Source organism: Lutra lutra, chromosome 1 (assembly GCF_902655055.1).
Source record: "Lutra lutra chromosome 1, mLutLut1.2, whole genome shotgun sequence".
Taxonomy (NCBI): domain Eukaryota; kingdom Metazoa; phylum Chordata; class Mammalia; order Carnivora; family Mustelidae; genus Lutra; species Lutra lutra.
This window is the reverse complement of record NC_062278.1, coordinates 57999370-58071458: the sequence shown is the minus strand read 5'-3', so window position 1 is coordinate 58071458 and position 72089 is coordinate 57999370.

Genomic DNA, 72089 nt, shown 5'->3' with positions numbered 1-72089 from the left:
CTCAAATTCATTCCTTTCTGTTCTTCTTATTTATGCTAAAACAATCTAAGAGAAGGGATTTGGGGGATGCTCACCTGAACTTCAGGGTTGTGTTGGTATGTTGGTGGTCTGCCATGACTAAGGCAGAACTCATGCAAGAGTGAGAACACTCCTACAAAGGTGAATGTGAAGATGTCAGCTCCTAGCCTCTACCTCCAGACTGGACAACTGCCTTCCGAACTTCTTTCTGCTAAAATCTTAGATTATTTTTTAATTTTAATACTGGAGGTAATATGTTTAGTAATTTTCATTCAAAAGGGGAAATATTATTTTATTATAATCCTGAACTAAGTTAAACAGGAGTGTGTTATAATAAACAGATCTCAGCACATCCCAAACACACTTTCTAAAAAAGTGTTCAAAGGTATAAGGCCTTCAAACATTGAACTCTTTACCAATGATTTCAAATTAAATAAAGAGGAAACTTGGTAGCTGGGGTAAAACTGAAATTGATGGTGATATCAAATGATGACAAAGTTTAAATGGAACTTCTATACTCATGAATTGTTGGTGGCAGCGCAAGTCAGTTCGACCACTTTGAAAAATAAAATTGGCAAAAAGCATCAAAAGCTGTAAGATCATTCACAGCCTTAGACCTATTAATCTCGCTTCTGGAAATTTCTCCTTTGAAATTATAAACCTTTCCACTTTAACTGTGCAAGTGGTTTTTAAGAATGTGTAGTTGAACCTCTCAAAGTTTATTAGAAATGTTTTATATTTATACTGAAATAAAATATAAAGACAAGGGGTACCTGGGTGGCTCAGTGGGTTAAGCCTCTGCCTTTGGCTCAGATCGTGATCTCAGGGTCCTGGGATCGAGCCCTACATTGGGTTTTCTGCTCAGCAGGGAGCCTGCTTCCTCCTCTCTCTCTGCCTGCCTCTCTGCCTACTTGTGATCTCTGTCTGTCAAATAAATAAATAAACTCTTTAAAAAAAAAAAAAAAAGACAGTGTTTGAGGGCCTGGGTGGCACATTCGGTTGGGCATCCAACTCTTGATTTTGGCTCAGGTCATGATCTCAAGGTCATGGGATCAAACCCTGCATCAGATTCCACACTCAGTGCAGAGTCTGCTCAGAGTTCTCTACCTCCATCCTTCCCTCTGCTTGAACGCTTTCTCTTTCTCAAATAAATATATAAATAAATAAAATCTTTAAAAAAATAGTGTTGGAATTTTGTTTTCTTTCCTCTATTTGGCAATTTTTTAATGGATTTATGTTAACCTTAAAAGGAAAAAAAGCCAATATAACATACCTTTAGTTCATTCTAAGTTTATGGGAAGTACAAAAATGTTTAGGGTATAATAAAACATTATGTGTAAAGAGGAATGAAAGATGTTATATAGTCATAATTACATTATGATGTTCAAAATACAAAGCAATCCTTAAAAAATTATACCATATAAAAACTCAAGCAGTAACACCTCACCAAGCTGCTGCAGACTGGACAGGATGGGCTGGAGTTGGCAGTAGACTATACATGCTACATCAACCACCCACAAGGCATCTCAAATCCTAAAGAGGAAATTATTCATCCTGCTATAAAATATCTAAAATGTCCACTTTCCCTGATATACAAAAGAAATGCTGATTGAGAAGAAAATAAAATGGCAACAAGTAGACAGCACAGAGGTGAGAGGGGAAGCTACCCCATTAAATAGGTAGAGGAGATCTTGCCAGGACGTGTAAAGCAATACACAGCATCTACAAAATGTCGAAGAGGAAGCACACTAATTAATTAAAGACTCCTTTGAGGAACTTTGATTATAAGGTGACAAAGATTAATTAAGGATCTCAATTTCTTTTAAATAAATGTGTACATCACACCATAAATCAGCATAGTAAACAAATGGTGTAAAATGTGTCAAGGAGGGTTAGTAAACTTTGGAGGAATAAAAATCCAGAATGGATTATAACAATGATTACTTTCTTAGCCACAGCTCATAGCATTTTTCTACATGTTCTTTGGTGGTGAGGAATAAAAAGTTTATAGCAGACTCTTTTACACACTCATAATTTATAAAATAAATGTGTACCAATGTAATTTTCATAATAAATCACACATAGATCATTACAGGGTCTATGTCCAATCATTCACAACAGATTCTTTTATTTTTTTTAAAGATTTTATTTATTTATTTGACAGAGATTACAAGCAGGCAGAGAGGCAGTCAGAGAGAGAGGGGGAAGCAGGCTCCCTCCTGAGCAGAGAGCCTGATGTGGGGCTCAATCCCAGGACCCTGAGATCATGACCCAAGCCAAAGGCAGGGGCTTAACCCACTGAGCCACCCAAGCACCCAGATTCTTTTCTTTTTTTAAAGTTCCACATTGAAGTAGCCTTTTAAAGTGGATATAGAGTTATATAGAGTTATTGGCTTGCTACACTCCATAGGACCACTGCAAACGAGCAATTTGCCTAGAATAGGACAAAACAGATAAGCTGTATCTTTTATGGAATGTTGCTTTAGTAAGATTATTTTTGTTCAATATAACAAAAAATAGGAGATAGTCCAAAATGTTAACAAAATCTGTTATTGAAAGATGAACTTTTGTGTATTCTTAGCAAATTTTAGTATTTTTAGCTTTTTCCCAAATACTGCTAATAGTTAACTTTGGAACAAAAAATAAACATCTTTAAAAGTTTGCACACTTCTCAAACTTAATAAGGAAGTTATGTAACATATATTTAAACCATCCCTTTATGTCTAGGAACCATTCTTATGATTCTCAGTATAACTTCTCTGGAGGAGTGGCATTTCTCTTAGAACCAACAGGCACAGAACATAGTTCACAAACAACCTCAGGATGCTATGATTCTTCTATCTTCGTCTTTAGTTACAGTTGAGATAATCTATGTACCAACGTCTATCTTGTAATTTGGTGTTTGGTATCTGATATACCATCAGTTGTCTACTAGAACTAGTCAAGCTTCTTAAAGCCCTTATTTTACATGTAACTTTAATCCAATAGTGTTTTTATTGAGGTGTGTGAATATATACACATACATTGTCAGGAAGTTATTTTTCTTAGAGCTAAGTTCAGTCTCCCTCCTGATCTTCTCTCCCTCTCCTCTCTCCAATTTCTCTTCTTTTTCCTTTCCCTCTTTTCTACTTCATCCTTCCCTTCACTCTCTCTCTTTCTCTCTCTCTCTCTCCCTGCCCCCCTTCCTCCCCTCACTGGAGGGTCTAGTTTTGACTCCAGAAAGCAGCAGCTGCTGTTAGTGTAAGACATTAGAGAAAAATTATTCCAGTTATGTTAAGGTATCAGTATTCCTTTAGCCTACTCCAGACTAATGAGCTATATCTATAGGGTACAGATATATGGAACCACATCCATTCCAGACACTCAAATCCAGAAACCCATGTGTGAGTTGAGTTAGCCAGAAACACAAGTTCATAGCACTCTGTCCCTGAATTGTTGGCCAGTTGTTCCCATTACTCAATTGGCTGGGAACCCTGAGAAGCACAAAAGGCAAGAAAAGGGATCTTAGGAGGCATCTCCTTACTCCCCCAGTGTACTGGCCTGCAGGCAGTTCCTAAGGATAATTCATTATCAACTGTTAGGACACCTATTTAGTTGAAGGGCCTTTTAGAGTTCAGGAGCATTTAGAAAAGCAATGGTGGAAGCAACTTACTGAGTTCCCTTTATGAGAGCTCCAGTACCCATTAGCTAAGAAGTGCTGAAATTCCTAAAATAACTGTCTTTTCATGTCATTGATGACTTGTTAACTCAGATTCTCTCTCTGCCCCCAATCTTGTATTCACCTAATCATGAAAGTAGACCCTTAGCTTTCAGGCGTTTTCTTTCCATTGATAAAACCACTGTATTTTTCCAGAGCATTTCCTTCATATATAATAACATGTGATTAAGAGGAAAAATAGTAGGATTGTGTTTTAGTTCTCAACAGGAGGCATATCGTTAATTAACAGGAAAAATTTTAAAAAACCATTATTTCCTGAACAAAGACACGCTCTTCTGTAAAAGTGAATATGGGGAGGGGAGGGCTCATGCCCTTTCATCACTCATTGGTGAAATGGAAAGAGACTGCACTTCTGAATCAGGAAACCTAAATTTTAGTCAAAGCTCTGTCATTCTCCTTTAACTTATTCATTCAACTAATACTAAGTGAGCATTTTCTCTGCCAGGCACTGGACTAAGTTCTAAGCACAGAACGCTGAATGAGAAAAGTTTGCTAACTGCTTGGAGCTTAGAGTCTCATTGGTAGGATGGTTCTTAAACAGATAATTATCTTATAAGTAATTAGATTCAGAATTATGCAAAGGGAGGGGCACCTGGGTGGCTCGGTGGGTTAGGGCCTCTGCCTTCGGCTCGGGTCATGATCCCAGGGTCCTGGGATCGAGCCCCGCATCGGGCTCTCTGCTCAGTGGGGAGCCTGCTGCCTCCTCGCTCTCTCTCCCTGCCTCTCTGCCTACTTGTGATCTCTGCCTGTGAAATAAATAAATAAATAAAATTAAAAAAAAAAAAAAGAATTATGCAAAGGGAAAACACAGCATGGTCTGAGAATCTTAACTCTGTGACCATAGAGAGGTAACCAGACCCCTGGGCCTCAGCTTCACCATCTGCAAGATGGCATAAACTATACTTGGCAAGCAACCATGATACAAATCTGATAAGAATACCTAGAGACAACACAAACCTAGAGATAATACCCAGAGACAATGTGGTTTGGAAAATTCCATGTGGTAAATAAATATGGAAGATTATCATCAGTTAGAGAGGTATTTTTTTTTTAAACACATGAGTAACCCATATACTTCCCCTTTAGCTAGCATGGTAACCATCAAAGAAAAGGAAAGCACAATATATCCAGTCAGCCTCAGTGAGTCCTGCAGTAGATGTGGAATCGCTTGAAGTAATTGTTAATTGATGACTATGTACAAACTGCTCTAGTAGCCTATTATTGACAATAAACTACCTCAAACTTTAGTGGATTGATACAGTTGAAGAATTCAGGAAAGTTTCATCTGGAAGATTCTTCTGCTCCCAGAAGAATGTAGCATCACTTGTTGTCACTCAGTGGTATTCAGCTGGTGGTTGGTCCGGTCTTAGAGGTGGCTCCTTGAAAGGAACTCTAGAAGACCAGGCTCAGTGGGCCCCTTTCTCCTCCATGTTGGCATGCTCTTTACATGGTCACCATGTTGTACTTCTCACATGAAAGATCAGAGTTTCAAGAGTGAAGACCCAGAAAGTAGCAACTATCAATGTTTTAAGGGCCAGGAAATGAACAATGTATCCCTTCTACTATATCAAATCGGTCAAAGCAACCAGTGTCTGCTCAAATTCAGGGGAAGGAGAAATAAACCTCATTTTCTATGGGGAAGAATGTCAAATAATTTATAGCCATCTCTAATCTGCTGCACAAACATTGATAAAAATTAGCCATAGCTTAACTCTGTTCTATGTTTGCCTCAGCCCCTCCTCATTCATTCTTGTTTCCACAACACACACAGATCAAGAAGCTCCTGCACTTATATAAAATTTATAAAAGGGACATGAAACAGGAAAAGAAATCTTTCCCCACAGACCCTCATTAGTAGAGTGATTGAAGAGAGAAACAAAACTGCTTCTCAACAAACCAGCTCCTGGTACATTCGATCCGGGAGCTTAGAGAAGGGCTGAGAGAACACTGCCCCTTTCTTCTTCCTCCACTGGCTGGAAAGCCTGATTTTGTTTCTCCATCTGATTATTTATTAACAAACAAACAAAAAAAGTCCTAAGATTCTGTTCTATTACATTCAGATCCTGACTGTAAGAGGGATTTTTAACAATATGCTCATTATAATCAAGTGACAAGTGAACTTGAAGGTCTTACAGAGTTTATTAGGACAGAATTTCAACTGCAGGATATTCTTAGTTGCTACATAAAATGTACAGGATATTATGCTGCACCTCAGATGAAAATGCAGGGGTTCTGGAGTCATGTGGATCTGAGTCTGAGAAGATTTCTGCCAAGATATAAGACTGACAACATCACATCTGAGCTGGTATTTCTTCAACACCATTATCGCTGAAGAAATGGAGAGTGAAATGTGCCTAACATAATGACTGACACGTAGCAGATTCTCAAGAAATGTGAGTCGCAGGAATGAATAAAATCCACATCATCAAAGTAATCATCTGAAAAACAAAATTCGATCATAAAAAGGATAACCTCTAAGATAACAGAAGAAGGAAACTAAAGTTTATTAAGTACCCACTATGTGACAGGCATTGTACAAGTTGCTGGGGATAAAGATGAAAAAGCTTTTCTTCAGAGAAAAGCATGTCACCCAAGAGCTATGAGACAGCAAAACACAACTGTGGCAATGCAGAACGTGTGCTTTGGCCTGCAGGTCCCAGAGAGGGACAGGTGGGCAGGGGTCTGGATTTTTAAGGACAAGTATGAATCACGAAGAAAAGGAGGGAGAAGGAGGGATGGACACAAAGATTATTATTCAAAAAGGAAAAAGAGTCCATTTAAATATCCTTGAGATTAGGGATAAGAAGTGGGGAAAAATGATCCTGTAGGTCTGTATTCCTTATTCACAGTCATATCCAGGCAATAAGCCCAGGTCCAGACATACAGTAGACAATAAATGCTCATTAAAGGAAAAGAAAGTAGGGGGAATGTGGGATGCCTGATGAATTTTGTACTCTATCCTAATGACTGAATGTTACACTGAAGGCCATGGGGTATGTTGAAGGATTTCAAGTAGGGCCAATGTGATCAAGGTTCATCCTTTCCAACCATGCATCTAACAACACTATGGGGAAAGAATTAAAATAGAATAGAATAGAATATAAGTAGGGAACAGTTAAAAATCTATTACAGTAATATTCATCTGGTGTGTTCTAAACTTTTACAAAGATTAAGGCAGGTATACTATTCTCTGTTTCACCTGAATCAGAGAATGTCAAACCTCCTTCCACACTTGTTTTGAGTATGAAAGTCAGACAGGGGTGAAAGTACCAGTCAGCTCACAGTATCTTACTATTGACCTGCTGGGGTACCTTCCTAGCTCTCTCCTGATGAAGCAACAATTTGCCTTCTAAGCACGTCTGTGGTGAGAAAATGTGTAAAGCACAGACCAATAGAAAATGTCTTGTTTGGTGGGACTTTTTTTTTTTTCTCATGTCTTTTCAGCTTCTTTTTTGGATTTTGCCCTAAGCTCTAGATTTCAGTAACCTCTCACACTCAAAAGTTCAATCGAAGAAAACACTACTTTGTACATGATTCTCATCATGGCAAAATGGCATTATCTGCTTGAGGCTGTAAGACTATAGATGAAAAGGGGATTGAACATCAAGTCACTAGTATATCTGGGTGTCAGGTAGAAAAGGGCAAGTGGTCAGTTGAATGAAATGACTTACAAGCCTCCCTTACAAAGTCAAATATTTATCTAAAGGTGGTCAGAAGATAATCCTGACCTACCCAGCTTTACCTCTGGATTTTTCACTTACTTGAATTTACATCCATTCTCATTCAACAAATACCTCTAGGGAACCTAATTTATGCTGGATATTGGAGGTAAAATGGTGAACCAAAGATAAGCGTGCTTTCTATGCACTGTCTCTGGACAATTTAAAATTAGACCCATCTTCCCACGGTTTCTGAAATATATTCTAATTAATCCTGCTCCTACACTTGTTTGTGGCTTCACTTTCAGGATAAATATTTCTATTGTTTAAGGATTTACTCATAATGTAGGTCTTCCATGAATCTTCCTTATTATTCCTGTTCTAAGTAATTTCTTTGTGTTACAGCTGTTTCACAGATTTAAGCCCTTGACCATACAATGTGCCTCTGTCTGACACATTGCTTGAAACAATATATATAAGTATATTGATGTATAGATATCACAGCGTAAGATGGTTTTCCAAATATCCATTTACACCACAAAGATGAGTGCTTATAATTGATGATGTATGTGAAATGCCTTCAGCAGGTCTGAATTCCAACTAGTTCATATGAACTTCACAAAAGATGAACTTAAGTGACTGTTTTATCCTTCAGGTCAGAATCCATTTAAGAAGTATGACTAGATGAGTTCCACATTCAATAGGAGGATGATGTTAGTGTATGGACATGACAAGTCACATATTTCAACCATGAATTTTTAAAAGTTGGCATATGAAGAAATGAAGAAAAGAGAAGAAAAGAAATTCTACTGCTCATCAGCCTCCACAGAACACATAAAGCTGTCACAAAAGAGAACAATGGAATTGTTCTCTACCCTCCAGCGGAAATATTCCAGAAACAAAAGATTAAAATGTGATTTGATCCCCAATTCAATGTCTGGGAAAAAGTGTGCTGTGGATTTTATGAACAACTTGCCAGTAGGGTCAGGCTTAGAGGAAGTCTCAAAACCTTATCTATCATTGTCTATAAACTGCTAAACACAGAAGAGGAAGTAAAGTCAAATAGGACATAAGGTTCAGTACATACTCAGACTTTTGTAGTGTAAAAAATTTTGCTCTATTTCCACATCTCAGTCCTCCACCCACTATCTAAACACTCTGTCTGACTTCCCCCAAGCTATAAAATATTTCTGCACTATTGACAGGGTAAGATTTCCAATCCCTCTTTCTCTTATGTCCAAATATCAAAGGAATAGGTGTCTTTGTATACTGCACTGTCATATAAACACTCAAAAGGAAAAGAGAGAACTCTATTGTAAGCAGTCCCCTCAGTCTATCAAGAGTTGAGCAGAGTTGGGGAGCCTGGGTGGCTCAGTGGGTTAAAGCCTCTGCCTTTGGCTCAGGTCATGATCTCAGGGTCCTGGGATCGAGCCCCACATCAGGCTCTCTGCTCAGCAGGGAGCCTGCTTCCCTCTCTCTCTCTCTCTCTGCCTGCTTCTCTGCCTACTTGTGATCTCTCTCTCTCTCTGTCAAATAAATAAAATCTTTAAAAAAAAAAAAAGGGTTGAGCAGAGCATATGCTTGGTAATTAAAAGGTCAAATATTATGGAGGCATACTATGATGCATATGTTTCTAAAAGATTCCATTTAACCCAATCACTTTTATCCCCAAAACTTGTTTTCCACAATTATCAATCAATTCTACTAAGTGTTTTGTAACCTATCCCCCATCTTTGAAAAGCAAATCAAATTACTGTTATTTCTAATTATAGCTCTAGGAATTTTCATGTTATACATAACAAAAAAGCTTTTTAATGCTGGCACAAATAAAAGTTCATTTTAAATTAAAAATTAAATATGACAACTATTTGAGACTCTTCTAATTTTCATAAGGTATGTCAGTAATTTTGATTGAGGATATACTGGGATACATATTGGGTGGTGTATTAAATATAAATTGAAATGCATGGGGTCCACAGTAGTCACTTAAAATATATTTATTGAGTAAATTGAATGATAATTATTACTTTTAATCACAAGCCACGCTAGGCAATTTGCAAAAGGGCAATACAGGAAAAGCTTATACTGATGAAAGTAGGGGAGTAGTGTTATTTTTTGTTGCTTAATTATTTGTTTTTCACCTAAGGTTAAAAAAATAATAAACAAAAAACCCACCTCTTTAGGGGAGCAAAAATCATGTATAATTTATACTTCTCCAGTGTCATAAGGAAATATACATGAAAATCTGAGTGAACTTGCCCTGTTATGGATGTTTGTGCCCCGTCCCCATCATTATCAAGTATATGTGTTGAAACCTAACCCCCAGTTATATTTGGAGACGGGGCCTCTAAGAAAAAGTGATTCAGTTTAAATGGTTATAAAGAAAGGCCACGTGAGGACTTAATGAGAAAGTGGCCACCACCTGCAAGCCAGAAAGAGAGCTCTTACCAGAAACTGAATTTGCTGAAACCCTGATCTTGCCTCCAGAACTGTGAGAAAATGAAATCCCTTTGTTTAGCCACTTAGAAATATTTTGTCCGGGCAGCACAAGCCAACCAACAGAGGCCCCGCAGCTTCTCTTTACTCCAGTGAGGTGGTAGCGGCCCCTGGAGATCATCACTGGCAACATCACCTGGAGGATCCTCCCCACGATCCCAATCTGCACCCAGGCTAAACAACGCTTTCAGCATCCAGATCACCAAATGGCCTGGTCTCCTGCAGAGATGCTTCGATGTGTTGGCCAGACCCACCTCGGGACTAATGACTTACTCCTCAAGAAATGGGAAGAGTGCTAACAGCTCGGAGGTCTCAGCCCTCTCAAGAAACTGCCCTCAGCTACAGAAAGCTGTCTCAACCTCAGTTCCATCTCCTTCCTTCCCCTCACCACACCACCACGTACTAAGAAATGTCATCCCCACTTGAGAACAACTTGTGGGGTTAGCTGGGACAGTCAGTAAGCCTGAATTAATTCTGAAGTTCTCCCTCAGCTGAAGCCCGCTTCTTTCTTTGCCTTCTCTTCCACAGATGTTGATTCTAAGGGCCCTTCCCAACAAACTTCTTCCAGGCTTCCTTTCACATCAGAATCTATTTCCAAGAGAACCCAACCTAACTCCTCTCAATGGGAATCACCTCTAGTTTTATTTTTCTGTTTTAGTTTAAATCAGTGGATTTCCACTGAAAGACTACAGGGGGAATAAAAGTCATAAATACAGCCCAAACCAAGGGTGAGAAGGAAAACCTGAAGGGGAAAAATTATACTTGAGTCTCTGGATATGCCTGAATTCTAGTTTTGGTTATTTTATATGCATTATCATGGTTTTCCTCCCTAACATTTTTTTAGTGGCAGTATATTCATATCACTCCCAGAAACACCATCAAATTAAAATATGCTCACTGCTAACAAACTTCATATAAGAATAAACCAATACTCATTTTAACAGAAAAGAGATTTATAATAACTTCAAGAACTCTGAATATACCGTTCCTGTTCCTGCCTCTATTTGGTTAACTCTCTCTCTTATTCTCATTTACCTTTACCTTTTCAGCATCAAAGCCCCCCTCAAGTGTCAATTTCTTTACAAAATCTTCTTTGTTCAACCCTATCTCTTCTATCTGTAGAGTTTGGGTGTATTATTCAATTAATGCCCTGAAAGTTTTTTGAGTCCTATAGATTACACCTTCAAATGTCTCATAAGCTTTTAGAGAGACATATGTGTTGTAATTCTTCAAACCTCTCAATAAGCCCAGAGCCTTTAACATCAGCTACTGGACAGAGGTTCAGGGAGTATAATACTCTCTAACACAGAAGTTTAAAGAAAAGTGGAGGTAATCTTTTCATGAAAAATGTCTAAATTGTTTCCTACCTAAGAAACAGGGGAAATATTCCCAACCCATAATTGTATAGATAAATTATCTGTATCAATAGCTTTCATCTGTATTTAATATTGAAGAGTAAGGTTTAGAAATAACTAATAGTCCTTAAATATTATCTAGATGTTCTACAGGTTAAACTCATGAGATTTTAATAAATAAAGAGGGGATGGCCTTACATTCGTATTAATTCAACAAATATTTATAACGTACAATATTCTTGGAATTATGGATATAAAGCTCATTGCTGTCTAATCAACACAACAGCATTTCTTTTATTAGTCCTAGTGAGCAAGTAAGAACAGTTAATTCACATAGTATGGGCTACCAAATAAAGAAAGGAAGACACATTTAAATCTACAAACTGAAATTCATGAAAAGAAAAAATTTATTAGGGGGCACCTGGGTGGCTCAGTCGGTTAAGCATCGGCCTTCAGCTCAGGTCATGACCCCGGGGTCCTAGGATCAAGTCCTGCATCAGGCTCCCTGCTCCAGTGGGAAGTCTGCTTCTCCCTCTACTCCTCTGCTCCCACTCATGCTCTCTCTCTCACTCTCAAATAAATAAAATCTTTAAAAAAAGAAAAAAATTTATCAGAATATTAATACACAGAATTTATGTTTTTTACAAAAACCTACCCCATTTTTTAATATTTACTATGCACCAAGAGCTACCACATGTTGTAACATTGCCTTATTTAATCCTTATTACAAACTTAATGATTGTGCATTTTACAAAGGAGAAAACTGAGAATCAGATATGCTAAATAACTTATGCAATATTATACTAAGGTGATGTCTGCTCTTAGCTATGCACCATAATAGTGGTACTATTATTCTAACAGGGTCAATGAAAACAACATTTAGAGATACTTTATTGGCTAAAGCTTTCCTATTAGGCATTTCTTGTCTATATCTTTATGAGGTATAATCTGCTTTCCATTTCAATTTTCCCTTTCGCCTGTAATAGCAGTTACAACCTTAGCTAACTAAAAAGTATACTCAAATAGACCCTAGTGGAATTTAAAAATAAAACTTTAATGTGTTTTCTCCATATCTGTCCCTTTTCTCCTTCTAACCACCTCATTTCATAGATTCTGAGTTTTCTTTTTACAAAACATTGCAACTGATATTTGGCTGTAGGACTTTTGCATCACTTTAAAAATTTAGAAGGCAAAATGTCAGGAAATAATTGTGTATGTCCTTCTTGAAACATAGCATTGGGGAAACGTGATAAAAAAGACATGACCGCCAATTGACCTGTGAGCTGGACCCTGACAGTAGAAGACTTTTCACCCAGTCCACTGTCTTAGGAATTAGGTTCTGCTTGCCTTCTCCCCTGTGCTAAGGACATAACTTGAGATGGTGATGTGATGTTGAAAACACCTGCACAGTATACATAACGGAGTCCAGTTAGGGCCTCTATATAAGCTTTAAAGATTTGGAGGCAACTGGAGGGATCCATACATCTTGCCGCTGCCCACAAGAAATCCCATACATCTTGCCGTTGCCCACAAGAAATCTCATAGGTAAGCTCCCTTTGCTAGGTTTAAAACTGCTAACTACCAACCTGGAGTGGTCTGCCTCTTTGGTCTCTCCCTGTTCTCTGCATACAGGGCTGGTTTTCAATTCCACAGGGAAGCTCCTGAAAGGGTTGTGAACCTACACATAGTAAGCATTACCAACCAATTATTTTTGTATTATACTAGCAACTATATCCAAAATGTGACTTCACCCTTACTGAACAGAGCTTATCAGATTTGGTGACTATATGAAACTGTTGTACATAACATCACTATTTTGAATTTAAATAAAACTATATGAAGTTATCATTTAAAATGGTGTCTTGCAAAAGACTTAAAAAATCTCTTGACTTCCCTCTTAGAACTATTGAGTAAGACATAAAGATGAATTTGAAATAATACTGAAATTTGAAATAATTTCAGAATTAGAAATAATACTGCAAATTAAGCAGAAAATCACCATTGCCAGCATTCACTGAAACTCCCCTGACTATAAAGTTTCACATACACTGAAACGTCATCATTGGTCCACTAGTGCTAATCTCAGTACTAGGGAAGCAGGAACATCTTTACCATTTATCTCTTCCCTCCCAGCACACAGAATAGCAATACCTATATAAACCTGAACATTTGGAAAAAGTGAGCCATCTGTGATATTATGTGAGTACTGTTCGAACAGTCTTCCAGCGTCAGTCCAATATACACCAAAAAAGACCAATAAGTGCTTCAATTCTAGTCAGAAAGAGACAGTGAATTGCTGAAAACTATCTGGCAGGAAGTAGTGGGGGGCCAGTAGTGTTGTATACAATCCCAGAAGAAGAGTAGGAAAGGAGAAGAGAAGAAGAGAAGAAAAAGAAGAAAACTCATCAGAACCACAATGAGATGCCACCTCACACCATTCAGAATGGCCACAATTAACAACACAAGAAACAATATATTGGTGAGGATATGGAGAAAAAGGAACTCTCTTATACTGCTAGTAGGAATGCAATTGGTGCCGTTACTCTGGAAAACAGTATGGAGACTCCTCAAAAAGTTAAAAATAGAACCACCCTATTACTCAACAATTGCACTACTAAGTATTTATCCAAAGGATACTAAAATAGTGATTCAAAGGGGCACATGCACCCCAATGTTTATTGTAGCAATGTCCACAATAGCCAAAACATGGAAAGAGCCCAGATACTCATCAACGGATGAATGAATAAAAAAGAAGTGGGGTAAACAAACACACAAACACACAATGGAATATTACTCAGCTACCAAAAAGAATGAAACCTTGTCAATTATAATTATGTGAATGGAGCTAGAGTATATTATGCTAAGTGGAACAAGCCAGTCAGAGAAAGACAAATACCATATGATTTCACTCATATGTTGAATTTAAGAAACAAAACGGACAAACATGGGGTAAGGGAAGAAAAAATTTAAAAAAAAGATAAAAATAGAGAGGGAGGCAAACCATAAGAGACTCTTAACTATAGGAAACAAACTGAACATTCCTGGAAAGGAGTGACTAGGGGTATGGGGAAACTGGGTGATGGGCATTAAGAAGGGCACTTGATATAATGAGTACTGGGTGTTATATGCAGCTGATGTATCACTAAATGCTACCCCTGAAACTGATAATATACTATGTGTTGATTAACTTAATTTAAATTAAGAAAATTTTTTTGAAAAATAAAAAAACTCAGGGAAATTGTTGGAAACAGTGGTCTTTGGTGATATCCTCTCTAAGGAGCTCAACACTTCATAGTGCCCAAAGTCCTACCACAGCTCAGTAGCATGGGCTCAGCAGGCAAGGATGTGGAGAACTGCACAAACAAGCTTAATAGCATAGACTTCAGGAGAGATTTCAAACAGCACATTAAACACAGAAGGACCAATGCAGGGCCTTAAAATTTTCTGCAGATAAGAGAAAGGGAGTATGATTAGTATCACACTAATGAGACAGAGTTAGAGATCAAGACCCAAAGACATTTTTTTAATGTTTTGAAATCTTAATATGATGTGTGAAAACATGGCTTCTAAGAAAATGGAACATAGTATCTTTTTTTTTAAAGATTTTATTTATTTATTTGACAGACAGAGATCACAAGTAGGCAGAAAGGCAGGCAGAGAGAGAGAGGGGGGAAGCAGGCTCCCTGCTCAGCAGGGAGCCTGATGTGGGGTTCGATCCCATGGCTCTGAGATCATGACCTGAGCCAAAGGCAGAGGTTTAACACACTGAGCCACCCAGGTGCCCCAGAACATAGTATCTTGAAAAGAGAACATGATGAAAGAAAATGAAGAGGACAGAACCACAACACTCTGGGGTGTCAGCAGTAAAACCCAGAAATGACCCTACAGAAAATAAGTTTTTTTATCAACCCACAGGACAAATAACACAAAAGAGGAGATAATATAAACAAAAGATTTTAATAAATCTTTGGGTGATGGAAAGCACAAGAGGAATAAGTGATTTGCTTGGGTAAAGTAACAATCCAGGTGGCTATAGGTAAACTATGAAAAAAATAAGGCAATTTTCCCCAAAGCCTTTGATAAGCTTAACTCCTGGAGACACCAGGTACCAAAAAAGTGAGGCAGATAAGGACTGGAAAGACAGAGTAGTTGGAAGACTGTATACAGGGCATTTGGAACATCCCAGGTCCACTTCCTCATGCCTGTAGTCAGAGGATCATTTCCCACATCCCCTTGCACTGGCAGGACAACATCTGTCTGTTCTTGGAAAGGTGCCAGACCATGTGACAGGGGCACTGTGCAGAGCAAGAGAGCACGTAGGAGTGAAAATAGGATGAAAGGGAGTCTAAAAACTGCACACTCTTGGGAAACTTCTCCTTCTCTTGCCTAGATTGGAAATAGAGATCTTCAGTTCTGTATCCTGGACAAGAAGCTAGAAAAGGAATCATCATGGGTATAACTCTACAGACCAAAAAAGAAATCTTTATTAGGACATTTTGTGGTCCCTGAATTAAAAAGCTAGCTCTCTTCCTGCTCTGTATAGAAGTAATTAATCTCTCAAGTAACAAGACTACTTTCCCTCAAGGCACTCACCCTTAATGAGCATTTTGGTACCTCTGGAATATGAATGGACAGATCAACATTATTTAAAGAAAAATTAAGCATTAAGAATAAATAAACATTATTTAAAGAATGTTTTCAATGTAAAAAGGAGAAGCTAAAGGAATTCAAAACAAAACTATAAAAAAAGAAAAAAAATAAAGTATAGAGAACAGATGAAAACTTCATTTAAATATTATATGCATATAATACATATTGAAAATCAAGAGAAGACTCAGTGTCTAAAATATTAATGAATAATAAATATTAAAAGACAGATAAAAGCAAAGACCCTGAATACCCAAAGGAATGTTGAAAAAGAAAACCGAAACTGGTGTTGTCACAATTCCAGATTTCAAGCTCTATTACAAAGCTGTAAGCACCAAGACAGTATAGTACTGGCACAAAATCAGACACATAGATCAATGGAACAGAATGGAGAACCCAGAAATGGACCCTCAACTCTATGGTCAACTAATCTTTGACAAAGCAGGGAAGAGGGGAGGAGTCAAGATGGCAGAGAAGTAGCAGGCTGAGACTACTTCAGGTAGCGGGAGATCAGCTAGATAGCTTATCTAAAGATTACAAACACCTACAAATCCAACGGGAGATCGAAGAGAAGAACAGCAAATCTAGAAACAGAAAATCAACCACTTTCTGCAAGGTAGGACTGTCGGAGAAGCCAACCGACGCTTTGAATCCAAAGCGACGGGAAGATAGACCGCGGGGGGAGGGGCTGGCTCCCGGCGAGCGGTGGAGCAATGGAGCACAAAATCAGGACTTTTAAAAGTCTGTTCCGCTGAGGGACATTGCTCCAGAGGCTTAACCGGGGTGAAGCCCACGCGGGGTCAGCGTGGCCTCAGGTCCCGCAGGGTCACAGAAGGATCGGGGATGTCTGAGTGTCGCAGAGCTCACAGGTATTAGAACGGGGAAGCCGGCTACAGAGAGCCGAGGAGTGACTCTCAGCTCGGGGTTACCTTGAACCGGCGCAGGCTCGGTCAGCTTGGAGCGCGGCCGGAGGCCAGGGTGGTGGGAGTCATTGGGCGCTGTTCTCTGGGGGCACACTGAGGAGTGGGGCCCCGGGATCTCAGCTCCTCTGGGCCGGAGACCGGGAGGCCGCCATCTTCATTCCCGCCCTCCGGAACTCTACGGAAAGTGCTCAGGGAACAAAAGCTCCCAAAAGCGAACCCGAGCGGATGACTCAGCCCGGCCCTGGGTAAGGGCGGTGCAACTCCGCCTGGGGCAAAGACGCTTGAGAATCACTACAACAGGCCCCTCCCCCAGAAGATCAATGGGAAACCCAGCCAGGAGCAAGTTCACCTACCAAGGAGTGCAGATTCAATACCAAGGAGAGTAGCAGAATTCCAGGGAAGGAGAAAGCAAAGCATGGACTCATGGCTTTCTCCCCATGATTCTTTAGCCTTGCAGTTAAATTAATTTTTTTTCTTTTCTTTTTCAATTTTTTTTTCTTCTTCTGCTAAATTTTTTTAACTTTTACCCTTTTCTTTTTTAACATTTTTTAACTAGTTTATCTAATATATATATTTTTTTTTTCCTTTTTAAACTTTTTCTTTATTGGTTTTCTTTTTTTAATTTTTTTTTCTTTCTTTCTGAACCTCTTTTTATCCCCTTTCTCCCCCCTCATGATTTGGGATCTCTTCTGATTTGGCTAAAGCATATTTTCCTGGGGTTGTTGCCACCCTTTTAGTATTTTACTTGCTCCTTCATATACTCTTATCTGGACAAATTGACAAGGCGGAAAAATTCACCACAAAAAGAAGAACAAGAGGCAGTATCAAAGGCTAGGGACCTAATCAATACAGACATTGGCAATATGTCAGATCCAGAGTTCAGAATGACAGTTCTCAAGGTTCTAGCCGGGCTCGAAAAAGGCATGGAAGATATTAGAGAAACCCTCTTGGGAGATATAAAAGCCCTTTCTGGAGAAATAAAAGAACTAAAATCTAACCAAGTTGAAATCAAAAAAGCTATTAATGAGGTGCAAACAAAAATGGAGGCTCTCACTGCTAGGATAAATGAGGCAGAAGAAAGAATTAGCGATATAGAAGACCAAATGACAGAGAATAAAGAAGCTGAGCAAAAGAGGGACAAACAGCTACTGGATCATGAGGGGAGAATTCGAGAGATAAGTGACACCATAAGACGAAACAACATTAGAATAATTGGGATTCCAGAAGAAGAGGAAACAGAGAGGGGAGCAGAAGGTATATTGGAGAGAATTATTGGAGAGAATTTCCCCAATATGGCAAAGGGAACAAGCATCAAAATCCAGGAGGTTCAGAGAACCCCCCTCAAGATCAATAAGAATAGGTCCACACCCCGTCACCTAATAGTAAAATTGACAAGTCTTAGTGACAAAGAGAAGATCCTGAAAGCAGCCAGGGAAAAGAAGTCTGTAACGTACAATGGTAAAAATATTAGATTGGCAGCAGACTTATCCACAGAGACCTGGCAGGCCAGAAAGAGCTGGCATGATATATTCAGAGTACTAAACGAGAAAAACATGCAGCCAAGAATACTATATCCAGCTAGGCTATCATTGAAAATAGAAGGAGAGATTAAAAGCTTCCAGGACAAACAAAAACTGAAAGAATTTGCAAATACCAAACCAGCTCTACAGGAAATATTGAAAGGGGTCCTCTAAGCAAAGAGAGACCCTAAAAGAAGTAGATCAGAAAGAAACAGAGACAATATACAATAACAGTCACCTTACAGGCAATACAATGGCACTAAATTCATATCTCTCAATACTTACCCTGAATGTTAATGGGCTAAATGCCCCAATCAAAAGACACAGGGTATCAGAATGGATAAAAAAACAAAACCTATCTATATGTTGCCTACAAGAAACTCATCTTAAACCTGAAGACACCTCCAGATTTAAAGTGAGGGGGTGGAAAAGAATTTACCATGCTAATGGACATCAGAAGAAAGCAGGAGTGGCAATCCTTATATCAGATCAATTAGATTTTAAGCCAAAGACAAAGCAGGGAAGAATATCCAATGGGAAAAAAAAGTGTCTTCAAAAGGGACGCCTGGGTGGCTCAGTTGGTTAAGCAGCTGCCTTCGGCAAAGGTCATGATCCCAGCGTCCTGGGATCGAGTCCCCCATCGGGCTCCTTGCTTGGCAGCGAGCCTGCTTCTCCCTCTGCCTCTGCCTGCCACTCTGTCTGCCTGTGCTCACTCTCGCTTCTCTCTCTATGACAAATAAATAAATAAAATCTTAAAAAAAAAAAAAAGTCTCTTCAATGAACAGTGTTGGGGAAATTAGACAGCCACATGCAGAAGAATGAAACTGGATGATTTCCTTATACCATACACAAAAATAGACTCAAATGGATGAAAACCTAAACGAGAGACAGGAAACCATCATAATCCTAGAGAAAACACAGGCAGCAGCATCTTCTACCTCAGCCACAGCAATTTCTTGCTAGACACGTCTCAAAAGACAAGGGAAACAAAGACAAAAATAAACTATTGGGACTTCATCAAGATGAAAAGCTTTTACACAGCAAAGGAAACAGTCAATCAAACCAAAAGACAACTGACAGAATGAAAGACGATATTTGCATATGACATATCAGATAAGGGCTAGTATCCAAAATCTATAAAGAACTTAGCAAAGTCAACACCCAAAGGACAAATAATCCAATCAAGAAATGGGCAAAGACATGAACAGACATTTCTCCAAAGAAGACATCCAAATGACCAACAGACATGAAAAAGTGCTCAATATCAGTTGGTATTAGGGAAATACAAATCAGAACCATGATGATGGTTTACACCAGCCAGATGGCTAAAATTAACAAATCAGGAAACAACAGATGTTTGTGAAGATGCGGAGAAAGGGGAACCCTCTTACACTCTTGGTGGGAATGCAAGCTGGTGCAGCCACTCTGCAACACTATGGAGTTTCCTCAAAAAGTTGGAAATAGAGCTACCTGATGACCTAGGAACTGCACTACTGATACAAATGTAGGGATCCTAAGGGCTAGCTATACCCCAATATTTATAGCAGCAATGTCCACAAGAGCCAAACTATGGAAAGAGCCCAGATGTCCATTGACAGATGAATGGATAAAGAAGATGTGGTGTATATACACACACACAAACACACACGCACATACGCTCACACACATGGAATATTATGCAGCCATAAAAAATAAAACCTTGCCATTTGCAATGACATGGATAGAAATAGAAGGTATTATGCTTAGTGAAATATGTCAGTCAGAGAATGACAATTATCATATGATCTCACTGATATGTGGAATTTAAGAAACAAGGCAGAGGCTCACAGGGGAAGAGAAGGAAAGAAATGAAATAAGAAGAAACCATAGAGGGAGACAAACCATAAGAGACTCTAAATCATATGAAACTAACTGAGGTTTGCTTGAGGGGAGAGGGGTGGAGGGACGGGGTAACTGGGTGATGGACACTGGGAAGGGTATGTGTTGTAATGAGCACTGGGTATTATATAAGACTTATGAATCACAGACCTATACCTCTGAAATGAATAATATGTGTTAGTTATTTGAATTTAAATTTAAAAAAGGATTAAAAAAAGAAATGTAGTCAGCTAAAAATAACAGAAAAAATTAATGAATAATAAATATTAGAAGACAGACAAACAAGCATAACTGCCATTAGGAAAGAAAGATAAGAAATAGACTTTTAAATGAAAATATAATTGAAATGCAAAATTAGATGTGCTATTAGATAAAGCCAAGTAAATCCCTCAGAAAAGAACATGGAAAAGATAAGATAAACTACTATGATAATCTTTGAAACTCTATCTTAACAATTCAAAATCCAACAATTATGAAATTTCACCCTTCTACCCCCTCCAAAATAAAGAACTGAAAAAAACTAGAGAGAAGTTAATTATGCATATGAAAATTTCTCAGAATGACAAGGCTAATGACTTAAATGAAAATTTCAAAACAAGAGGCATAAAAGGGACTAAAACCTTCCAGAAAATAATGCAAAAACAAATAACAAAACACAAAGCAAAGGGAATCATAATAGCATTTGGAATTTTCATTGGCCAGATTGGACACTGAAAGACCAAGAAATGCTGCCTTCCAACTTCTCAGGGAAAATGATTTTCAGACTTGTACTCTATTCTTACCCAAACTACCAGTCAAGTGGTAAGGGTGAAATAAAGATATTTTCAGACAGCTAGTAATTCAGAAGTTTACTACCTACTTCCCTTTCCCCTTCTTGGGAGGTAACTGGAGGTCACATTTCAGCAGAATAAATGAAAGACAGAGGCAGACATGGTACAGGAAACTGGGGGTTCAATGCGGAAGATTCATTAAGAAGCTCCATGGCAGCAGGTGTGGAGCAGACTCGAAGAGCAAGAGCCCATAGCAGAGCATGAGGTTAGAAGTATGGGAGCAGGCAGTTTCCGAGAAGAATAACTAATCAAACTACAGACTATATGGTATCTTTGAATGTTTAGGGAAATTTTATTACAAGGCATTTCCCAGCTCTGTTGAACCGTTTATTTAGTAAATGATTGTTTTAGACACAAAGAAAACCAAGCAAAACAGAAAGTAATTACCAGCTCTAAGACAAACTAAAGGTAATATACTAGTGAAATAATAGTATATCCTTTGGCTCAGTAATGACTAATATTTATATAATCATAATGATGTAAATGCTGTTGATAAAACCAAAAGTTTTTGGAAGACAGAGAATGGAAAGGATGGTGCTAACAGTCTCAAACTCAGCTCTTCAAAAGGTCATTATTTCAAATGGATATGTCAATAAATAGCAGTATAAAAATATTATTTTAACACATGGAGTGCAGTAATAGAATTAATAGCATAAAGAGTTAAATGTGTATAAAACTGTCCATAGAAAAGGATGGAGGAAGGTGAGGGGCAGCAAACTGCTGATTTTTAATGTCCTTTGGTTCTGTTTGAGTATTTAATTGTATACTTGTACCACTTCACTTTTTAAAAATCAACATTATATAAAGACGTTTAGATGTTCTAAGAAAGAACTGAAAATAACATAAGTGAATCAAAAGATATAATCAACATAACTGGAAAAAAGCTGTATGCTTAAAAAATGGGTATAGAGAGGAAAGCAAAATTAAAGTAAGTTCATCCTTAAATACATCATGCAAACTTTTTTAATTAACAAATTTTAAAAGAGTCCCAAGTCTCCAGATATATGTGTGTGTATATATATATATATATATATATATATATATACATATATGTATATATATGTATATATTTGTCATTATAAAACTTTGTGAAGTTAAAGGCTATGATCCAGTAATTTAGTTAGAGACAAATTCTTGTTCTAGTCATAAAAGCAACTGATATATATTTTTAGTCAAACTTTAAAGTGTTCAGAGCTGAAATATTAGCTACCTATGTAAGCATTCTTAAAAGAAATTGCTTAAAGATTTCAGAAAGTCCAAAGATGACTTAAAATTAACCTGAACAGAATAGAGGTATTATAATATAATATATATTAATAAAAAATATTCCTGCTTCGCTGTCTGAAAATCAATAGGCTAAATAAAAGATTAATTTTAAGATTCCTGAGGGGAGTGGCTCCCTAAACAAATTTTACCAAAATGATAACAAAACAAACAGTGTGGAGGAGTTTCTGTCATCTTTCCCTGGGACATTTCTGGCTGAAACTGAAAAGCAAACAATGCCATTATTAAGCTTTATCTCTTATAATGGGAAGAACCCTGTGGTTAGACCAGGAAATCCCCAAGGATACATCTACACTTTCTGAAGTCCAACTAAAATTGATTTTCAATTCTTTAAAAAAGCAAAACAGCAAACTATGACATGGTGAATATTTTTTTTTCCTTTATCTTGTCTATATTTTCTAAATCTTCCTTAACAATGAGAATGTATTTTATTTAGGAAAAAAAGAAAGTGCAGATTATGAAGAAAAATTCCAGAAACAGAAATAAGTATATACTGAAAAAAGTGGAATTTTATACCGCTGTAAAAATATTACTCAATTAATAGTATTCATTTAAATATTTAGAAGTAACTACCAGGCACTGGAGATACAGCATATTTATGTGATCCCTGCTTTCCTGAAACCTTCTTCTAGAGGGAAAGACAGGTACTTAATACATATTTTTGAAAACTGTTCATCAAAGTTAAAAATTCAATTAGCACTTGCCATCAATGTCTCTGTGTTCAACGATAAAGAACTATTTGTTACTGTGGCAATCTTGTTCTATTTTTATTTAATTCAGTTACCTTTGGTGTATGGACTATGAAAAAATGGGCACCACATCTACCCCAGGGGGTGACTGAGAGATGGATTTGAAATGTTGGAAGAAGTGTGAAGATTCCAAAGTTTACTTGCTCTAATAAATAAGAAGTTATCTGGCTGTCCTAGTATTATTTTTTACTTAACACAGAAATTCACAGAAACCATATTCCCACTCTGAACTTCAGATTCTTCTTTTATAAAATATAGGTAACATCTTTCTCATACTGCTTATATGAGGACTAAATAAAATAAAACATCCATATCTGGTAGCAAGTACAATACTAGAAACTTTACATAGGTTATATCATTTATTTCGTACAATAATTTATGAAGCTGTTATTATCCCCATTTTGCAGATAAGGAAAGTGAGGTTTGCAATGATTTAAAAAAGATTACAAGTTGTACACGGAGTCGGAGATGAAGTTAGGACATGAAAATAAGTCCTTCTGATCCCAGATCCTATTGTCTTTCCACTAAACCTTTCCTTATCTCATGGCTATTTAGATTTTAAAAGAATATCTTTACAGATAATACATAATCCAAGAGATGGGGCTCTATTGGTGGAATTGGTGAAATCATGACATGCAAATGAATGTCTATCAGAAGTAGGTGATACTGCTTGGAAAGAAGGGAACCAACTGGATAGTTAAGTCCTTCTCAGACCTAAGACTCTATGTGTCAGTGTGGTTGGTTACTTACTTAACTTACTTACTTACTTATTTATATTTTCATATATGTAAATCCACTCCTCTCATCTACTGCAAAGTTCCCTTATTTAAGATTTTATTTATTTATTTGAGGGGCGCCTGGGTGGCTCAGTGGGTTAAAGCCTCTGCCTTCGGCTCGGGTCATGGTCCCAGGGTCCTGGGATCGAGCCCCACGTCGGGCTCTCTGCTCAGCAGGGAGCCTGCTTCCTCCTCTCTCTCTCTCTGCCTGCCTCTCTGCCTACTTGTGATCTCTGTCTGTAAAATGAATAAATAAAATCTTTAAAAAAATGTTTACTATTTATTTATTTGAGAGAGAGAGCAAGTACAAGTGGTGGGGAGGGGGCAAAGAGAGAGGGAGAATCAGACTCCCCACTGAGCAGGGAGCCCAACATACCTGGCTGGGTCCCAGGACCCCAGCATCATGACCTGAGCCAAAGGCAGATGCTTAACCAACTGAGCCACCCAAGTACCCCTGCAAAGTTCCTTCTAAAAAGTCAAAAGCAATACTAGTTGCCGCAAAAATTTCTTCCATTTGTTTCTAATGCAGGTGGTTGAAACTTGAGTTGTGCTGAAATACAATAGCAATTTATATGTTGGAAAGCTCCCACGTCTGTCAAAACATGTTAGACACTGCATCAACAGCAGGCTGCTTAAACTGTCACAAAGAATTTCTTAGCTATTTGCAAACTGTTTGGAAGTATGAAAGGGAAAAGTGTAAACAATTCATGAAATTTACAAAACTGTTTCAGCATCTTGGAAATACAGCTATTTTTAAACTCATGTGTCTTTTAAAATTAAAGCACAATAAAAATGCTTAATTTAAAATACCCAGATTTGGGGTGCCTGAGTGGTCCAGTGGGTTAAGCCTCTGCCTTTGGCTTAGGTCATGATCTCAGGGTCCTGGGATTGAGCCTCACTCTCTGCTCAGCGGGGATCCTGCTTCCCCCTCTCTCTCTGCCTGCCTCTCTGCCTACTTGTGATCTCTGTCTGTCAAATAAACAAAAATAAATAAATAAAAAATCTTTTAAAAATATTAAAAAAAATTAAATAAAATACCCAGATTCCAAATCATCAGAGGGTTAAAGCTGGGCTTGAAGTCAGGGTAACTATTTTATGTTGTCTTCCCATTGCAATGAATTTGGGAAGAAAGCAAAGATCATGACTATAATTCTTCCATTTAGAAACTTTGCTTCCTCAGAACAATTTTTTTTTTTGTTCAGTCAACAAAAAAAAGCAGTAGTACCAGTTTACATTAAAAAATATTTCCTCTTGGGGTGCCTGGGTGGCTCAGTGGGTTAAACCCTCTGCCTTCGGCTGAGGTCATGATCCCAGGGTCCTGGGATTGATCCTTGCATTGGGCTCTCTGCTCAGCGGGGAGCTTGCTTCCTCCTCTCTCTCTCTGCCTGCTTCTCTGCCTACTTGTGATCCCTGTCTGTCAAATAAATAATAAAATCTTAAAAAAAAAAATTTCCTCTTACTTCCAAACCTTCTTCCTCTTTTTTAATTTTTTTTTTTTTTAAAGCAGGCTCCAAGCCCAGCATGGGGCTTAAACTCAAGACCATGCCAGGCATCCCTTCCAAACTTTCTTCTTACCAAACCAGTTCTGCCAAACAAAGAAGGAAGGGCACTATCCCCCTCCCTTCCTGGCTTAGTACAATCACTTTGCTCTTGTGATTTCCAGAGTGTGTTAAAATCTAGCAGGAAAGCAAGTAAGCTGATTAAGACCAAAGAACAATAGAAAAATTTCTTTTGGACAATCAATTTCTGCCTCAATGTAAAATCTTTTTCTAAAGTTAATAACTCTAATCCTGGTTTTCTGTCTTTTTAAAGTCATTACACAGTTCAGTGTCTCAGTTTCTCTATCTCTAAAATAAAGATGGTAATATTTGTGATTCTATAACTTACATAGGAGCAGAAAATATCTGTATAATGCATTTTCTAAATCTCCTTAGGATAAAAGGATGACTATGCAAATCATCATCATCAACACTATTATTAGACAAAAGAATAAAATAGATTCAATTCATTTTCATTTTGATAGTTTATCTAATTTTAAATTAAAAAGAAAAGACATTCTGAAACCACTAATTATTAAATGTCAGATGCCAGTCAATTCATTTGGATATCTTTTGTGCATATTATGTGTGGTTGCAGACAGAAGCAGTTTATGTGTGTACATGCACGTACACACTCTTTAATTCTAAATGGCACAAAGAAATAAAGTCATCTGGGAGGAGCCACACAATTACAATTTCACTAGAGTTCTTTGGAACCCAGGTGTTGTTCAGGACCCTGTCTACCTACCTTCTGCTGTAACCTGACCCTGGATCCCGTGACTTGCTGTATTTAGTATCTGAATTTAGCTATACTTCCAAGTGTACTTTGTATGGCTAGTTTCTAATCTAGATTACTAAAGAAATAAATCGCTCTATGAGATACAACTGAGTTTTCAAGGTGATGAAAACAAGGGCACAGGCTAGGTTTTATATTCATCTCCTATCCCCCTTCAACACCTAATACAATGCCTGGCATTCAGTAAATGCTAAACAGAGACTGAGATTGTGAGAATGGAGAGGAGACATGGTGGTTGTCGCAACTGAGGATGGGGCCCAGAATCCCAACTAGGAAAACTGCTTTTGTATTCATTCAATTTCTATTTGTAAGAATGAAGATTGACTGATAGACGACTTAGAAGCAGAGTGCAACCAGAGAGATCTTTTTTGCTTATTACATTAGCCAGAAATTAAAAACCACTGAGACTTTCCCGACAGATCCTGATCACAGAGATTCCCAAAACAAAAGATGTGGGATGCAATGTCTTCCTGTGAGTCCCAAATCTCTGATATTTATCAAAGCTGCACCTTCAAAATTCCCTTCACTCCTGCCATTAACTCCTGTTACTGCTAATCACACTATCATCAAATAATAAGAAAAAAAAGGAAATAAAGGAAGAAAGAGAGAGAGAAAATCAGAGAGTCCAGGGTTGTTAATCTATATAAAAGTCCTAAACAAACCAAATACAGTTAATACTATGTCTTACTAAATTGAGCCCTCCCTTACCAGAATGATAAAAAAATGATAGGGTCTATAAGACTGAATCCATTTTACACGCCACTATTCAAACTAATCCTCCCTGTGGTTCAGGGAACAAAGAATTCTGCAACAGGGAAAACAGGGGTCCTGCTTTTTATTCCCTAACTCTCCTGTTCTTGCTGGTCAAAGAAAAAGCCATTAATCTAATATTCTGCACTGTATTCAGAGTCACAGTATCATAAAGCAATTGGTGGTCTAGCCAACTAGCTATTAAAAAACAAATAGGCTTCCTAGCTTTAGAATCTCCTCCCTCAGATAGAGTAACCACAGAGAAAGCATCAGCTAAAGGTAATAACTGGGCTTAGAGGCCTTCTATTTTGGACTTCGGGCTTAGTCTTGAATTTAACTAAAGCTCTTTGAGGAGTTTTAATACTTTCAAATGTGAATTTTCTCTCTCGTGAAGCTATCCCAAGTCGTTCTATTTTAACTTGATGGGCCTTAAATCATTTCCATAAGGTTTATAATAAATCTTTCTACTAAAGCAAGGTCAAATTTTTCCCCTGATATTGAATGTTAATGATATGTACAAAAGAGTATAAGGTGAATAGTTATGGTTTGTTATACAGAAAAATTTCAGGGTCATTCTGGATATATTTTTCAGACATTATTATCTAAGGCTTTCTAAAAATGTATATCAATTTCTTTAATGGCAGTCCTCTACTATTCACCACTCAGCTACCTGACTCTATAGGTTAAGTGTAATACAGCACAAATTAACCTTTGGCAAATTAGCAAGTATCATGATGTGCTAAGGTACAAAAGAAGAGGCAGGGGCATGAATGAATATGATATAGATCAGAGAGCCAAGGGGTAATAACCCCAAGACAGAACCAAGAATGTGGCACCTTTTTTCCTATCAATTCATTAATGATTATTTACCCTCAAGTTGTTTTTACAGCTGTGTGTAAAGTTCGAGTATGAGTTCCGGACAGATGAAGAATGAATAAAAGAGAAGGGGGAGGAGAGAGAAGAAATGAATTATATGGTACTTATTATGTAGTGAAAGTTTTGGAAAGACAGTTTTAGGCAGTTTAGTGAGACCATCCTGTCCAAAGGAAAAGAAAGAGTTTAATTATTGGATGAGGGTAAAAAAAAAAAAAAAAAAAAAATATATATATATATATATATATATATATAATATACATATATACACACACATATATATGAAAAGTGGATTGGAGACAGATCAGACAGGAAGGATATCTAGTGGCACACTACTATTTAAGAACAAGTCTATAAGGATTTAAAGTGGAATAATGGTAGAGGATTTTAAAGGAAAGAATCATTTCAGAAAGAGAAATACTACAAGAAAAGAATCTATCAGATTTTTAATAGATTTTAATGGATTGCTGGAAGGACAGATGATAACATGGAAAGGTCAGAGTAATGTGTCAAGACAGAAGAATGATGCCATTACAGGGAAGATAAAAAAGTAATGTGTCAAGACAGAAGAAATGATGCCATTACATACATCCAAGTGAGAGATGCCCAACACCCAAGCAGATGTTGGAGAAAGATTACAGCCATACCTACAATAGGAGATCTCCAGCCTACCAGTGAGAAATGAGATCCTCACTCATTAAGGCAGTGAATATAAAGAGAATAGCAGAGATTAAGGGGTGGATTCCATAACTCACTAGTTTTGTTCCTTTCTTGGTCACTTCCATTTACCCTCTTTGTTGTTGATTGTTCAAACACTGACTGATCAGTTAGATTCTATGGAGCACTGGAAAATCACTGGTGAAATAGGAATGGTCTTAGACTTCAAGGAATTCTCTGTAGAGTGAGGAAGACAAACATAAGCAGGTCATTGCTAGTGGAACCCCAGAGGCACACAACCAAGTCCAGCAGACAAGCGTCAGGAAAGGCTTTCCGGAGGAAGTGAAGGCAAATTGAGCCTTCAGGGAGGAAAAAGAGTCTTGAGGAAGAAGAACAAGGTTATGGAATGGATGGAAGCAGGGCTGTCCAGGAAGAGGAAACAATATAATGAAGCATAAAGTATAACATATCGAGGGTTTACGTAGGGGAGGATGGATGCATAGAGCAGGGAGAATTACAAGTGTTTTAATGTTCTTGAAGTTTTGAGTTAGGAAGGAGAAGCATACAATCATGGTGGGTTTCATATGCAAGTTTAAGAAACTTAAACTGTAACTTCTGGGATAAAAATACCACTTTGGCAAAAGTACAGGATGAATTAGAGGGGGGCAAAATAAGAGCAAAGAAGATAGCTAAGAGAGGAGAGCTGACATGAAAGTAATAGTAATGCTAGTGAAGACTGAGAACAGGAATGCACCTGGGAAATATTTAAGAGGGAAAATCCATGAATCTTACTAGTAGAAGGACATGGAAACTTGAAAAAATTAATGATTGCTACAGATTCCCGGGTTAAATGACTATTTAATGTCCACATAATTAATTGAGACAAAGAATCCAGAAGAAAAGCAGGTTGTACTGGTGTCTTGTGAGGACGATGGGGGCAAAACATGCCAAGTTTAGTCTTGGATGTTTTAACTTTCATGCAACCTGTCAGAAATCTAGTTCCACATTTTAATGCATGGTTAAAATTCAGGCAAGAATCAGTGCTGGATATATAAATCATCAGTAAACAAATGATGGCTAAACATAAAATTCAAGGGATAGGATTTCAGTAAGAATTTAATTTTCTACTTTATAGGTAAGATCTGCACTGTTTCCTTTTATTCATGATCCTGGTTGTGTTTGGCCTCAGGGGGGAACAACTTCATATTTATTTTCATTTTGGGGTGAATAACAGAAGAATAAATGAAATTCTACAGAGTAAGTATGTCATGAGAAGGGTGAAGACAGAAACATGGTATGCCAAAATTTATGGGACATCTAGGAAAAGAACAAACTAGAAAGAGGAAAAAGAGCAACTCTTAAGAGAACAGGAAGTAGTTTTTAACCTTATTTTTACATTCACGAGATGATCAATAACACTTTTTTTTGTCTTCCTTATTCTTCACCCTCTACACTGATATATATTTTAAATGCAAGTCAGTATACTATGTTCTATAATGCTTAGATACAAGAAACCATAGGAAACATAAGTTAAATGATGGAGATTCATCTGTGGTAAGCTGATTTCCCCTGGCATTTCTCCACAAAGAATCCAGTAGCTATTTTTTAAGCACAGATTCTGTGATTTTTCTTTCTCTCCAATAAGCTCAACATCTTTCACAGGCATTGCAGTCATTGTGCAAAGTGTGTGGATGGTTCTTTCAGTGCAAAGTGTAAGTTATTAAATATTTACTAAGTGCTGATCCAATATAACCATGGTACAGTCTGTGTCTATAGAAAATTAGTCTAAGGAAGATGTGTATGCCGTCTCCTAGGTAAGCTCTGGAAACTTACCACAAGGTCACAGAACTTTTTTACTGGCAATGGTCCGTAGATAAAACTTTCATAATTTTATAAATATTTTCATCAATATTTATTTGGGTATTTTGAACATAAATATTAGTAGGTAAGGGAGTGGATCATTTGTTAAAATGTATGATGACTTCTAGTATAGATTCTGAACTTTGCTAAGTTAGAAGGGTTTTTGCTGAATTCCAAGTTCATACACCATTCTTGTTTGTCACCCCCACTTAGTGTCTGACACAGTGTTTTGTAAATGACACTCTACCAGCTGTAGATGCTGAAATTATTACTGAATTATTTTCAGGAAGAGTGTCTCCTCTAACTTCTGGTTTATAAGATCTATGTTCCAAGTTTTATAATTTTTCACCATATTCATAGTATTTTTATCCTTCAAATTAGCTGTTACATTAATTCAAATATTGAGCATTCCTGGTTTACTTAGGAATTGCTTCATAACCTGGGGAAGCACTTGCTGAAAAAGACTTGACTGAGAATCTCTTGCTGTACTCCAGGATTTTGTCAGTTATGCAGCTGAGCAGTTGTCTTCCCTAGTCTCAGAAATGTATGCAATCTACCAATAATCTGACCCAATTTTATTAGGGAAAAGGGAATATTCGTTTTATTTTCTCCCCATCTCTGTGAAAACTCTTTCTTCTTTCTGTATTGTTTTCCTTGTTCATCAACATCCTTACTCATCCAAGGGTCAGTCTCTGTATCTTATCAATTTTCTAACCCTGACTTTTTGACATTGTATTCTTACAGAAAGACTTCATAAATATTTTCTAAGTGATAGTAATTCTTAAGATAATTTGCATTCAGTGGAAAGCAGCCTATACTTTAGGGTGGAGGCAATGTACCGCTACTGTTTTTCTGTTCTGGTATTTCCTGACAGAATGACAGAGTATAGAGGACAGTAAAGAGAGACGGTTAACTCTCATGAGCCGAGTGGAGATGTGAGCAGGGAGAGAAGTGATAGGTAAGGTTTTCAGGGGTAAAGAAAAGAACCCACGTGCTACTGAAAATGAGCGTACATGCCATCTTTCGTATATGTGCCTTAGATTTGCTCAATACTCTACATTTAAACAATGTTTGTAACTTTCAAGGCTTCTTAATGTACACTTTCTCTTTCTGGCTCCAAAAGTCTAATGTTGTATAAAATAGAATAATATTGTATTGATCTAAACACCTGCTGATATGTTATATTTTTTTTTCCTAATTTAGTTTCATTACATATAAAAACAATTTTGATTGGTTTGAGGAGTTAAAAATCTGCTCTGAGCTTAAGTGTCAGCTCTAAAATAGAAGGATGTACCTAGATTCAACCTGGTAGACAAGTGGCTGTCATTGACTATGATGCAAATGACTTTTTTGTTGAAATCATAAAACCTGTATAAGTTCTGAGACATTTTCATGATGGCACTTAGGGAAATATTAACATTATTTTTGTTTTTAGCATACAGATATTTGTTTGCATTAGGAACCGAATAATAGAAAAAGAGACAGCACAAAGCAAATAACATTATTTGGAATCACTTCTGCATGGCAATCAAAGTTCTATTTTTCAAAATGGCATAGACTTGTTTTAGGTTAAGAAAACCTTTACTGATGTTAATTGAAACAGAACATCTAAAACTAATGTTTCTTATGAGATAATGCAAGAAACACTTGGGAGTCAAGTATGTGCAGGAAGTTTTCTGAATTTGGGAGGGAGTGTTAGCAGTTATAAACTGAAACAAATCTGAAACCGTAAATTCTGATTCTTCATTCAAAATCTTCCATTATAGGTCATATCACAACTGTGGCTCAATGTTTCTTTTTTTTTTTTAAGATTTTATTTATTTATTTGACAGACAGAGATCACAAGTAGGCAGAGAGGCAGGCAGAGAGAGAGAGAGGAGGAAGCAGACTCCCTGAAGAGCAGAAAGCCCGACGAGGGGCTCAATCCCAGGACCCTGAGATCATGACCTAAGCCAAAGGCAGAGGCTTTAGCCCACTGAGCCACCCAGGCGTCCCCATTGCTTTTTTTTTTTTTAATATTTTATTTATTTATTTGAGAGAGAGGCAGTGAGAGAGAGCATGAACGAGGAGAAGGTCAGAGGGAGAAGCAGACTCCCCGTGGAGCTGGGAGCCCGATGCGGGACTCGATCCCAGGACTCTGGGATCATGACCTGAGCCGAAAGCAGTCGTCCAACCAACTGAGCCACCCAGGCGTCCCTCAATAGCACCATACTGTCTAGTAAGATAATAAAATAGCTCAACTTCCTTGAATGCAGGTAGAAGGAATTTCTGAGAGATTCCCAACCAAATTATTAGACCTGTTAAAAGTATTCTCTGGCAATATGGGCTTGAGATATAGAGCCGCCTAAAAGAGGATGCTTTCCTGCTTTCAAGTTTAGTTTAGTGTAAGTGTGGAGGAGTATGTGGGTGCTACTGCTTTATGCTTAACCTTTCTTTTCTCTCCAACTTGGACTTTAACTCAACATCCCAGCTGATGGCCCCCAAATTTTGACCTTGCCAGAACCTGTTGAAGTGTGTGGGAATCAGAATGGCCTTTAAACCAAGAATCCAATTCTCTTTACATCAGTTCTTAAATAAATGTAATAAGCTTTAAAATAGTACAAAATGAAAAAGCGAGACAAAATTGTGAAAGACAGAAAGGCTTTACCAGAGAGTCCAAAGAGGACTTTAAAATGTAATTCAGCTTGGGAAATTGGAAATTAATACAAAGAAGAGAAATTGAGCAAGATGTTAAGTTTCAAATGTCGGGAGCAACTTAGAGATCAGTAAAATTAAAGAGAAATATGTGTGTGGGCAAAGGGATAGTAAAAACAGTTTACAGCGTGGTATGAAAATTCTCTTCCAAGGTTATTTTGACCACTTTACAAGAAATAATAAAATGAAGAACGCTGATATAACTGTGTACTCCATTTTAATGATCAAGCTAAAGGAAAAGTTGAAAGGTATGACGAGGGGGAATAGTCAGATAGCTTAAGCCCACGCATCCATAGACTGTATGTACAAATAACATCAGTCCTGGAAGACGGAATCCCTTAAGTTTGATGCAACTGAAGTGAGCAACAAAAGTCAATAGCAACCTAGAGCCTAATAACAAGGAGGAAAAAAGCATAATACAGCATGTTATCCGAAACCTGATCAAGGAAGAGGTCAAGAAGAAACACCGGAAGTCTAGAAATAAAGGATAACTTTTGGAAACCTCTCAATGAGGACTAAGATTTTTTATAATGTTCTGCATAAATGAAATCCTCTTTATGAGGAACCCTGAGGACAAATCTCATCACCATTATATCCTCTACCTGAAATACTGTTTCTTTCTAGGTACCCGGTAGGCCAGGACCTCCGGGGTTAGGTGCTGCCCTCTCAGCAGGGGTGAGCTCAGCACCTCACTGCTCTCTGAGAAGCTTCTTCCTTTGGCCACCACAACTGCTTAACATATCACCTATTTTCTCATTAACCTGTTAATTACTTGAAGGCAGGCTCTATCACCTGTCTCATTTTGCACACCTGGCAATCAACGCAGAGTTAAGGATCTTAGTAGGAATTTAATAAATGAGTAGAAATAGAATGAAGGAATGAATAAATGAACAATACAATCATCAGAATCAAAGTAGATACCTTCTCAAAATTCACTTTATTTAACAATGTTAGAGCTTAAGTTAAAAAAATCTTTAATATTTCAATATCTAGTAATTAGTTTTATAAAATCAGCTATTTCTTTTAATGGCCTTAGATATAGTAATAAAAAATTAATACCTCCTCCTCAGGGCTCTCATGGCTATTCTGTGCTCACCTTTAGCCATCATCCACGTGAGCTCTATTTCTTAATCCTGCTCTGTAAATTACAATACTAAAGTCTGAAGAAATACCTTCCTCCGATTTGAGTTAAACTCCATTAGGCCACAAAACAGTGGTTTCACGCTTCCCAATGTTTGCTATGCCTCTAGTGATACTGCTTTTTTATTTAATATATGCTTTAATATATTTTTGCCCCTCTTGACCTTTTATCAATTCTGAGAAGGGATATTATATAAAGGGAATTTTGGTCAATAAATTGTATTCCCCACACCTAACCTATTTTCCTGGACCCTTCTTTAATCCCACTTGGGAAAAATGGAAGGCCACTGTCTTCAAGTATTAGGTGGTTTCAACCCAAGGCCCTCTTTACTGCCAGAGGCCATCTTATCAGGGTCCATCCTATTAGGCACCAGGAGCCCTCTGACAAATGACCCTGGAGTCAACCTTGCCCAGACAATCCTGGATATACACAATTCTGAATGAGTATACAGTTTAGTGTCTAAATTCTCTCTACCAAAGAAATTTTTGTTTTCTGGTTCAATTAGAAGCAGGCTATGATGGGCAGAAAATACTCATCTGGGCTTTGAAATATGGATTTTAAAAAATCATCTTCATCACAGGGCGCCTGGGTGGCTCAGTGGGTTAAAACCTCTGCCTTCGGCTCAGGTTATGATCCCAGAGTCCTGGGATCGAGCCCCGCATCGGGCTCTCTACTCAGCAGGGAGCCTGCTTCCTCCTCTCTCTCTGCCTGCCTCTCTGCCTACTTGTGATCTCTGTCTGTCAAATAAATAAATAAATCTTTAAAAAAAAATCATCTTCATCACAAATTAGAAATAGGATAAGTCCATTTTTTTATCGCGGTCTTCATTTCCTTATCTCTAAATTAAGAATATCCATTTCTTTTGGATCAGTTTTACAGAGTTCTCATGATAATCAAATGAAGTCACATAAACAATAGTAAGGCTTGAAAACCTAAGATGCCAGCATAGTCAAGAGAGAGGATCATCAAACTTCAAGTCGGAAAGACTAAAGGTTTGTAGTAAAACTCTGTCCCAGTTTAGGGGGATGGAACTGAAACTGGGGCAAGCTTCCAACCCATTTGAGCCTCACCTATTAAGAGAGTGGATTACACGGTTTCCTTTTAGGGTTTCATAATGATTAAATGAGAGTTATTAAAAGTATCAGGCAAGGTTCCTAGAATACAGAATGCATCCACTAGCAGCTAATTCTTACTTCTTCCTCCGGAACAAGTATACAAATGTTAAATATGTTTTCTATTATGTAAGTATAACAAGAATATAATTGCATGACTTTTAGCGCATATAATATGTTTCAATCTGATATATCATTTGAAATAATTATCCTTTCAGTTCATTCCTTCCCTTTATATATTTTTTACTATTATGTTCTGTTAATCACCACACAGTACATCATTAATTTTATTTTATTTTATTTATTTTATTTTTTTAAAGATTTTATTTATTTATTTGACAGACAGAGATCACAAGCAGGCAGAGAGGCAGGCAGAGAGAGAGGGAAGCAGGCTCCCCGCTGAGCAGAGAGCCCAATGCGGGACTCGATCCCAGGACCCTGGGATCATGACCTGAGCCGAAGGCAGAGGCTTTAACCCACTGAGCCACCCAGACGCCCCCCTACATCATTAATTTTAAATCCATGACTCTCTTGGCATGACTCTACATTCTCTGGACAAAGCAGAAAATTTAATTTCTCTTTTAGTTTTTGTATTTCAGTAACACATTTTTTAAAAAATTCCTCCTATTACTTCTTTTCAGTTTCTACATTGCCTTCAATTTCAGGGTTTTTCTTTGACCCATACATAGCACAAAGCCTACCTACACAATGCTTTAGAGACTGTACCTATGAATTCCCTCGAATCTCTTATCATAGCATTTGTGAAACTCCTGTCAGGTGCAAAGCACATTGTGGGGGTTTTTATTTACTATTTTACTCCCTTCACGAGAGCTTATTTTTTCTTATTTTATCTATAGTCTCTTCATGTGCTAACAGTTCAAGGAAAACAAAATCTAGTGTTTTACTGAGCAAGACTTCCTGAACCTGAAATGTGAAATTATTTTTGAGAAATACATTGTTTTCCTTCTTACAAAGATGTTCAAGGTAGGGGTTGCCTTCTACCCTTCTATGCAACAAGCAACTGGAAAGTTTTTCTATTTTTTTAAGGATTCAAAATAATAGCACAGACACATGCTGAGTTCTGTGAAAAAGAGTCATGGTATCCATTTAATTTATTCTGTGGGTTTTGAAAATACATTTAAAAACATTTATCACAATGTATGTGATTGTGTATTCAATATGTACAATATGCTTTTCAAAAACATCTTCTTTGTTTCATAGCTAACCTTGTCGCTGGTTGTGCTTATCACACCAGGAAAATTCTTTTGTCTCTCCATACGAACTCTTTTATCAACTTCAGTAACTATACACATCAAGGAGGTGAAACACCTTGAAAATAAGGTACTCAGCAGAAGGTGTGTATATGCTTTCTAATTCCGCACTCTTTCAGTCTCTTTGAAAAGTTTCATTTAAATATCTATATTAATTATATTTATGTGTGGGCGTCTTTTTCAATTTCAGGGCAGCTGAATGAACTTCCTTAAAGGTACTAAAATTCAAGTGCAACTGAGTTAAGGACACTGGTAACTACAGTATAATAGAATTTATGACAAGGTTTTCACTGAGCTATAGCTTAAAAACTATAGTTTTTTAAATCTTTTTAAAAAGATTTTATTTATTTATTTGACACAGAGATTGAGATCACAAGTAGGCAGAGTGTCAGGCAGAGTGAAACGGGGAAGCAGGCTCCCTGTTGAGAAGAGAGCCTGATGCGGAGCTTGATCCTGGACCCTGAGATCATTACCTGAGCTGAAGGCAGAGGCTTAACCCACTAAGCCATCCAGGTGCCCCCAAAACTATAGTTTTGATGCAGGATTTTTCATGGATATGCCCCTTATTGTCACAAGGAGACCCAAAGGTCTCTATATTCCTATGTTGAAATGATTCAAATTCATTTTTAATATTATATGTAACATATTACACATACATATTTCATAAACACTTGGTTCCAAAAGCATGCACGGACCCTCTCTAATTATTATTACTAGATAAGAAATGCTTTATATTTCTGTATTAGACCTTCTAATCATGTTTATAGTCATCGGTATTGAACAGGAACTGTAAAAATTCAAGACCACCCTGAGTAGAATGATTGGACTTGTACAGGAAAACATACCGATTGGAAAGCAGACACAAGTCATATCTGTATGCCATAATTTCATGAAATTTGGCAGTAACCCATTAAGAATTTTTACCCAAGTTCTTGTGGAGTTAACATTCTATTGCATTTCATATTTTAGGTTAACCTAAAATCACGATAAGTTTTGAATATGCCAGTGCAAGAACAAAATGGTGGATTTCAAAGACTGGGCAACTATTTACATAGGACAAAACTTAATTCCAAAGTCATTAAAATTTATTGTACTTTTTAAAAAAAAATTTATCTTCAGAGGCTTCACTGGACACCAAAAAAAGGCTCTAGATCTACACAGAGATTTTTTTAGACCAAGAAAAAGGTCAGGGAGCCATGGTCTCTTTGAGTTTCTGTATTGCACACAAAATAAACTATTGTAAGTGGATTAGATATATTGCCAGGATGAAGGACCACTTAGAATAACAGTGTTTACTGAATTTTTAAAAAATGACTAAAAACTCCTATGATCAGTAACAAAAAGAGCAGCATTACTTACATATTATGTAAGTAATGTACTTACTTACATATTATATAAGTAAGCAGCATTATTTACATATACATACTATATTGTATTTTGAGAAAACATCATCCTTCTCAGACACAATCTAACTGCAATTGACATCAACCAAGTGGATTCCATGAAGTTTTCCTCATTTTTTTCCCTTTTAATGGCATTTTCGATACTGTTCTTCTTACAGCTATACAATAAACATCATAAAATAACTGGATCCTCAGACCAAAAAGTATCATCTAGGAAGATATATACTACCATTTTATACCTATATACAATATATACATATATTTATTTTATATATGTGTATATATTTATATATTTATCTATATTTAGCATAGCCCAACATAAACAAACATTGTAGTCATGGTTTTCATTCTGTGGCAGATTCACTCAGTTAGTCAGCACAGTGGTAATAAGACCACAGCCCTCTACTGACTAAGTTTTGCATTCTTGCATACCAGCATGCATCTTACAAAATAAAGCATCAATGACAACATAGACCATCCTAGCAAAGGTTGATAGATCTCTCCTCAAAACATTTCACATAAACACACACCCTCACTTCACACACACACACACACACACACACACTAGAGTCAGTCCGTACTTTATTTTTTTTTTCTACAACATGTCTATAAAAAAATCATTGACCTTAAACTAATGAAAATCTATATATTTGAGCAACAGGAGCTAAAGAAAATCAAAACAACATATTGGACCTTTGAAGATAAAGTGAATTAAATCCAGCTCAGTTGTGTTGACATTTTTGCCTTAGGTTGTACCTTCTATTTGTTATTAAAAACACAAGCTCTGGTGTGCCTGGGTGGCTCAGATGGTTAAATATCAGCCTTCAGCTCAGGTCATGATCTCCAGGTCCTGAGATTGAGCCCTGCATTGGGCTCCCTGCTCAACAGGGTGTCTGCTTCTCCCTCTCCCTTTCTCCCAGCTTGTGCTTACTTGTTCTCTCTCTCTCTCACGTGAAAAAATAAAATGTCTAAAAACAAATAAATAAGTAATTTCTTTTTTAAATAATCAAGCTCTCAGAATATGACAACTAGTTTTTCTAATAGTGAAATAATTTTGATTTAGTAAATAGGCCAACTATTGCTTTTGTAGTCAAGCACAATTATAAAAAAAGGGCAAACAATACAATTGTAAAGAACTAATATTTGAGTTAATTTAGAATCTAGAAAATATTGTTCATATTAATCCCATCCCATATATCAGAACTCAGGTTTTGTTTTAACATGAAAATTAATTTTTCTAAGCATACATTAATGCAAGCTAGAAAGTTTATGATTTGACTTTTAAAGAAGAATAAAATGAAAATAAGTGGAAGTCCCCTACGACTCAAGTAAGCATTGACATTCTGACATTAAACTGAAGTAAGACTAGCCTTCAAATCAGTGCACCAGATGACTATGGGGTGTATTTCCAAAGACTGCATCAGGATTTCTCTTCAAACTTCCCTAGGAAGGACAAACATCACCCTTATTTAGTACAAGGTAAATATCTTGGTAAATCTCAAGGTAAATCTCTTGATTTATTACAAGAGATCTAGAAAGAATAAAACCAAGTGCTGAGGATTTTTAAACATGCTTTACAATTTGCTGTTTAAGAACTTTGTCTATCCATCCAGGAAGCATTATTCTACCTCATCTATATTTCATATGCTTATAAACTTCCTTTAGTTTTCTCAAATGCTTTTCAACAAGCTCTGAAACATTTCACTGTGAGATGATGTTCCTGTTTTGAGATATATCACTTCTCTATCACTACTGTTTAATTCTGGGTGCACCTCTTTCCCGTGGTGAATATTTGAAATATCTCTAAGAAATTCATGCAGCATATAAAATAAGATTTCTGGGAAGCCTGGGTGGCTCATTCGGTTAAGCCTCTACCTTTGGCTCAGGTCATGATCCCAGCGTTCTGGGATCGAGTCCCACTTCAAGCTATTTGCTCAGTGGAGAGCCTGTTTCCTCTCTGTCTGCTCTGCCTGTTTTGCCTGCCACTCCCCTGCTTGTGCTCTCTGACAAATAAATAAATAAAATCTTAAAATAAATAAATAAATAAAAAGACTTCTATTAATAACAGAATATTTATTAAAGAAGCTGCAAAATAAAAAGCCTTCTTGATAAAGGTTATCAGACTTTTATTCAAAATGTTTGGAGATGATACACAGGACTAGAGAGTTTAGCAATAGTCACCAAGAAAACAATTGGTTAAAGAACATGGACAACCCAAATTTCACTTACCATAAGGTGAGTTTCACTTACCAACTGGACCACCAATGAGTAATTATCTTAGATAATTTTTCTCCTAAATTACAGGGATCTGCCATGTCATCAAATAAATTCCCTCCACACATCCAATAGGGAAGCTGGCTTGTCTATGTGCTCCCCTAACTTAAAGAGGTTACCTTTCTCCATCCCTTCTTTAAAAGAAAAATCTGTTGAGAAGAGATTTATGCAAAGTTAGAGGAGACACCTACTTACTCCATCATAGTTTTTTCAGTTATGAATACATACAAATATATACACAAATAATAAAAATGTATAAGATCGTTAAAGGGTATCAATAATTTCAAAGGACATATAAAATAATGGATCCCACAAGAAAAATTTTAATCACTTTGAATAATAAATTATTATCACAAATTACAAAGAAAAGGAATATTCAGATAATTATCTGCAATCATTATGAGATTTTACAAATATGGAGTAGTGGTAGAAAGGGAACATGGCTTAAAATCAGGTATGTGACTTTAAAGATAAATTAGAAGATGATAAAGTAAAAACAGACAGAAAAATTGAGAAAAAAATTATGAAGGATCCAGAAAGCTTGATAGTCACCTAAAAATATTTTCAAAGTAGAAAGTAAAAACAATGAAGGGACCAGTCAGAATACAACAAAATATTCCCCTAATTTGAAGAAGTTTCAGAGTGAAAAGACCTGGTGGATTTGTGAGAAAAGACTAACTCCTAAACACAATGCTATGAAATCTAAGGAAAAATAGAAAATTCCGTAAGCTTCTGCAAAGAAATGAAAGTTTCCTACATAAAATGAGATGTTCACTAAATACATCCAAACCACCTGAATGAAAATCATATTGTGACAAAGATTTTCTCAACAAAAAGAGGGTGAAAAGATATCTTCATATTCTTGATGGAAAATGTTTGGAATATTATTCTTAACCAAACTGCCAAGGAAATGTGAGAATAATACAGGATTAGTTTTAGATTTTAGTTTTATGTCAGAATTCAGAAAATTACCATCCAGGCACCATATATGACTCAGAAGGCTTGTAGGAAACTAAACAGAAAATAAGAGAGTTCATTCAACAATATATTTGGAAAGGTCTTCCCCAGATGTGAATTTTTAATTCCCTAAAAGCATTATTTTCTGAATCCATTCAGATTCTTGACATAGCACAAAATATTTAGAAAACTTTATTGTAAATGCTGCTTCCTAGCATTTGATTTTTTTTTAATCAGTCTAGACATAGTGTGAAAGTCTTAATGTTAAAGAACAGAATAAAATGTTACAAAGTCTGGCAACATAAAAATGATAATATAACTAACAAAAACTGAAGAAGAATTAAGAATTGAAAGAAAAACTGAATGTGTACAATTTCTCACTATTTATGATGGAAACTCATAAGACACTGTATTAATTTGACAAGTCTGTAAATCATATATCAAATGAATATATTACTTGAAATTTGAGGGGCAATTTAAAGGAAATCAGTTAACAGTGGTTTCCTTTGAAGAGTGAGTTGGCTAGGGATGGCTACTGAAGAGCAAAGAAGTCAACTACATTTTACATTTTATTTAATCCACTAGATAGTGTGAAATTTTTAACCAAGCAAACGAATCAATTCTATAATTGAAAGTTTAATAAGAAACATATAAAAATAGTCCCTGACATCTCTTAAGTAGTTGGAAACCAAAGTATATTTTTGCTTAAGCATTACAAAAGCCAGAACCTCAGAAATGCCTTAAGGGGGGAAAAAAAAAAAAAAAGAGGAAGAAGGAAAAAAAAAAAAGAAAGAAGGAAATGCCTTAAGATCATTAATGTGTTGAATGTAAGCTTTGAGTGAACAAAACCATTTAAAACTTAGGGGTCAAAAACACTAGTAACATTACTAGAAGTCTAGATGTTGTCATTCTTTCTTTCATCATTGTTTTTACCACCTGGACCACGTTCAGAGGAGGGGTAATCTTTGACCAAACATAGAACCTGAATAAGCTCAGAAATGCCCACCCCATCAGCTTACTTTGAGGTGCCACCAGCAATCTCTCCCTCAAGCCACAGTGATTGTGTCAAATGCAAGATATAGGACACCTCCTTTTTCTTAAAAAAGATTTTATTTATTTGAGAGAGAGAGTGCAAGTGGGAGAGAGGGGGACAAGCAGATTCCAAGCTAGGCACAGAGCCTGATACAGGACTCAATCTCACAGACCCTGAGATCCTGACCTGAGCTGAAGACTCTGAGGCTTCCTTAACCCACTGAGCCACACCGGTGGCCCAGTACGTCCTCATTTACCTACTGAATATCACGCAAAGGGGAGAAACCAAGCCTCAACAAGGAGTAACTTTCACAGTAGTTTCAATCATAAAAGAACCTTCATGCTAGCTGTTGTTAAACACTTCAATGTTCCTGTCCTCATAGGAAGTGTTATTTTTTTAGGGAAAATAGTGTTTGAAGACAGACAGCCTTGGGTCTGAAGGACAACTTTACCTTGTGGAACTAAGAATATCTCGATTGAGAAAATGTTTCAATATAACACTGCTCTTGACTTCAGTTTCATTTGTAAATGCAGATAACAAAAGCGACCAGTTAAAATTGTTATGAGTTGTAAATAAATAGTTTTCTCTGAGCTCTCTTATAATCCTTTATATGGTTTAGAAGGAGCAAGTAAAAAGAATAATTAATGTGAATATTTTCACTGTCATTACTAAACCTAAATACAATCCAAGGCAAGGGCAAACAGTAGCAATTCCTTTCTTGAGAAATCATTAGGAACTGCTAAATTCAGATTTTTTTTTAATTTATTTTTTTATAAACATATATTTTTATCCCCAGGGGTACAGGTCTGCGAATCGCCAGGTTTACACACTTCACAGCACTCACCATAGCACATACCCTCCCCAATAGCCATAACCCCACCCCCCCTCTCCCAACCCCCTCCCCCCATCAACCCTCAGTTTGTTTTGTGAGATTAAGAGTCACTTATGGTTTGTCTCCCTCCCAATCCCATCTTGTTTCATTTACTCTTCTCCTACCCCCTCAACCCCCCATGTTGCATCTCCTCTCCCTCATATCAGGGAGATCATATGATAGTTGTCTTTCTCCGATTGACTTATTTCGCTAAGCATGATACCCTCTAGTTCCATCCACGTCGTCGCAAATGGCAAGATTTCATTTCTTTTGATGGCTGCATAGTATTCCATTGTGTATATATACCACATCTTCTTTATCCATTCGTCTGTTGATGGACATCTAGGTTCTTTCCATAGTTTGGCTATTGTAGACATTGCTGCTATAAACATTCGGGTGCACGTGCCCCTTCGGATCACTACGTTTGTATCTTTAGGGTAAATACCCAGCAGTGCAGTTGCTGGGTCATAGGGTAGTTCTATTTTCAACATTTTGAGGAACCTCCATGCTGTTTTCCAGAGTGGTTGCACCAGCTTGCATTCCCACCAACAGTGTAGGAGGGTTCCCCTTTCTCCGCATCCTCGCCAGCATCTGTCATTTCCTGACTTGTTAATTTTAGCCATTCTGACTGGTGTGAGGTGATATCTCATTGTGGTTTTGATTTGTATTTCCCTGATGCTGAGTGATATGGAGCACTTTTTCATGTGTCTGTTGGCCATCTGGAAACTCAGCACCCAAAGAACAAATAATCCAATCAAGAAATGGGCAGAGGACATGAACAGACATTTCTGTAAATTCAGATTTTTAACTGCAATGCCACTCATATGAATTAGAGGTTTACAAAAACTACTCATCATAGATCAGGTTTTAAGAAAATCACATATAATGGTTCAAAAAAAATACCTAAAACAATTTGTCATCTGAGCTCTTCCTAAATCAGCGAAAACTGCCAATTAGGTGACTACAGATCCTGGGGTTTTTTTACTGTGACTGCTAGGGAATCTGTCAGATTGCTCCTTCTGTCAGACTGACAAAAAAGGACATGACTATTAACTTTCATACTTGATTTTTCAGATGCTAAAAGTCTTACAATTAAGAGGTAATTTTGTTACAAGAGATTATTACTCAGAAACAAAAAAGAATGTGATCTTGGTCATTTGTGACAACATGACAGGACATAGAGGGTGCTATGCTAAGTGAAATAAGTCAGGCAGGGAAGTACAAATACCATGATTTCACTGATATGTGGAATATGAAAAACAAATGGATAAACAACAAGCAGAATCAGACTTATAAATACAGAGAACAATCTAAATATTAAGGGTACCTTTTCATTCAAGTTTTTATCATTAATTACCTATTCTTACATGAGGGTTTTTTTTTTTAATGTGGACATTTAAAGGTCTCTGGAGTTTGTTCAACCAGTCAAGTCTGTGAAGACAATAAACATATATACACACACACATATACACACACATATACATGTATACACACATATATAAATGTGTACACACATGTATATGTTTAAATATTTTAATTGGTGTTTTAGAAGCACTTTGTCTACCTAAGCTTTGACAATGTGAACAATGCAAAGGTACTGAGATATTAAAATTAAGAAGTTTACCTTCATTTTAGAATGCACAGTTGATTTCTCTTATGAAAACAAGGAAAGCTTTTAATTTTTTTTTTTTTGCTTTTAAAATATTTTTGCTAAAATATTTTGCAACTACCAGAGGGGAGGAGGGTAAGGGGGATGGGCAAATGGATGAAGGGGAGTGGGGCCAGGCTTCCAGTTATGTAATGAATAAATCACAAGAATATAAGGTAACACATAAGGGAATATAAATATAGTCAAGGGTATAATAATAGGGTTGTACAGTGACAAATGGTAGTTACCCTTGAGGTGACAAAGCACTACATATAGAGATGTTGAATCACTGTGTTGTGTACCTAAAACTGATATAAAATTGTATGTCAACTTCAATTAAAATTTCAATTTAAAAAAAAAAAAAGGTAGTTTCCTATAGAAAGAGTTAGACTTTACAAATGCCCTGGAATAAAAATTTATGGTATCCAAATCGAGTTTTTTCTTCTCTCTTATATTCCTTTATTATTATAACTCAATTCCTTTTTTGACCACATGTATCAAACAGTGCACAAATCTGTTTCACTAGTGATCTGGCTCTAGGAACAAGACTACACTTAAGGAGAAGATATGGTTCAGCATTTCCCCTAATAAAAAACTGAACTATTTCTAAACTTTAACTTGTTTTCACATTTTCAGGAACAAAATAATATGCATGTTGACATCTAGTTTTATAAAATGGTTTCCCCAATTATACTTGAGGGATTGCTGAAGGATATGCACGATTAAACACATCTTAGCTTCTTTTATTCCATGTTGTTTATAGCCTCTGTGCTTATAGAAGATCACTTTTACTTGAGCCTCATCTGCAACTACATTCTTGCTCCCCTCCACCTCTTTGTTGTAATTCAGTATCCATTCAAGTTCAATCCTGTTCAATTCATTGAGTGTCTGATGAAGAACATGTCCTCATTCATTTTTCTGAAGGTCTAAGTTAGAGAGATTGGGACATTGTTTCTTCAAGAGCAATAATATCAGAATGATTTCTCTACTTCTCCATACTCAGATTATTTAAGAGAGACCATTATTTTGCTCGGTTTTGCTTCCTGGAACTTCCTTTAGCACAGACTGTCTCCCCAACTCGAAGTTTTTAATTATTTACAGTGATAAGTGTTTCTAAGTAGGATTAATGTACCAGCACTCAGTCAATTCCCCAGCTCCCCAAGGAAACTCTCCTCCTTACATACTGTACTTCGCTTTTACAGACTATAAAAGTATCTGTAGTTAACTATACTTGGCTCCTCAACTTTTTGCTCTTATCTTTTTTTTTTTCTTGTTTATGTTGGGTAATGAGAATATGAGCTTTTCTTAGTGTTGCTGTAATGCACTCTTCTTTACTACTTGATTGACTTGTTGGAAGGGATTCTGAAGAGCCCTCAATTGAGGCAGCCAACGTACTGGAAAAAACAGACCTTCTGTACAATGAGCTCATCATCTTTCAATCTTGTGTACCTTTTTGCATTCTGCGCACTCTTTCCAAAATGGACAAAATGATTATCTATTCAGTGTGGCATGTGGACAAGCTGTTTTAATTGCATTTCACACTTTCTTCATATATTTTTTTAGAAATGCTAAAATATAAAGAATTTAACAAATGTCAAAAAAAAATAAATAAAGCCTCCCTTCCTATTTTCAATGTTCTACTTTCTACAGCTTTCCATCATGACCTGAAAGTTCTGTTATAACACTCCCCTCAAGCTAAAGCAATGGCCTGGAAAGTCACTGTGTTTCTGCTTCTTTCTCCACATTGTTCTCTTCCTGTATTACACTCTTGTCCTCTGCCAACCAACCCTACATCTGATTCCACCGAATGTCTTTCTCTTTTGGGGGGTGGGGGAGGGACAGAGGGAGAGAGAGAATCTTAGGCAGGCTCCAAGCCCATAGTGCCTGATGTGACTCGGTCTCATGACCCTGACATCATGATCTAAGCCAAAATCAAGAGTCGAAAGCTTAACCAACAGAGCTACCCAGGTGTCCCCCACCAAATAAGTCTTTCTATATTGACTCCATATTATCTTTATCATTCTTCTATGTCCCAAGATCCTTCTCCCTGTCTTCCTAATATAATCTGTGCTCCATTGTCCACTTGTTGAGAAGTGCTTTGACCTTATGTTAAACTGTGTTTCAATGAGACAAAACTATGTTTGCTTTTATTCACACATGTCAACATGTAAAATAGCTGGCCATCATCAAAAAAATATTAAGCTTGGTTCAGAACATTTGGGTTTAACTCTTAACTCTGCCACTTTCTAATGATAAAAAATTTTGTAAAATTATTAAAATTCTAAGTCTCTGTTTTCTGACCTCCAAATTAGAGATGATATTTATTTCACATGACTAAAGTAAAATGAGGATATGTGAAAAATTTTTACAATTTGCCCAGAATAAAGTAAATATCCAGTGAATACTTACTCATTCTGAACCAGCACTGTGCCTCCTTACATGCTGAGTATGATTATCTCTGACTCTTTGAGTCCAAGTTACAATAATTCCGTTAAAAAAATGTGAGCACAAGTTATAATCTTTTCCAAGTTTCTTCGAGCTTATACCCTCTCTCCCTTAGATTAAGGGTCAGTGTGTTCTGGAGCAATGGAAGTAAGGTTCTTAAAAAGCCTTCTTTTCTAAGAGCTTAAGAAACATATCTTTAAAATTTTTTGAAAGAATGATGTTTTCTGGGGGCACCTGGGTGGCTCAGTGGGTTAAGCCTCTGCCTTCGGCTCAGGTCATGATCTCAGGGTCCTGGGATCGAGCCCCGCATCGGGCTCTCTGCTCAGCAGGAAGCCTTCCTCCTCTCTCTCTGCCTGCCTCTCTGCCTGCTTGTGATCTCTCTCTGTCAAATAAATAAATAAAATCTTAAAAAAAAAAGAATGATGTTTTCTGTATATAGATTACCTGTACAGAACTTTTTGTGTACTTTAAATATGAGTAAGGATTTCTTTTCTACTAGAATGAATTAGTTTATACACTCATCCTACCATTCAGAGACTTCTTTGGCATTGAACTCTGACTATGGTCCCATTTTAGGTACTGATGAACATTCAAAATGGAACAGATGATGGGTCCCTGAACTTAACAAATTTATGCTCCACTACAGGGGTTAGCAAACTTTTTCTGAAAGGGCTAGACAGTAAATAGTTTAGGCATGTGGACCATAAAGTTCCTGTGGCAACTACACAGCTCTGCTATCACAGTGTGACAGCGGCCATAATAATACATAAACCAATGGGCATGCCTGTGTTTCAGTTAAACTTCACTTGCAAAAGTGACAGGCAGCTGGCCCATTTCTCTAGTTTACCAATCCCTATTCTAAAATATACAACCAAACAATGACTGTTGCTTTCACTGTTTAAATACATATTTGATTTTTGAAGAATGTGGAGATGAACTTACTTTGAAGTAGCTATCTCAAGAAACATCCATAAGAAGCTAAGGTAGCTATGATTAAGCAAAAGGGCAGAGTAAGAAATACAATTGAGAGAAAGGAGGAATAATATCCAAATGTATAAAGTATATTCTAAATTTTGGTGGAATACTTAATTTCAAAGATTTCTTTTTAAGAAATGAGGTGTATGTACACACACACATGTGCACGTGCACACAGTAGAATATTACTCAGCCATAAAAAAGAATAAAATCTTGCCTTTTGTGCCAACATGGATGGTCCTAGGGTATATTATGCTAAGTGTAATAAGACAGAGAAAGACAAATACTGCATGATTTCTCTTCTACATGGAATCTACAAAGGAAAATAAACAAAACAGAACAGAAACAGTCTCATAGATACAGGAAAATAACTGTTGGTTATCAGAGAGACAGTGGTTATAGGGGTGAGTGAAATAGGTGAAGGGGGTTAAGAGGTACAAACTTCCACTTATAAATTAAATAAGTCACAGGGATATAATGTACAGCATAGGGAATACAGTCAATAAAATAACAGCTTTTTATGATAACATTTTTACTAGACTTATGGGGATCATTTCATAATGTAGAAAAATACTGAATCTCTCTGATGTATATCTGAAACTAATGGGATACTTACTGTATGTCAAATGTCAAATGTATAACATTTCAATAATGAAAGAGATTTCTTTCTCCACGCCCCACCCCACCCCACATTCTGTCTCTTTCTCTGTCTCTCTGTCTCTCACAGCTCTGCAACGCTTGAGATGAACATCTCATATATCCCACTCCTGACTCTGGTCTAAAACTTGTGAATTAATCCTTCACATATTATTTGGATGTACCCTGAATAAAAAGATGGCTATAGTGTCAAGATTCTTAGAAGCCTCTTTTCCTGACCAAGAGTCTATATGGACCTGCCTCCAATATTTTTTGAGATCTTAATAAAGTATCTTTTAGCAGCACCATTGAAATCTTGACCCTAAAATCATGTTTTACTGGCACATGCCTGGATTTGACATTTTCCTGAGGCTCGCTCATTCTTTGAAATTCTTTTTCCATGAGAGACTAGTCACAGGAAACTTTGTCATTTTTGAACCCAGCAAAATTTGACTCAAAAATGTTTCTTTATTCAAATTCTATTTGAAGATTAAATAATTTCTTCTTTAGATATAGATATAGATACAGATACAGATATAGATAGGTATCAATGACATCACATGCAGCTTAAACAACAAGGTGGTACTTTCAACATTCTTTCTGAAAATTCCCTCTGAAAATTTCCTTGGTCAAATCTATATGTATTTTTTCTATTTTCCACATTACCACAGTGTGGTCCAAAGTTATTGCCAAACTTTTTTCCACTACACAGTTCACCTTTTCTCCAGCTCTGATGAAAGTTTTCTTTCCTGTCCTTTCAACTGTCACTAGCAACCTCCTTGAGACTACTGCAGATACAACCCTACCAAATTCAGAGCCAAAAATCACATATTTTAGGTTTTCCTTAAAGTATTATCCTACATCTGGTACCAAATTCTGTTCCCGTTAGCTACTGAGGCATGAAAAGCACCCCAAAATTCAATGGTTTAAAACATCATTTATGCCAATTATATCTCAATAAAAGTGGGGGGGACAGTTTTCCATCTCTCATCGTGTTTAGACTGATTTGACTCAACCTGTCTGCTCTCAACCTGTCTGTTGATTTGACTCAACTCAAAAGTCTGCTCCACTGACTTTTGGCAGCTGAATCATCCAGAGGCCTGACTGGGTTTGAATACCCAAGACATTTTATTCACATAGCTGGTAGTTTAGGCTGGTTGTTGGCTAAAAGTTCATCTTGGACAGTCAAGCAGAATGCCTACATATTGTCTCTCCTTTTCTCTCACAGCACATTAGCTGTTTTCTAAGATTTTTCTAAGATGTTTTAACTGGTTAAGAAGCAAAAGCTTCCAGAACTCTTAGAGACTAGGCACAGAAGTGGGAGGATGTCACATTTGCCATCTTATATCCAATCACAAAGCCTGCACATATTTAAGGGATAGGGAAATAAACTCTCTCATTTGATGTGCAGTGAGGAAAAAACTAGGAGCCATCTTACTTTAACCATATGTCAGGTCCTGATTTTCAGGTACTGAAGATACAAAAGTAAACAAAGATAGCCCTTGGTTTCTGAGAGCTTACAGTTTAATAAAGGATCAGAAAAAATACATATAAATAAATTAAAACATATAATAAGTTAGGTAGTGGTAAGTGTTATGGTAAAAATAATAGTGACTTGTATGAGGGCTTTAATATTTTTATTAAGTTTTTTATTTTAATTCCAGTATAGTTAGTATACAGTGTTATTTTAGTTTCAGTTATACAATATAGTCATTATTCAACAATTCTAAACATTACTCAGTGCTCATCATGATAAGTGTACTCTTAATCCTCCTCTCCTATTTCATGCATCCCCCCAACCAACTCCCCTCCAGTAACCATCAGTTTGTTCTCTATAGTTAAGAATCTGTTTCTTGGTTTCTCTCTCTCTCTCTTTTTTTCCTTTGCTCATTTGTTTTGTTTCTTAAATTCCACATATGAGTGAAATCATGTGGTATTTGTCTTTTTCTGACTGACTTATTTCATTAAGCATAATACTCTCTAGCTCCACCCACATTGTTGCAAATGGCAAGATTTCATTCTTTTTTATGGATGAATAATATTCCTGTGTGTGTATGTGTGTATGAGTGTATATATATATATATATATATATATATATAGCATCTTCTTAATCCATTCTTTTAGCAATGGACACTCGCTATCGTAAATAATACTGCAGTAAACATAGGTATGCATATACTTTTTGAATTAGTGTTTTTGTATTCCTTGGATAATATACAGTAAGTAGTACAATAATGGATTAAAGAGTAGTTCTATTTTTAATTTTTTGAGGAATAAGGGCTCTGATATATAATATAGCTCCAGGGAAGATGAAAATGAGGTATTTTATTTGAATAAAGACTGAATGAGATCACTAACATCACCAAGATGGTGACAACAGCCCACTCTGCCTTCACTCCCCCCCAAAAAGAGTTAACATTTATTCAAGAACAAGATGCCACTGATAGGATCTTAGAATATGGGGATGAAGCTGACCCAATCTCCTGCACCTCAGAGACAAAGACAGACTGCATTAGAAAGGTAGGAGTAGCATCTACACATTGACCCTATTGACTTTCTCCCAGGACATCACAGCACCATATATAGAGGTCTCCCCTGAGCTTTTGGATCCTCCAGTGGGAAAAGAAAGTCTAGAGGGCACAAACAGCCCCACACCTCAGCACTGTGGGTCATGTTCAGGGGCCTGTACTCTAATCACACACCACAGGGATTGCAGGGAAATCTGCAGGGTACAGCCACTGGGAATCTCACTGTGATGAAGAAGTGGGGAAGGGCTTACAACAACCAGCAAGCAAATCTTGGTAGACTAAGTTCACACATGCAGTGCCCAAGTAGTGATCTCAACGACAGCTTTTTCATCTGCAGAACCAAGTTAGAGGGCACACACTGACCATGGAACTTGGTGGAGTACAGATCTGTCTGACTGAAAACCTGAAATGAGCACTTCTGCCAGGCCTAGGGCCTGGTTTGCTCACACTAAGGCGAGGTGTTGAGTCAAAACCCCACTTGCTTTGGAGAATGCCTTTGACCCCCACCTGACTATAAGTTCTGGTGACAATTCCTAGAAGCTGCACAGCTCAAGCCAAGAGACAGTCAGGCACAGCAGACTGTCCCTAGAGAAAAGCCAGTACCAGTTGTGGAGGTTTCCTATGACACTCACAGGCAAAGAGATAAAGTCATAATCAAGATGGAGGGTAGCTCCCAGCTGTCCTTCAGAAACAAAGAAGGGATAAGAACTTTCCCAAACAAACAAAAGCTGAGGAAGTTCATCACCACCAGACCTGCCTTATAAAAAATGCTGAAGGACATTGGGGAGTGTATGTACTATGGTGAGTGGTGTGAAGTGTGTAAACCTGGTGATTTACAGACCTGTATCCCTGGGGCTAATAATACATTCTATGTTAATAAATTTAAAAAAAATTTTTTTTAAATGCTGAAGGAGTTCTGTCAATGGAAGTAAAAGTAAAAATTAACAATAATTAACATAAAAACACAAAAAGATAGCATTAATCTCACTAGTAATCATATACACATAGTCATAGTTAGATTCTGCAATATGATAATTGTGATATATAACCCACATCTTCAGTTTTTTTTTTTTTTAAAGATTTTATTTATTTGTCAGAGAGAGAGGGAGAGAGAGCAAGCACAGGCAGACAGAATGGCAGGCAGAGGCATAGGGAGAAGCAGGCTCCCTGCTGAGCAAGGAGCCCGATGCGGGACTCGATCCCAGGACGCTGGGATCATGACCTGAGCCGAAGGCAGCTGCTTAACCAACTGAGCCACCCAGGCGTCCCCCACATCTTCAGTTTAAAAGTTTTTAAAAAGAAAAAAGAACATAGCAATAATAACCCATAATACAATAATCTGTTACTAGTTACACAATATAAAAAAACATGTAAATTGTAAGAGTAGTAACCTGAAATGTGAAAGGAAGAAAAAGCAAAAGTGTGAAGTATACAAATTCTGTTGAAGTTAAATTGTAACCATTTTAAAATAGACTGTTATCAGATATTTCATGTAAGCCTCATGGTAACCACAAGGGAAAATATGGTAGTATTACACAAAAGAACATGACAAAAAAGTCAAAGTATATAGATACTAAAAGACATCAACACACACACACACACACACACACACACAGCAAGAAAAGAATCAAGGAATAATAAATCTACAAAACAGAAAACAATTAACAAATGGCAATAGTAAATCCTTACTATTGACAATTACTTTAAACACAAACAGATCAAATTCTCCAATCAGAAAATAAAGAATGGCTGAATGGATATAAAACAAGTTCCAACAATATACTGCCCTCAAGAGACTCACTTTTTAGCCTCAGAGACACACATAGACTGAAAGTGAAGGAATGGAAAAAGACATTTCAAACAAATGGAAAAAAAAAAAAAACAGGAATACCTATACCAATATCAGACAAAATAACCTCTAAACTAAAAATGATTTAAAAAAGGCTAAGAAGGTCATTATATACAGATGAAGGGGTCAATTCATCAAGAAGATAAAAGAACTGTAAATATTTATGGGCCCAATAACAGAGCACCTTAATATATGAAGCAAAAACTAATGGAGGAAAAGAAGAAATACACCTAGTACAATAATGGCTAGGGACAGTAGTACCACAGTCTCAACAATGGATATATCACCCAGACAGAGGATCAATAAGGAAATAGAATATTTGAACAACACTATAGACCAAATGGGCTACCAGACATATATAGAATATTCTATCCAAACCAGCAGATTATACATTCTTCTGAAGTACATATGGAATATTTTCTAGGATTGACAATATGTTATGTTACAAAACAAGTTTTAGCAAATTGAAGAAGATTGAAGTCATACCAAGTATCTTTGATCACTATGGCATAAAACTAGAAATCAAAAACTGGAGGAAAACTGGAAAGTTCACATACACATGAAAATTAAATAAAACTTTCCTGAACAACCAATAAGTCAAAGAAATTAAAGAAGAAATAAAAAATGTTTCTGAGACAAAGTAAGAATAAAATATACCAGAATTTATGGAATGTAGCAAAAGCAGTCTTTAGTAGGAAAGTTCATAGTAATAAATTCCTACATTAAGAAGCAATGAGGATCCCAAATAAAAAACTTAACTCTACATCTTAAGAAGTCATAAAAAGAACAAACTGAGCCCAAAGTTAGCAAAAGAAGGGAAACAGTAAAGATTAGAGCAGAAATAATGAAACAATTAACAGAAAAACAAGAGAAAAGAGTAACCAAACTAAGAGTTGATTCTTCAAAAAGAAACAAAGTTGGCAAACACTTAACTACACTAACCAAGATAAAAAGAGAAAGTACACATACCAACAAAATTATCAGTGAAAAAGGAGCCCTTACAACTGATACCACAGAAATTCAATACCAGATTCTAAGAGGTTAATATGAACAAATACCTTGAACAACAAACTGGACAACCTAGAAGAAATGGAAAATTCTTAGAAACATGCAACTTGTCAAGAATGAATCAGGAAGAAATAGAAAATATGAATAAACCAATTATGAGTAAGGAGATTGGATCAGGAATGAAAAATCTTCTAAGAATAACAAAAATCTCAGGACCAGATGGCTTCTCTGGGGAATTTTACCAAACATTTAAAGAAGAATTAACATCAACCCTTCTCAAACTCTTCCAAAATATCAAAGAACAGGGAGCACTCTCAAACTTATTCACAAGGCCAGCATTATCCTGATACCAGAACCAGAAAGACACTACTAGAAAACTACAGGTCAATACCACTGATGAATACAGATGGATTCAAACATTCTCAATAAAATACTAGAAAACAAAGTCCACAGCACATTAAAAAGGTCATTCTTCATAATCAAGTGGAATTTATCCTTGAGATGTAAGGATGGTTCAACACATACAAATCAGTCAAGGTGATACATCACATTAATAGAATAATAAGAAAGAAGCATATGGTCATCTCAATAAAAGCAGAGAATGCATTTGACAGAATTCAATATCCATTCATGATAAAACTCAAGTTTGGCACAGAAGAAACAACAATATAATAAAAGCCATATATGACAAGCTCAAAACCAACATCATACTCAATGGTGAGAAGCTAAAAGCTATTTCTGTAAAATCAAAAATAAAACAAGGGAGCCCACTCTCACCACAACTATTAAATGGTAAAAGTCCAAGCCACAGCAATCAGGCAAGAACAAGAAATAAAAAGTATCATAACTGGAAAGAAAGAAGTAAAAATGTCTTTGCTTTCAGACAACAGGATTTTGTTGTTTAGTTTACATTTTCCTAATGATTAGTGCTGTTGAACATCTTTTCATTTATCTGTTGGCCTTTTATATATCTTTTTTGGAGAAATGTCTATTCAGGTCCTAAAGATTTTCCTAAAGATTCAACCAAAAAACTGTTATGTCTAATCAATGAATTCAATAAAGTTGCAGGATACAAATTAACATACTAAAATCAGTAGGTGTTTATATACACTAACAACAACAAAAAATCTAAAAATGGGAAAAAATCTATCCCATTGACAATAACATCAAAAACAATAAAATACTTAAAAATAAATTTAACTAAGGAGGTGAAAGAGTTCTATACTGAAAACAACAAAACACTGATGAAAGACATTGAAAAAGACACAAATAAATGGATAAGTATACCATGTTCATGAACTAGAAGAATTAATATTATTAAAATGTCAATATTACCAAAAGCCACTAAGATTCAATGCAGTCTCTATAAGATACTAAAGGCATTTTTTACAAAGATAGAAAAAACACTCCTAAATTTTATATGCAACCACATAAGACCACAAAGCCAGAGAGCCAAAGAAATCCTGAAAAAGAACAAAGCAGGAGGTAACATACTTCTTGATTTCAAGCTATATTATAAAGCTACAGTCATCAAAAACAGTACAGTACTGGCATAAAACCAAATAGACAATGGAATAGAATCAACAGCATAATAATCAACCAGAAAGAAACATACACATATGCAGTCAACTAATATTTGACAAGACAGCCAAAAATAATCAGTGAAGAGAAGACAATGTCTTTAATGGTGCTAGGATAACTGAATACTCACATGTAAAAGAATCTTACCCATATCTTACACAACTAACAAAAACTAACTCAAAATGAATTAAACACTTAAATGTAAAACCTGAAACCATGCAACTCCTAGGAAAAAAACATAGGAACAAAGCTCTTTAACATGGGACGTAGTAATGATATTTTGGATATGACACCTAAAGCAAAAGCAACAAAAACAAAAATAAACACAGGGACTACACCAAACTATAAAGCTTCTGCACAGCAAAAGAAACCATCAACAAAGTGAAAAGACAACCTGAGAATTGCAAAAAAACAGTTGCAAATTCTACACGTGATAAGGAGTTAACATCCAAAACACAGGAAGAACTCATACAACAGAATAGCAAAAAAAGAAAGAAAGAAAGAAAGAAAAATAAAAAAGAAAGAAAAGAAAAATTGAAAATGGACAAAGGACCTGAATAGACATTTCTCCAAAGAAGATATATAAAGGGCCAACAGATACATGAAAAGATGTTCAACAGCACTAATCGTTAGGAAAATGTAAACTAAAACCACAGTGAGATACTGCCTCTTACCAGCTAAGATGACCATCATGCAAGAGACAAGATAACAAATCCTCGTGTGGATGTGGAGAAAAAGGAACCCTTGTGCACTACTGATAAGATTTTAAATAGGTACACTATGGTTCCACTATGAAAAATAGTATAAAGGATCCTTAAAAAGTTAAAAATAGAACTACCATATGATCCAGCAATTCCACTTCTTGGAATACATCCGAAGGAGATCAAAACACAAACTCAAAATGTTTCTGCACCCCCATATAACATTATTTACAACAGCCAAAACATGGAAACAACATAAGTATCTTTCAGCAAATGAATAAAGAAGTTGTAGTCTGTGTGCGTCTGTGTGTGTATCAGACACATACACCACTCACACACAATGGAATATTATGCAGCCATAAAAATGAGGAAACACTACCATTTGTAACAACACAGATGGAACTTTAAGACATTATGCTGAAAGAAATAAGATAAAGAAGCAAATACTGTATGATCTCATTTATATGTGGAATCTTAACCAAACAAAACTACATCAATAACAAAAAAAATAAACTCATAGAAAAGGAGATCAGATCTGTGGTTACCTGAGCCAGGGTTTTGGGGTAGGAGAAATTAGAGGAACGTGGACAAAAGGTACAAACTTCCAGTTATAAGATAAATAAGTAGTAGGAATGTAATGTAGAACATAATGACTATATCTCAAACAGTTTTATGATACAGAGAAGTTATTAAGAAAGCAAAATCCTAAGTATTCTCATCACAAGGAGAAATACTTTTTATTCCTTTATTCTTTTCTTCTTTCTTTTTTTAAATTGTATTTATATGAGAAGATGGATGCTAGCTCAACTTATTGTGGAAATCATTTTACAATACATAAACCATTAAAAACTATTTAAGAAATAAGAGACTATGACAAGATCAATGGTGTCAAATACTACTAATGATAAGAATTAAGCCTTAGATTTAGCAATTGGAAGGTCACTTGATCAGGGCAATCTGAAGTAAATTGGACTTAAGTTATCTTTAAAAAGTTTGGGAGGAGAGAAATTAGAATCAGTGGTTGCAGACCACTCCTGAAGGAGTTTTGCCCTAAGAGGAAAGAGAGCAATGAGGCAGTAATGTGAATACATTCAGACCTCCCTTAGAAGATACCAAGAATAAATATACATTATTACAGCCACCCAAAGAAATACATAAGTTCAAAACACACTGGAAAAGGAAAATATTACTAAATGTGTATATACTCCATATTTGAAAAGCTGGGCCAGAATTGACAAAAAGTAAACCTATCAAAAACAGAACACCCATATGACTTCCTAAATGATGTACCTGATAGTCCCACCACTACTGATTCCATCATCACATCCTCTCTACAATAAATAAAAACAGGGCCAAAGAATCACAATAATCATATGATGAATGTGCTATCATATTGTGTCAGACAACTGTTATATTGCTTACCCCTAACATTACAAAATTAAATAGTTATTGAAGAAAAGGATACTTGGATCTCAGGGGACAAAATATTCTCCAGCTTCTATGTCTTTTGAAATCATTATAGAAATGATAGACTATTGCCAGGCATTTTAAATGCTTATTAGAAAGAAGAACAAATTTGTTTGTCTGATTATTACTAAACTATGAGATGAAAAAAAGTGGAGATTTGGGAGTTAGAATATAAATATCTGAGTAGCATACTTTGCCATATATGAGAACAATAATAAATCTATGCCACAAGGTGATATAATTTAGTAGTGGACTCAAATCTTGACTTGCCATTTACCAGTTCTATCATCTCGGGCCAATTATTTAAGGCCCCTACCCTGTTTACATGCCTGTAACATAAGGACAAAGCTGTCTTCAAGGACCATGGTAAGCATTAAGAAATGTAAAAGGAAACTACTTACCATAGAATGGGTATATTAGTCGCTGAGACTGCCCTAACAAAGTACTATAGACTGAGGAAATTAAGCAACAAATTTATTTTCTCACAGTTCTGGAGGCTAGAATTCTGAGATCAGGGTGCCAGGATGGTCAGATTCTGGCCAAAGCTCTCCTCTTGGCTTGTAAGTAACTGCCTGTTTACTATGTGCTCACAAGGCCTTTCTTCTGTTTGTACACAGAAAGAGCAAGAGAGTGAGAAATCTAGAGGGAAAAGAAAAGTTCGGTCTCTAATGTTTGTTCTTATAACAACATCTCATGACCCAACCTCGTGACTTAATTTGACCCTAATTATCTCCGAAAGCCCCTACCTCCACATACATCACATTGAAGGTTAGGGCGTCAACATATGAATTCTGAAGGGGACACAAACATTTAATCCATAACAATGGTACACAACAAAGAAGAATAAAATAATGAAATTGTAAAAATTATTGTTACAGATGCTATTATAGTTAAACCCACTACTAATGATAATCTGAATCCTAGAATTTTGCTCATAGTTTCTCTTGCTAATCACAGTACTATGATGGTTTTTCTTTTCTTTATAAGAGTTTTATTTTTGTATTTACTATCACACTTTATATTCAAAGTAGGCAGGATTAGATTTTAAGCTTTTTGAGGACAACAGCTATGTCACATTCATTTTTTTAAACCATGGCAGCTACACTGATGCCTGAGACATAAGTGTTTCATAGATGTTTGATTACAAATAAGTGGAATTATACTCTCCAGATCCATTTTCTTTCATTTTTATGCCTGCAGTAGACAAAGAGAATCTGAAAATGTAGACAGTAATATAACTTACCACAAAGAAAGGCATATGATAAGATTTTTCAGAAAAATGATATGTAAGGGCCATTGTAGAAACTCTATTTAGGATATTTGTTGATGAAGGCTACGATCTTACATTTTGTATGCTATCTCTTTGCACTCTGACAAGAAAAGTGGTTCTTTCCACAATAAACTGGCCATTGTAAAAATCTAACTTATTGGCAGGGAAATTAGCAGACAGATATGGCTCTGGTCTTTAATGGAAATGTAATCCACAGTCATAATGTCACATTATGAGGATGTGCTGCCATCACTGAATATCCACTTAGGGGGCAAGGCAAGGCTGCAGGCAGCAGTCCAAAAGCATTAACATCCCCCAGGTGACAATAAGAGAATGAAAAATGCTCATGGGGAGAGAATCCATTGCAGATTTCCTATAATTTTAAAAGTAAAACAGAAAGTTGGTCATTTTATATCAATTTAGTCTGCTGAGGTTCTCTAATTTGCCAATAAAAGACTTTACCATCATCCACTCATTGAGTACTCACAATGCATTTGTCAGTTGAAGAGGATGTTCCCCTTGTCTTAATGCAGTTAGTTAACCAACCAACTCCCAGTAAAAGGCTTCAGAATAGTTCTAGGTTCTCCCTAAGATATAAAACACACTTTATAGTCCAACTCCTTATTACCCTGTAAAGTTACTTCTCCTGCTATTGTTCTTCACAAAATATGCCTTCCAAGACTGTAGAACTACTTGCACTTTCTAATTATGCAAATGATTATATGTCACTGTATGTTTGTATACTCTTCTGCCTCATGCTGGCAGTCCTTTTCTTTCTGGTTCACCTGGGAAAGTCCTCAACATCCTCCCAGACCAAAGTTGGATATCACTTCCACTATGGACAGGGATTGTTCAAGAGAATATCCAAGAAAATATACTTTTTTACCACTTTTCTCTTGGAAGTTCCTGCTTTGGGTTGGAAATGTATCACTCTGACTACATACTAGATTTTAATTACTTATTTTAAAAGTCTATCTCATCTGCCAGATTCTGAGCTTTGCAACAGCAATGTCTATTCCTATGTTATTTTGTATCCCAAGAGCCTAGGACAGACACATACATTTTGGATTTATATGTCCAGGTAAGCTTGGCATCTAAAGGTCTAATTCCAAAGAAGTTTTCAAAAGATAGGAAAATCATTTCTAATCCACTATATATTACTATTATTTCCAGTCCAGCTATATATTATAATAGCCATCCTTAGAATAATAGTATTACTGTGGGTTAGGTTATATAAATAATAAAAAAGACACATTAATTGAGATATTCTGATAGTTTGATTATGATCATTCACCATTTCAAGCATTTATTCAACATCTACTCTGAGTCAGGTAAAGTGTCAAGTACTAGGATTTCAGTGTTAATAAACCCTTAATTTAAAGAATCTTTCATCTAATTCAAGAGATAGATATATGCAAAACAGTTTGCTAAGTGTTTTATTAGAAATATGAACAACTAGTTTGGGAAGTAAAGGAAGTGAGTTGAAATAAAGCTTCACAGAAGACATGGCATTTGAAGAGAATCATGGTGGTTGACATACAATTTTACCTGAAGGGGAGAAAGACAGAGAATATTGCAGGTAGAAAAGTAAAGTTGTGTTTAAAGTGAGTTCCCCACTCAACAGCTATTTCCCAACTTCTTACTTATCAAGAAGACCCCAGTTTCATTTGACCTCCAATGAGTCCTTCCAATAAGATAAGTTTTCCCTCCAACCACTGTGGGTGAATTACAAATGGTTTAAGCCCATCTTCCTCTCAGCAAGAGATTGCCAAGGGCAAGAGATACAATTCTGGCCAATGGGACAAGAGTTAATGCCTGAAAACTTTAGGAAAGTCCTCTGACTCAAAAAAGTGACATAAGACAGAAAAGCCCCTTGCTACTGCCTACAGACCCTATTGTCTGAAAGTGCCAATTTATGACCATGAAGAGAAAAGAAGCAACACGCTGAACATGGAACAAAGGAAAAGGGAATGAACCTAGATTTCTGATGCCTTCATTATGCCACTGAATCAATTAACAGTAGAATCTCTCTCATGTGCTCGCTCTGAGCTTTTTTATATGAAATAATAAATATTCTTTTATCTAAACCACTTATATGTTTTCTGAAAACATCCTAATTGATGCAACATAAAAACATATGATGTATTTGGAAAACAGTCAAAATGTCATAAGTAACTAAGGACCTATTTTTTAAATATATTTTTTTATTTCTTTACAAACATATAATGTATTATTAGCCCCAGGGGTAGTCTATGAATCTCCAGGTTTACACACTTCACAGCACTCACCATAGCACATACCTTCCCCAACATACTAAGGGCCTATTTTGGAGGGAGAGATGTTGGAAGGATGAATGGTGAGAGAAAAGAAATACAGGTTAAAGCTAAATCCTGAAGGACCTTTTCTATGTTAAGAACTCTCTCTCTGGGGGCACCTGGGTGGCTCAGTGGGTTAAGCCTCTGCCTTCAGCTCAGGTCATGATCACAGGGTCCTGGGATCGAGCCCCACATCGGGCTCTCTGCTCGTTGGGGAGCCTATTTCCCCCCACCAACCTCTGCCTGCCTGGTTGTGATCTCTCTCTATGCCAAATAAATAAATGAAATCTTTAAAAAAAAAAAAAACTCTCTCAGTGTGTCTATGGAATCATGGGCTCTAAAACAACACATTAAAAGAAGCCTCTGAGACACAGAGCTGAGGCTGATTTAAGAAATAACAGAAGTATCAGAATGTGAGAAAGGAAATGAAGACCAAAAAGGGAAATCTTTTAAAGTAAGAATAGAGAGAAATTTTGAATCAGGTAGAAGTAGGGATAAATGATTTTTTTTAAATGGTCTTGAATGAAGAAAGAATCTACCCAAAATAGCACCACTTTTTTTCCTGTTTTTCTCTTACTAGGGCAGCAGAAATGTTAGTCAGAAGTGTTTGAAAAGAGATAAAATTGACAAGTGGCAAGAAATTATGAGAGCTAAACCAAAGGAGTCCTGAGTATATTGTCATAGTGGTCATTATATTTAATCACTCTTATAAAATGTCATTTAATTATAGCTCTCTCAAGACAGATGTAACTGTGTTCTGTGAAAATCCAAGCATCTAAATGAATAGTGGTTCATCCTTACATGAGGTCTAATGCCTGCTCTATCACTGCTCTCAGAAAGAGGGGGGAAACAACCCTCTATTTAATTACCTAATTGTATTTACCAGATGAAATTAATATACAAATATCTCATGACCCTGTGTATCCAATAATGTCAAAGAAAAGTATTTTACTTTAATTCATTTTCATTTTTAAAACTACACTTCTCATTTCAAGTCTTTGTGAGCTTCTGTCTAGGTAGTGCTTTACATTTTATAAAGTTTTTTTTTTCACATATATTCATTCCATCAACTTCATTTATTCAGCAAATATTTCCTGAGTGCCTACTATATGATGAGGATTATGCTAGACTTCAGAGGTAGAATGGTGCAAAAAACTTGACATGATCCCTGCTTCACTTAACAGCAATAGTTCCATCACTAAGGTTCTACCTTAACTTTCCTGAAGGAGGTTTTAAAATCTACTGACACCCAAATCCATGATTTAATTTTTATCGGTTAAACTAACTCATTCTGCTACTATTTTCAGCATATACAACTAGTATTCTTAATCAACTAGAAGATCTTGGGATTTTGGGAGATGGTCCTCTTTCTGTACCTGTCTGGTTTTGCAACAGAAATGGAAAAAGAAATGACTCAGCATGATGCAACTGGCTTCTTTCAACCTCAGTGACTGTCTTTTATTCAGTAACCATTTCTCTGGCACCAACTTGTTCTTATTTTTTCCAGCCACTGCCAAAATCCATATATTGAGAAACTGTTCATTTTTATTATGATGATTACAATCCTTTCTAGTTTAAAAAGCTTGACTACAGTTATACACTTCTATTTTTGAAAAGATCATACTTGTTTCCCAGTTTGATAACTTCATTTAAAATATTTTATGACCAAAACAGTTTTGAAACAATGGATGGATGACAAGTTTCTAAGACACAGGTGTAAACACAAACTTCAAAGGAAAAGTTCTATTCTGGCTCATAGATTTTCCCAAATTCTATTTATGATAGTATAACCCTTCTTTATATTTGTCTGATAATTGTGTCTTTTCATTCCAAAGTCCCCAGCAGCTTTGTTTTGTTTTTAAGATTGGTCTCTGTTCACTTTTGTGGTCAAGCACTTTTGTCGTTGAGTTCATTCATAGCTAATTCTCTTGTGCTGTCAGGCAAACGGGAGGGTGATTTTACTTCCTCGTCTCCCTGAAAGGGAAAGCCATGTCATTAGTTTTGGGCATTAGTTTGTGGTACGCATCTGTTCTGGACTAAAGCATTTTAACTGCTGGTGAAAAACTCTTCAGCATTTTTTTTTCTCTTGCTGTACTGAGAAACTATGGAATCCTGTCTTTTAGACAATGTAGCTATATAATAGATAGTAGAGCCCTCAACAATCTCAGTCTGAGTGACTATGTGAAACAGAAGTTCCTTTCTTTACAGGATAGTACTACCAGTAAGAAATTGTTATTGTAACATAAACCTAACCTAACCTTACTGATATAATCTTATTGTCTTGGGATCAGAAGCACTGTTAGTGGTAAACCAGATTGTTCACAGCTTTACTACTCTCCTTAGTAAACAGTTTTCATGCCTCCATGAAAGACCTGAAAAGTCCTAGAGGCCGAGTGTTTCTTTTTATTTTCCTCACAAAATAGTATAAATGGATGCCATCAATGGATGTTAGGAAGGTATATAATTACCTTCAAAAGCACCTGTGACAGCAAATTATTTGTCCACTTGTGTTTTCCAGTCCTGAATTTTTCTTATTTTTTTCTAAGGTCTTAGGTTATTCTTGCTTATAACGAATCCATTACTCTTTGGAACTGTTTCCCTGGATAATGCCCTAGGCTCAAAGAAGATGTTATGTAGGGAAGTATAACTCAAAATCACAGATTCATCAGCCATAATTGTAGATTTTGTGGTTATTCATATGTTTTATACTTCCAAAGAAAGTAAATTAACCTTAAAAGAAAAGAGAAAGAAAATTAGATATACTTTCACTGAAAATGTTTTCCCTTTGTGTTCAAAGGTCATGAAGAATAGCAGTCTGACTCCTCAAGAAGTGATGGAACAGCCATTGTGGATGGAACCAAAATGACATGTTAATTCATTCTAAGCATCATTATGAGTTCCAAAGCATTTAAAATATTTTAATATTAAAACAAGGCCTTCATTTTTCCTCAGGAAAAATCTCTAAGACCATAATATGCCAAACAGTTACTTCTATTCATAATTACCCTTTTGGCTATGGTGAAAAAAAAATGTATCATTTCTCATTCTATTAGACAAATGATTTTATTAAGAGAACACAGTAATATTTTAGGCAAAATTTAATAGTGAATTCAAAATGGCACAGACATTTCCCACTACAAGACTTTCACCAAGAGCAATATATCCAAACATAACCAGATAAAAGTATCTTTGCTACAGGAAGGAAGGAGTATATTAGCTAGTCTTTACTAGCTTACACTGTAATAACAGATAATCCCCAAATCTCAGCGACTTTAAAACAAAAAGGTTTATACCTTGTTCATGTTTATGGACAGTACTGGTTAGCTTTGGCTTTGCTTCATTTGGAGTTCCATTCTACAGGAGCAATCTCTATCAAAGACCAACTATTCTCTTGGAAAGGGGGAAAAGAAAAGAGTGAAATTATGTGAGGGCTTTTAAATCTTCTACTCTAAAGTGACACAGCATCAGCATCACTTAACTCACATTGCATTGGCCAAAGAAAGACAAATAGTCAAGTCCCATGTCAACAGACTGGGGAAAAAATTAATCTCATAAGGAGAGGCAGCAACCAATTGGAAACAATAAAATCTACTTAAAAGGTATTTTTCGCCCAATCATTTCTCAGTTGTTGAGGTCTGAGCTAGACTTGACATGCCTGATAGGAAGGCTTCTTCAGTCCTGTTTGACTCCAAACTTACCTCTGTTAAACCTAAGTTCTCTTGAGATATGTCAAGTTAATTTTACATCCACATGAGTACCTCTTCTTAGTGGTGAGGTTCTGTTAAATTTTTCTCTGGCCTCTTTTACCTTAGAAGGTTAGGCGCACAGAAGTGGAAACCTAAAGAAATGGTGTTTTGTTTACTTATGAAGAGCTATGCAGAAAAATTCAGCAGAAAAAATACTACAGTTTTTTTTTTAATTGCCTTTTTTTTTTTTTTAAGTCAAAGAAATCTTCTGGATCTAGAGCCCCAACTTAGACAATTCAATCTAAGGATTGAATCCAAACCGTGGACTCTTGACCATCTCATGACTATTACATGTTTGTGACTTCACCTTCATGTTTTTGAGTTTTTAGACATCTTCACATTAAATTGAAATAAGGCTAATATTTTTCAATATAATTATAACACCATTTTTTCCTGCACTGGGTTTGAGTTCTAACACTACCACTCATGAAAGAAGACTTGAGCAAGTCATGTGCTTCCTAAGAACTCTGAATACCAAAGCAGATTTTAAAGTCCTCTACAACACCCTAATCTTAAAAGAGGAAGAAACTAAGTTCTTAGAATAAAGAATTTCATTTGATTAGGATTAGATGCAGGCCACCTAGTGAACTTAATACTTTCACTCGGCCCCAATCACAGTTAACCACTTACCCTCCAACCACAACTAAAACAGCACTGAGTCTAGAGGAAGCTGACAGAATGTAATCTAGTACATCCAAATAAGTATATGGTATGTCTCAGCCCTCTAACTTATCTTTACTATTCCTGATTCTTTAACTGAATTAGGCTCTGTACTCTAATGTTTTAAAATATATGGCATCCTTGTGCCAATTTCTGCCTTAGCTGACTTCTACAAATTTCAACTCATTCTTGCTTATCCTATAGCAGTGGCAGGAGCAGCAATGGCAAAGGTGGTGGTGGTAGTAGTAGTAAAAGTAGTAAACTCATTTTATTTTGCAATAGAGCTATTTGATCCTCTAGAGTACAGATAACAAAACTGAGGCACAGAGAGGGTAAGTTTCTTGCCCAAAGTTCCACAGTTAGGAACTGGCAGAACTGGGATTTGAATCCAGGCAGTGTGACTCCAGAGCCTATCCCTTAACTACTATGCTTATTACTTCCTTCCTTCTATTAAGTCCACTGATCTAAGTTCTTATTCTCTGTCCACTTTGTAACAAGAATGTTGTAAAGCTTCTCTTAAGGAAAATTTGCATCACCAGAATAAATATGTAAAACCAATCATTCATTTCTCCTTATCTTCATTGTATAACATCTTAGAAATAAATTCCAATTAGAGGGCAAAAAAATCTGTAAAATTTTGGTTTGAAATGATTAATATCTTTAACAATATGCTCTTTCCTTTAATATAAATTACTACGGGATACACTTTCATATGCACACATAAATCTAATTTTATTTTAATGCAAATGTAGTCTATTTTTAAAGTATCATTTGTGATCATCTATTTATTAAGATGTATACAAATACATTCTCCTTCAAACTACCTACACTTATTAGTGTGATGGATGTTAAATATAAACCTCTCTTTTTTTACCCTTACTCCTAATGTACATTAGAGGCATGATTATCATTTATTACCCTTTCCTGGATTATATTCAAATTTACAAGCAAGCAAAGAGATCTGGGGTAGAATTTTTTTGTTAGGCAATGCTGAAAACATGACTGAGTAATTTACATGAAATTCTTATGTGATCATATAACAGGGTTATTCGCATTATTTAAAGATGATTCTGGAATCCTAAGACAAAAGAGTTAATGATTTTTGTAATTACAAGATACAGTGTGACATGTTAACTTTATCAATGACTCATCACTTATTAGCAAGGAATCACCAGTTGAAACAAACACTTTCAAACCATATTTTGGAGATATTTTGACAACCCTTCCCACTCCAGTGTTCCTGACAACGCTTCACACAGAGTATCACTTGTCTAACTGTAATAATAGGTGAAAATATTTTCAAATGTTTGGAATGCTGGTAAATGAAACCAACCTATATGCATTCAAGATTCTATCTATTTAAATGACTATTTTAAGCAATAAGAGAAAAAAGCAATAAACTCAGGATGCTGGTTTAAAAGGAAACATTTTAAGAAATATTACCCAGGAAAAAAAAAAAGAAATATTATCCAGGTTAAAACCCAAGTAAAATCCTGATTAAATCAATTCATTATTATTTGTTCCATCTGTTCACCCTAACTCACAGGTCTCAGGTGACTTAATCTTGTAGATCCTTGGGCGTGTAGATACTGTATCTTCTTATTTTGGAACTCCCAATACCTAGAGTAATATAGGTGCTCAACAAATATCTGTTAAATAATGAGCAAATGATCAAATGAAGAAAGGAATAAATAAAAAGTGGTGAAGTCTGGGAAACTTTAAAATAAAAAAAAAAAAAAGACTTTAAAGACTCATTAAATTTGTATGCTGCAAAGAAAACACTGAAGCCATTTAGACCATCCTCTGCAACCAAATAGATCTGTATGTAGAAATACAGAATTTTCTGAATACAAAGGAGTATCAGAAATTAGCCAAAGTACAGCTCAACAGTAGGAAACTCACTCCAATTTGTGGGACTACTCCAGGCACCACACATTTTGCAATATTTTTAAATTCTAATTTTATACTCAGAAAGACAAAAAGGAAAAAGTTACATGTTATTGGGTTAAATATTATTTCTGTATCGATCTATAGCTTTCTACTAGATCAGGCAATCACCCTGCTCTTGTTGGGGTTGGAAAATTCTTGGTGTTTTCAAAGAAGCAAATAAAATCAGTGGTTCAGAGAGACAGCAAGCAAAGTTCAAGGCACAGCAATGCCAATTTACCACAGTATTCCTTTAGGTATTGTCACTCTATGCATCCAGTCTTGGAGGTGAAAGCCCTCTAACTCCCACTTACAGATGCAATGCCCCTTCAGACTCTGAATGACTTCCTTAAAAAACAATTTTAAGACTAGATGAGTGGATCGCCAGCAAGTCCCTTCCAGAATCCCTGCCTCAAGGGCCCATTCTAATCCTTCTCTCTGGCTTAACTAACTTTTTTCTCTTTGCTCTATCTAGTTTACAATACTGACCCACTCTGTTCTGGCCTCTGGAGTCATACCAGTATGGAGACATACCCACCCCTTTGCTCACACCCAGAGCACACAGACACATATGCACAAACAAGTACACACATCATACTAGATTAAAAAACACCCACGGGCAAATCACCCCTACATAAGGATTCAGGCTATCTCTCCCACCCAAGACAGAAGATATGTGTTGGGACAGCTCCATTCTAACCTATGTATTCCCCTTTCAGGTGGACCCACAGGGGACTGATACTTGTTTTATTTCATCTCATGTTTATTTTGGAATGAAGTGCATTTGACAATAATCTGCTGCTTTAGGGTTTCTCTTAAGCCCCACCTCTAGCAAATATGTTTTCAACTCAGTCTAGAAGGAACTATTATTTTATCTTCTGTGTATGTTAATGTGCAACATATATGGATGCTAAAAATAAAAGAGGGTAAAAATTGGAGCATAGGAGATTAAATGATTTTAATACCTCAATTAGAGTTTTTATGAGTTTCATAATTTAATACCTGGTCTTGAGCTTGTTTTGTTTTCTTTTTTAATCCTTCCCTCTGATAGAGAAGTAGGGTCACAATTTAATGTCACTTTGCAAATTATTTATAGGCACCCCATTAGCATAATTTAGTATTTGTAAAAAGATAATTAAAAAGTAACTGATTTAACAGCAAACATTTTTTTCCAAATCCTTTTTAAAATGCAGACAAATGGGGTGCCTGGGTGGCTCGGTCACTGGGCATCTGCCTTCAGCTCAGGTCATGGTCCCGGGGTCCTGGGATTGAGCCACACATAGGGCTTCCTGCCCAGTGGGAAGCCAGCTTCTCCCTCTCCCACTCCCCGCACTTGTGTTCTCTCTCTCTCGCTGTGTCTCTCTCTGTCAAATAAATAAAATCTTAATAAATAAATAAATGAAATGCAGACAAACGATATCTGTGGCTTTAATTTCAATTTATTTTTCCCAGACATTTATCAGTAAACATGACAGTGTTTTCTAAATTAATCAGAATACATAATAAGTATTTCATGAATATTGGTGTGTATTAGTCATTGTGTTGCTTACTGCTGCAACAAATAAGCCCGCACATTTTACCGGCTTATCACTGCGGAAGTATGTTACTGGTCTACAAGAAGCCTTCCACGTGTTAATTCAGGTACCCAACTTCCACCATTTAATGTTCCTTACCTCTCCCAAGGCCTGTTCTGCACTCCATGGTGAAAAAAAGAAAGCTCTTTGGGACATATGTCACTTAACTCATATCCATTAAGAGAACTAATCACAGTGCCCCACAAAATGGGAGAGGAATGAAGAAACAGTCCTGGTTCAGCAGCTGCTTCCCAGCACTCACTGTATGTTCCTTAGTATGGTGCGAGCTCAAGTCTTTGTGGGACAGTTAGTTGTCTCTTCCACTGCCGGCATTTATACCAAAGTTTATACACTCGAATGCAAACAGAGACAGTAATGAATGAAGTGGTTTCGATATAAAACTGTAAGAACTTAGGAAACTATAGGGAATCTGAAAGAATATTCTCTGACTAAAAAGGGATGATGGTTCCTATTCAGAAAAGTATGCAGGCACATCACTGGCAGAGCTTCTCATATGAGAAGAAATTCTGTATTTTTAAAATGTGTAATCTCATGAGTTTTAAAAGTAAGCTAATAAGGGGAGGTGGAGGGGTGTTGGGCAAAACAGGTGACAGGGAGTGGGAGTAACAGAAATGCAATTATGGAATGCATAAGACATGGAAATAAATGGCACAGTATAGGAAATAATAGTCAATCCCATTGTAATAGCATTTTTGGTGATGGATGATAGCTACACTGTGGTGAACTCAGAATAATGCATAGACTTAGTTATATAGCTATGCTGTACACCTAAAATTAATGTAACATTGTGTGCCAAATATACTCGGAAAATTAATTCAAAATTAAAGTAAAAATAAGCAAATAAGAAAATAAAACTGTTAAAGCAGCATAAAACACTTCTGCAAACCAGAACTGGCTCAAAGAAAATGTGTTTGCAGATGCCTGGGTGACTGCAATGGTTGAGCAACTGCCTTCAGCTCAGGTCATGATCCCAGAGTCCCAGGATCGAGTCCCGCATCAGGCAGGCTCCCTGCTCCATGGGGAGTCTGCTTTTCCCTCTGACCTTCTCCCCTCTCATGCTCTTTCTCACTGTCTCTTTCTCAAATAAATAAATAAAATCTTTAAAAAAAAAAAAGAAAGGAAATGAATTTGCAATCTCTAGTGCATATGGTACCTTCCCTCTGATAAATAAAACCTTCAGTAAAGAGACAGAAGGGCTATTGTCTTCACAGGTTCAGTGTTATTCAAACTTTCTTTTTTGTTTAGGAAAAAAAAATGTGAAGAAGTACTCTTAGTGCATGTGTATATGAATGTTATATACAAAATATACACCATATATATTGTTAATATCTCAAGACAATGCATTTAGAATGAGGTCTGTCATTAATGGTGTGGATATGAATTTGCATTTGAAATAATCTTCTTCATAATTTCATACTTTTAAGAGCTTCATGACATATATGATTAGGTAATCATTGTTCTACCTCTTAAAGTGGCTGATGAAGAGGACATTGGAATAGAAGAGTCATCATTTTCTCCATTTTATCTTTGCTTATGCTTATATTCAATGAAAATCTGCACAAAAATCTTTTTTATATACTTCTTAATTTTATTAACATAGTAAATGTTAGCAAAGTCTTATGTCTTCCAATTTTTAGACTAAAAAATGCTAACAGAAGTTCTTAAATTTTCTTTCTGCCTCAATTGTTTTGTATATGTCTCACACTCACACACACACACACACACACACACACACACAATTTTGTCCAAGATTATACTCGTCTTTTTGACAATGTAATAGCTCACATTTGTAGAGTATATAGTTCTGTGTAAGCCCATATGGCACCTCTTAAGTATTATATCACCTTAAAAGACCAAATTTTAGTTTCATTTATGGTTCTTCAATAAGTTTCTACTTACTTAAAACATAGAGATATACCATTAGTGCTTGGAAGAGTAAGGAAAATTTTATTAATCACATTACGGAGAGCATTTTCTTGGTAATTACAATAACAAAACACTAGTATCTATAAAATGAGATTTGGAGCCTTTTAGTTGAGCTGAAATAGAATGAAAGAAAGGAAATACAGACGGGAGCTAGGTTTTCAAGCAATTTTGGTTTAAGATGTGTAAAAAGATGCAGAAAATAATTCTTCTCTTGGTTCCAGGAGAGTTATGGTTGTGACTCCTCATACATAAAAATGAGCGTATGCCCTGAAGTTATGTTGCTACACTCAATAACTACTTACATTTAAAGTTTGTAATTAGTTGGCAGTCAATCCAATTAGGCTAAAATAGAGCTTTCTTTTCTATACCACAGAGAAAAGAGATATTTTATATTATTGTCCTTATAAGGTGAATGAAAGAATGCAAATTATGGAATTGTTTAGACATTCCTTATACTGTCCATTCTGCAATCTATTATTTTATCTACTGGTGATTTTCTTTGATATTAGAAATTACTTGATTATTTCTGAGATGAATACTGATTGTAACCAGAATTTTTGATCTATTACATTCTGAGACTTAACTTCACATATTTCCTAGGAAGAGAAGTCCATCAAATAAATTTTAAACCAAACTCCTAACAGTATGGGAAGATATTACAGGAACTCTTATTTTTACTTTACATATATTTGTATTATTTGAATACTACTACTTTTATGATGAATAAATA